We start from the raw sequence: 72,089 nt of genomic DNA, 5'->3' as shown, positions 1-72,089 counted from the left end.
TTACTTCGAATATATGAAATTTTGTCATTATCATAGAAACCAGCACCGTTAGCCAGCAACGAAGAGGCTATTTTTCTACCAGGAAGACTTCGATCTGGGCCGAATTTGAAAATTAAACTCATAAGATAAGTCATGTGTGAGGCTCCTCTGTGGTCCGCATAGTATGTTATCGATGGGTTATCGACGGGCCAACCTTTGAACGTTGGCTTCAGGCAGTTCTCCACGCCAAACACATATGAAATGATGAGTTAGCATGCTGCCTGCCGATGGCAGGAAGGAAGGAATGATGATAAGCTTGAAGGTCAAACCGCCTTTCAGTTCTGTCGAACTAGCTTTCGGCAAATATGGTGAGAGTTACAAGCAAGTTCGTTGGCAAAATATTTATCCTAATTGGATTATAAACTGTGTTCAACTTGATCGCTTCATCTGGAAGTTTATGTTTGACTTGGAACTGCATGATCACTCTTTATCTCAAAGAGTGCACTCGTTACTGCAAGCGTAACTGGAAACATTTTAAACATGCTCAACCGCAAAACTACTGTTTGGTAGCATTTTCCGAAAATGAAAAGAATACTTGCCAGAGTTTAACAAACTTCCGGACGCTTGTTTTGCCATACATTTCTGCATCAAAACAAGTCATTTTCAATAGTTCTGTTTGTTTGCAAGAATGTTTAGAACAACAATCTTCAAGTTTTGTTTAATTTTTGTTCAATGTTATTTGCTCTGTTCTGTCAACAAGACAGTAAGCTCAATAACAAAGGATCCGTTTCAACGGAAAACAAATCATGCGAAAAGAAAACCCAGTAATAATGCTTCACAGAAAGTGTTTAACACAGCAATGGTAAACGCTTCAGACAAGTGCTGTTTACTGATGGTTTGTATTTGGTGTTTGAATTGATAATTAAATTAAATGTTGTTTGCGTGGTGTGTTTGCAGATTGATGCCATCTATTGATTGCTGCGATGAGTATTTACATTGGAAGGTGTAAATAAACGATTCAGGATTTCAAAACATTGAGCCGAATTATTAATTTCATTACGTTTCATGCCATTCGTTGCTACAGAGTGTTGGCATTCGTCACAGTGCTTCTATTTGCATCTCTTTAATTGATGTATCATTTTCGGAAAAGATGATTTCGTGTCACTCTTTGAGTAAATATTCCGCCAACAACACCCCATGCAAGTAACCTTTTTCATTCTAGCTGAGCCCTCAAGATGTATTCAGAAACAGTGTCTGATTACGACAGGATTTTTGTAAACCGAATGTCCTGACCATTTCCGGTTTCTGGGAAATGTCTATTCCAAGTCTGTGTGCACAAGTCAAGACCATAGCCTGCGGTACATTGTGGCTATTATGTACCACGAATGCTAAAATTAGATTTAAGCACTAAGGCTACCAATTGGGAAGAGTCGGTTTGAGACCAACCGCAAAAAAGGCACAACAAAAAAGAGGGCAGTTTCTAGAGAGGCAACAGCACGCCATACAAACGCTGCACATATCCGTATGGACTCTCTTGTGGAGGAAGGATTAAGAGTCCCGAGGGCGGACTGTGATGCCAACCGCAGCCACCATCAGCAGCTGCGATGATTGTCGATGTTAATTGTTTTGTTTATGAAATTAGGAAAGTTTGGTTCATTTTATGACTGTTGCTGGTAAGGCACGTGGTTGTGCAGGTGAGTGGAGGCAAGTTTATTTTTGCATACGTATGCCCTCGACAGCACGTAGCGCCGGTAGCGTACAAAAGCAGCAGGACGACACACCGAGCGCATGTGTGTTCGGATGGGGAATATTCAATTTTCACCACCATACCATGAGTGTCCGTACTGTATGCGGTCGTTAGATAGAAGCTGGAATAGAGAGAGAGAGAGAGAGAGAGAGAGAGAGAGAGAGAGAGAGAGAGAGAGAGATAAAGAATGAAAAGGATAGAGTGTGATCGAAGTATGAAGAATAGTAGAGGAATGGTAGAGATTTAATGAGAGGATCGTGTTTCTAATTATTATTTCATACCTTACCAATTGTTCATGTGATAAGAGAGAGTATGTTGTTACTTTTGCTGTCATTCTGGTTTGTGGTGGTGAAGATTTTATGCAAATTTGAAGCATACTATCAAATGAGAAGTGAACTAATAATAAAGCCGTTTGTGTGCTATTTTTACAGTACAAAGGCAAAGGGTTCACAGTGTTTGAGAATTAGGCTGAAGTTTATATTTAAAGCTTGATATGAGTGTTGGATTTTGAGATAGGCAGAACACACCCGTAAGTTAGGCAATGAAGTAATAACGCCCCAGCATAGGTAACACGTATTACATGTACTTTCCCTTTAGACAGAAATCCCATTTAAACCAACTCAAACAGAATCCAGTGGGGATAGTGCCAATGCAACACGAATTAAACAAGAAAATGTATGTATCGCTAACGGAGCACGTAGGCTCCTGATAAGAACACCCCAGAAATCACCAATAAATTGAGTTAGAATTCCAGTGTAATTAACTAGTTCTTCCTCCTAATTTTTTGTGAGCATTGTTCTTTTATGAAATTCGATTCTCATTAAGAGTGGCAAGTCCTCTTTGGTAAATTCCGTTGTTAGATAAGCGGAAGTTTGCATCGGGGTGCCAGCATCGGGGTGCTTGTGGGAAAGCGAAGCGGTGTAAAACCGATTTAAATTGTGTAAAGGTGGATTTTGCCTTTGGTTCGTATGAAGTTAGATACAAATTGGCACCAACTGCTACAACGCACACGGTGTAACGACCGTTCTTCAAGCTCGAAACTGACTTCATTTGTGTAAATTAATTGCTCGATTTGCAACATTATTCATGAAACGCGCCCGTCAGGTACGGATGTTTGCTTGTCAACCTGGTTTTGGAAACAGTGGTTGAAAATAATTTGTATTTGCACTTTCATTAGTGTATCGTGCACGTGTCAGTGTGGATTTTGAAAACATGTGATTGGGACAAGTGTTAATGCGGATAAGAGCGCTCGTTACTTGATCGGTACGGCTTAAGGTTCTTGCCTGAAAAGTGACTAGAGTTGTACATGAACAAAATGTTTCATTTGATAGAAATGCTCAAGACACAGGCGAGGATTGTGTGTTAAGGAATCAATTCAGAGGTCATTTGCAAACTTTCTTAGGTTTACGGTAGGGCTTTGACTTCAGCGTGTTTTATCTTTTTTCTCAGTATATTTGTTAATCCTCCTGACGGTTCGAATCTTCCAAGATATACAAACTTAAAAAGCGCAACACGATGCACCGACGAAACCCTTCCTAAAACCAGATAATCTTCTATGAAACAGCAATTATACTAAAAGGGCTCACATGTTATCCCCTTTCCTTTCCAGCAGAGACATACAAGGAACACAAGAAATGGAGCAACTTGTTATAGTCAGTGGAAGTGAGAGAGCGAGAGAAAGAGAAAACAACCGTAACCCGGCTTTCGTAGGCTAAAACACAGTCCATCAAATTGACTACATTAATATTCCACGTGCAGACGCTTTCATCCTTCACCCGAGATATACCGAAAATCACTTTCCCTTGTTCACCAATAGCCTCCGGGATGGGGTGGCCTCAAACACGTTCGGTTGAAGGGTGGGTAGATTGTGAGCTATTTGTTAGTTGCTTCACCAACACTCCGTTACTTCTGAGTGCAAGGATGGCAAAGAAGTTTCAAGGGATTCAAGAGAAAAGTTGGATTTGAGCACGCAAATACAACATGTTTCCAACGATCTAGAGGGACTATCAAACATTGTTTCCAGTCCATCTGTGAGCTGAATTGAGCTGTGGGAATTGCCGTGGGATTAAGGGGACGGTGTGGGCCATGCTTGCTGACGAAAGGGATGTGCTAATCAAATACTTTGTGATACGATTGATGCTTCCAAAAATTGAAAATGGTTTGTGCCTCCTTATGAAGGAGTCATTTTCGGAAGAGTAACTGCCTTATTATCAGAGAAAGAAATATAAACCAATAATCCAAACCATCAACAAAACTGAGTAACTGTTGATTTGAGATTGGAATTTGTAGGAGGAAGATTTATGAATTTAAGAATAAAGCAATCATTTGTAAATCAAGCATTTAGTATTGTTCTAGTGAGAGACTACACTAGCCGTTATCTATGGTTTGTGTATCTACGAAGAAGATATCGTAAGCTAAGGTAAGGTAAGGTAAGATATCAAACGAATAGGTACGAATGTTTTGATAGTTATCAAATTTCTCACATGTATAGTTGCTTCTGGAGAATGTCTGCATACACAGGAAATAGTACTATTTGCATCATCACTTAAATATACTTAGTTAGGCATCGACTGTGGAGGAATTTACATCTGCAGTCGTTAAACTGAATTATCTCTCCTGAAATGGACGGTCGTTTCTGCACCGGTAGGCACACGTTTTGCTCCACTCGTGCTGGCAAATATTCTACGACAATGTTCAATGCTCTTGTCCTCTCTGTCTTAATTACTACCTGTAAGAGAACCGTTTGAGACGGGGAAAGGGGATTAGCTCATGCAGTGAACTATCTAGTTTCCAGTTGAAGCATGGACGACCAGGTGAGATGCGTGGTTATAAATTTTGACGTGACGTGACTAATGACATAACATTCAACCAACCGGAAAATGGTACTCGGTGATTTTATGCCAGATGTAATACTCAAACTGGGCACTCATTGATGAATAATATGGCAGGTAGAGGGTCCACGCTTCAAGTCAGTTTTGACATGGGAAGTAATTCAAAATGGATGGATAAAAATCATCAATAAGGAAGCAGTAGAGGTTGCTGAATGTGGAGAAACTTTATAAATTATGCTTCAAAAATATACGAGATAATTGTAAAATTTCTCAACCTGCAATGATTATAGGTCTGATGGTTGTTTAAACAAAGCTGAACAAAATTATCAATTTCAAATTTTACACAGTAAATATACAACCCACAAATATTTATAGATAACGTTTAGAGCTAAATAATCTTTAAACTGAATATACTGATGCTCTAATATGCTATAGAATCTACTAATTGGATTGAAAAACAAAACACCACCTTGCATCGAAAAGAAAGGATTTCTTTACAAGACTCAAATATCAAAAACTCTCCACTAAGCTTCAACAACTATTCATGTTTTGACATTTTAATGTTCCCCTGCAGTAAGATATGACATAATTATCAACCGTCCTCAGTATGGCCAGTGTAGGACCCATGGCCAATGGAAAACTTTGTTGAATATATAGCTTAAGAAGACGACTCTCGGCATGAAGTGGAGCTGAGAAACTCAAAAGGGCAATGATGACTCTTTTACTTTTCGTAATAGAAATGAAACTACCGCATTGAGTAAACTCACAACCTAAAAGGAACGGGCAATGTCACAAGAATCGGAGAAATTAATTTGCCAGCTTAGTATACCGGTATTCGGAAGGCACTGAGTGGGGCTCTTTTCAATGTTTAACTGTAATTGGTACAGAGCACCACTTGACAATAGTGAAACCGGGCCGGGACTGGCTTGGCCGACATTTACGATCCACAGAACTTTGAAGCTCCGGATCCGTGAGGAAGTTTCCGCGACCCTTTCGACGCCCATTGGTTTGTAATGAGGTTTTTACTTCCGATGGAGGGAAGGTGTGAGGCGAGTGAGTCATTTTTTACGGTGTTAGTTTTAACTATGCTTAGTGTTTTGAGCAACTGTTTCTTGTAATAGAGACGAATAAAATTGAGAAAAATTTGTATTAAAATGTCTGGTAAAATGATGTTGCAGATTTTTTTTAAATGCCTTCCTTTATTTTTATAATGGTATTGAAAAGAGCATGGCATCAATAACTTCTTTCTCAACAGAACTACACGTAAAGACCACACAATATACTTCCAAAATAACTCATCCCTTTCCATTGCCACCACAAACAAGAAAACATGGTCACGCTAACGATTTTCTGCTTTTCATCTTCAACACAATACAATCAAAATGGGCTTCAGGTATCTACATGTCCAACACAATGGTCACACATATGCTTCGGGGGTTTGGCGTGGGCTTTCTTTGGATCCAGCGGAAAACAAATCACAATAGCTGGCATATGTTGAAGGCGAAACTTTCCGCAATCTGTTGTACGATTAAGACGGAAACGCACGCCACTATGTTTCTATTAAAGAAGAGTGGGATTGTGTTCCCATATCTGGGAATCGTACACTAGTTTGTGTTTCTTGCTTTCCCTTTTGTGTGTCCTCACCGAACCATGCAAACTTCCGGGAGTTATAGCCAATTTTGGGCAAATGTTAATTTATTTCGGCGAATCTGATTATTTGCTATTCTTGTTTCATTTCAGCGAGGCCCTATTGTGTGTTAGTTTTTAATGCCAGGGAACAGGGAAGTAGTTTGATAGTGTGAAGAATGTAGCGTGTATTGGGAAAAAAAATTTCGGATAAAATAATAACTGCAACGCCCTCAAAAGTAATAATTTTTGATAATATAACAGTACTGTACTTTTGTTACAGATCGGAAGTTGTTTTTTGGTAAAACACAAATGACCTTGCTCTTTTCGCTTTGTTTTAGTATCTAATTTCCGTTTTCAATTTGAATCGCTGTTGCTAACTCCAGCAGAATGACGAAGCAAACACAGGGTTTTTTTTTCTGTTTTTCTGCTTTATTTTAATACTCACATCCTTTCATGGCTTGGTATTCATTTTGTGGCAAAATGCTCGAACCGCGAGGAAAAACGCGACCAAAGAACCAACTCGCAACCCATGTATACGCGACTCGGTACGCGCGGAAATTAATGCCGGCAAATGTGTGTAATAGTGTTGCTGCCGTTGCTATGCTGCTTTTGCTCGACAGATGACGGAAGTTGTGCTGTCTCGTTTTGTAATGGTGCGCAGGAAGCGACCGATAATTCAGAAACAGGTTGCCGCAGAGCCGCATCAGCAGCAAACGGGAAGTTTTGCGTCACCGTTGGATGACGTCTGATGAACGGCGACAAAATTGCGCGTATAAAGCGGAAGCCACAACACCCCCGAGCACTGTTTCAGACCTGGAAGTGTTGCGAAGCGAAATTAGATAAACCAACAATCTCCTACCGGCTGTTTGATGGGAGTGATGTGTTGCTTGGATTTAGCCAGAAAAGTGAGCAAAGGTTCGTTTTCGAAGGCATAGAACAGGAGCATTTTCATCAGAACATTTAAGGCAAGGTTCGTGTGAGCAAGCCACAGGAAGCAATTGAGGTGGATGATTTTGTAAAAAAAGTAATTCATATAACTCATCATGTTTCTTTGAACTGTATTTTATATTCTTCTTCTCAATACTCTTCGCTTTTCTGCGTAACTCACCATGCATGAATGATCACCGATAAGTGTGCCGATATTCTGCACATTCTCTTTTCAATCACCCATCACCCGGGGTTGGGATGTTATTTGAGTAATTAATTGAAAGCCACCTTGTGGCAAAACGATGAAGTACTTGTAAACTTCTTCAACGCCGAGCGGTTTTGAATGAAAATCAATTCTCGGGGACGGGACGGGAAATCGAATGAGCGCAAGTTGTTGAGAGGTTGATAGAAGTTATAGCGAGAAGCTTTCAATTTTCTTCTGAAACCGTCAATTGACATTCAAACTCATGATGTTTGTGCCTTCTTGTGCTTGCAACCCAGCACGAAACCGAAAACCATCGAAGGAGGTGAGTTGTTAGGTGTCTTTCCATCTTTCCCATTGACGAGAAGGAAATCAAGGTGAATTGCATTGCATATCGTTGAGGTTTTACGACTCAAAGGTACGGTTCAAGTCGTTCAAGTCGATGTTCAAGATAGACAGAGAAAAAGAAAACGACCTGACGAAAGGAAAATGAGTGCTTAGAAAATGATTGCCGACGTTGTTTAGCCAAGGAGATACACAACCTTATGGAATGTTTGCTTCTAGGGTATGGTTTACGTGTGGTCTGCGCGATGCAATGCCGATGACATTATCAGAAATGTTCACCAATAAATAGTTTAACCATTTAAATTTGTTAAAAACCAGCAATTCTCAATAGTTATTGATCGATGTTCTAATAACCATGTTTTTCTTGTGCTTGTGAGTGTTTTTAAGGCCGCGAAAACTGCTGAAATACCTGCACACTATATTTATCTATTAATTACAAAACTTTTCCAGTCCAGTTATAGTAAAAAACATGGAAAAATAACGTATTTTCTGAAGCGGCTCCAAATTGTTTGGCAAAATGCTTCGGTCAGCCGCCGCCAGATGCGCTAGTGAAAATCGAAATTACACTTGCAAGTACGATCAATTCAGCCCGGCCTTTAAAAGCCATTGTGAAGTATGTTGGGAGTTCAGAAAAGCTTTTCTTGGTAACATTTTTCGAAAATCATCCAAAATTACGAATCAAGACTTATCTATGCTTCAGAGTGTTGTTCATGAGTTGTTAAGCCTTTGTCACAAAAAAGCTTGGAACATGAGAGATAGCCAACATATATCTGCTTTTTTGTTCGTGAATTTAAGATCATAAAGCAAACATCAAACGTTTTCGCTGTAATCCATTTCTGACCGGTGGCATTTGGAATTTGTTACCAACGTCATTCTGGTTCATCTTCACCGACTGAGCGTTGTACATCCCCGTGGAGGATCTACTGCCACCTACGAAACTATAGTTGCGATGGTATAAACAAGCTCAATGTGCGCCCTAGGCGTTTGTTGGTGAAGATGAAAGAATGAAGGATGAAATGAATAGATAAAGACAGGCCAGGCTGCCATTTTGGGGAAAAAATCTTTCCCTAACCTCGGTGTTCAGTCACATGAAAATGTTTCAGTTGTGAATTGTTGGGCGAGACAAGCAACATCGCTGAATGGATAAAGTCCACGAAGACATGAAAGTAGTGAGCGAGCTGTGGCTACAGAGTTTAAACCAGCGGATGCCACTGATCTCCGCTCACTCCACGGGGTGCATGTGGAGCTTTCGTTGCGTTGCAGCACTCGGTTCGGGATGAACTGGTTGGTAAAGTTATTGGATAGGCATTATGCGTCAGCATGGAGGAATAGAATATTTCATGCTTTTCGTACTCGGTGGCACATCATAATCGTGTGTTTGGTGGGATGTGCGGCACTGGGGAGAGCTTTGTAGGGCGTTGATGGTATCTTGCGCCGGTGGCTTTGGGCCAATGTGCATACGAGTTCATAATGCTGTTGGTGCTTTTTCATGACACAATCGCTAATTTAATACGACCTCTTGCAGGGAGAGGAAGTTTGATAAATCGCATCAGTATTAAGCTATAGTGAATTGAATAGAGACCATAAGGACGAGTTTAACCGTAAGCTTTGCTTCTGTCTAAAACATTATCAGCTCGATTCATGACATGTTAGCAAATTATTTTGAAGCTCATTATCGACAAGAATGATAATAGATCGACTGATAAGTTTAAACTTAGATATTGTTGGAAGTTTTTCCTGTTAGATTAGGCATGGACGAGGTTTTGCTATTCCTTTTTTAACGATTTTTTTTACTGACGTGTTCGATTGAACGAAAATGTAAATCTTTTAAATTATGCTTTGCTCAATTCGTTTGAATTGATAAATAAAAATGAAATAGAAAAAGAATAGAATATAAATGAATGAAATATTATTTTTAAGGTTTACATCAAATCATTCAAAAACTGTCTATACACATATTCAGTTAATGATTTGGTGATATGATTTTGATTTTAAAGCCACATTGCCGAATCGTGTCATTTTATCGTCAAAATTATTTCTAAATAATCAATTTGTTTACATTTTTTCTTGAACCATCTTGAAAGATAACTAAAAAGTTGCTTATTTAAATTGACTTTTCTTTTTATTTTCTGTCGATCAACTTTTCCCACAACGTGCGTAATACTCAATCAAACTCATCGAAACTCATCAACTGATATTGGATTGGGACACGACACAGAAAGAAAGGAACAGAAACAAGTTCTACTCACACACATATAACAAAAAATCAAAGCAAAACACCCTAACCTCGAAACGTAAACGTATATTGTCCTTTTCTAGTTTTTGAATGAACCGTACGGTTGTGTTGGTGTGACTATGAAAACTCTTTCCCCAAGATGGCTCAGTGAGTGCCTCGAAAGCTTCTTCGTTCGGTTAGGGGAAGTCACTCAGCTCAGCTTGAATCAACGAAGTCAACTCCATGGGCGAAAGAAACGAAACAGCAACTCAGTAGCTCGGTGACTAGTGTTGAAGGTAGTTGACAGGAATCAGCTATCCGTGCGTACGTGCTAGCGTGTAGTAGCGGTGGTAGAGGTGATAAGAAAACGACTATTCTCGTTCCGTCGAAAACCGCATCGAAGAGAGATACACAATCAGTACTTAATTCTTCATCAGTCGGCGGAAAGATCATTTCAATCGTTGCTGGTGGATGGTGCAGCCTTCGTCGCTTGAATATTGGATTATTATTCCTTTGCCGGTACGCTGGTGACCATCTCAAGTAGACGTGTTTTAACGGCTCAAAGGTACGAGTGTGTTGAGGGAAGAGGCTCTCCAATACTCTCGTTTTGCTTGCAGAGTGTCATAATGTCGTACGGGTTCTTCTTTGGTTGCTGTTGAAGGGGACGGAGTGATGCAATATGAAACAGTCGTCGTGCTTTTTATTTTTAAGTTGCTCTCAACTATCGCATGAAGAAGGATGTTTGATACATGAAGAAAGTCAAGACGCAAGATGAAATTAAAAGGAAAAGTCTTGAAAAAAAAGAATAAAGTTCCCTTAACAGAAGCATTCGACAGAGATGCTGTTGGATGGCAATAGTGTTCGTTCACACCTGTACAATCGCATGCCGAATGGGCGCACGGTAAAGCCTTAGATGGTGAAACATACATTACTTACACACAAGTGGCACCTTTCTGCCATCGGGATGACGAAGGCACTAATCGTTAATTGCTCGGAATGAAGTGCAGTGCATCAGGCCGTGTGTGTTTAGCGCAAAAGGTTGTTGCGCTTGGAATGTTTGGTAAAGCGATTTGAAATTCTTCACGACTCACCCATGATGATAATGTAGATGGTGATGATGATGATGATGGTGATGATGAAGATGATGATGTACGCAACGCAGTGGAATAAAACGCATGCAGATCTGTACTTACGTCGAACCGGATATGTGTGTTAATGTGATCGTTTAGGAATGCCATTGGAATGTGGATTGTGTGAGACCACTTTAATGGGATAAGAAAGCAATTTTCCGACCCGTTCCGTTGTACTGCAGTGTTTGGTTTTCGAGGTTGTGGTGGTTGCGTGACGCATACGGTGCTGAGATGCCTTGTGAATGGGGGCAAGTCCGATCTGGTGTGATTTCTTTTGGCCGAGTGCTGTACGTTGAAGCTTTCGTAAAACGTGATCCGTACATGGGGGAAAGCAAATGTGTGAAGTATAGAATGTAGATGTATGTGTCGTTTTATTTCAGAAAAGTGTACCGTTTGAGCTATCTGCTGAACAGATGCGATCCGACGCATAAAACCCGCATCTTCGGATACCTAGAGTTTAATGAAAAAAAATCCCGTTTCCGATTATATGGTTTAAGCAGCTGAAACGCGGTCCAGAAACGAAAAAAGATATGAGATTTCAAAAAACGAAGCGATAAATAAATAAACAACTGTTCCCCGGAAATCTTTTCCAACGCGGGTTAAGACCAATCGTGTGTTGAATATCGGTTTTCAGCTTATCGATGAATAATGAAGAATACTGATTGTGTGTTTGTGTGACAGTATATGTACACCGGGCAATGTTTGCATGAGCCGCCATCGTGCAAGAGCATGGCCAGAGAGGCGTAAAATTGTACCAACACTCTCTACCTCATGCCTCGATTGTATACTCAAACCATTTCCTTCCCTTTCGTTTTACAGTGTTTTTCGCTACGTGGTGGTTTGGGGGAGATTGTGGTTTTGTGATTCTTGTTGGTGTTAAACCTCGTAGCTTTGGATGTATCAGTGTGTGATGGCGTCTCACCGACAGTGTCTGTTACGGTAATTGACAATTTGTGTTGCGGTCAGCAGAAGCAGAACCTGTGAATTGCGATCGCAAAAACCACGCAAAGGAACAATCGTGAACAGCATGCGGTTTTGGTAAAATAACGTCAATTGCGTTGCGTAGTACTTGATACATTTTGTGAATATGAATTTATAAAATAGCGGCCAACATAAACACTGCCAAAATTGGAAAAAAACAAAAAAGAGTTATATACTACAGGTACGTAGATGGAGCATAGTCTGTATGTAAGGTTCACCATGGATTGCATGTTTTATTCTTTAAACGTTTATTATTAAAACAATTAAACTTACTATGTTCTCGACACATTGTTAAAAGTTGTTTTGCTTTTTTTATAAAATTTGCGCTGTTATTTAATTTAAAACATTAAACTATGCTGCTTCACACAACCAAATAATCCAATACAGCTTTTGTTACGCTATCAATGCGTATAAATGCAACCTTTTCAAGTGAATAATTGTGTCAATAGGTTGAACAGATTGAAAAGAAAACATGACTTTTGCAGTGCAGTGCTCTTTGTATGCTGTGTTTATTTGAATTGATAGTATCAACAATACAGAATACGAATGAATGTGGCTTCCATTTTCCGGAACAGGCGTTTCGTTCTGTTTATAATAATAATGTTCATGTGTGAAAAACATCACACGTAAAAAAAGCCTCACTCCAGCAAAGGAGGTATTGTTGCTTCAACCGACCTGCTTATTTTTTTTTGTTTCCTGCTTTCCATAAAAACCCGCACAAGCTGCGGGACCTGCCCTAGCGGCACTTTATGCACGAAATTATTTTTCCCCTGCCACCGCAACAGACGAAGCGTTAAAACCGCATTTTCACCTCCGGTTTTCCGATGATCTTTTGAGAGTCTGCTTTTCCGGCTCACAGCTGTGCAGGTTAACCTCGGCCGGGTTGTGCACGGTTTCATAAATATTCATCGAAATGCTCATACCTTTATGCGGTATTGCTGTGGTGCACGGTGCAGTGTGAAACCATAAAACAGCATAAAATGGTGAAATCGTCAACCATCTCGTGGGACAGCAGCTTGGAACGGTAAAGTTATGAGCAGCTTAATTTTTGGGTATTTTTTGGGTGAGAAAACGGCAAAGTTTTATCCCCAGCGTATGTTTAGGGATTAGTTGATGAGCTTTAGAGATTGATTATTTTTAATAAACAAAGATTGTTGCAAATGCAACTTCGTTGGCTCCTCGACGGTGGCGAACAAAATATAACGACCGTTTCACTAACGTACAAATCTTTACTTTATTTAAAAACGGATCGATCGTTTATAAAAAGACAAGCTTAGATTTTAGTAGTTTTAAAAAACGTGGTCTTTCGTTCGCTAACTTTTAAAGAGACCGTTTGTTCTGCGCAAGGTGTATTTATCTTTTTTTTTCTCGCGATGGCCGTTGCGCCAACGCGTTACGCAGTGAACGTTGCCTTTTCTTAGATGTTCGAAATTCGAAGATCGATCTTGTCACCCTATCTAAACGTCTAAACCTATCTCCTGTCATTTACGCTTGTTTACATTCCGCATGCCATAACAAAGCACACGCGGCTTGTCGGCACGGTTACTCGTAAAAGATGCATACAGTTAAATTAAAAATGTACGGGTCGAAATTGAAACGGAAATGTGGCAGTGCTTGAGAAGTTAAATTTTTCTTTACTGAAAGATTTGGATATTTTGCTGCAAAATAACCTTAACTAAACTGAATGGGTTGCGTTCAGATTATAATTTCGAAAATATAAATGTTCGATAATTTAAGTCTTTGAAACAAATTGATTATAAGCGACTTTTTGCAAAAGTTTTATTACAAATTCGAAAATGATGCTTTGAAGGATCATCCACTAACCAAGCATTCGAAGGTTTTACTGAAACAACATCTGTTAAGTTTATAATATTTTTTTCCAGTTTTCCTTACATCATGTCAAAATGCATGTTTTAGCAAATGTTCGCACATTAACCTTACTTACTTACTTATCCGGCGCTACATCCGCTTTGCGGTCTTGGCCTGCCTCAGGAGTATCCGAAACCGCTCACGGTCTCGCGCCTTCGTCTGCCAGTCCGTTATCCCGGCCTTAATGGCGGACGCCTCCACGCCATCTTGCCACCTCAATTTGGGCCTACCACGCCTCCTCTGTCCTTGTGGACGGCCTAAAAAGACTTTACGGGCTGGGTCGTCCGTTTCCATGCGTACAACATGGCCAGCCCACCGGAGCCTGGTGAGCTTAATACGCTGTACGACAGTGAGGTCGCCGTACATCTCGTATAGCTCGTCATTATATCGGCTCCTCCATTCAGCATCTTCCTCTCGAACGCGGCTAAGAGGGCTTCGTCAGATTTGGACAGTGTCCATGTCTCAGAGGCGTATGTGAGTACTGGTACTTTATAGGTACTATATAGTCCCAGCTTCGTCCGTCGCGTCAGGTTCTTTGAGGTGAACTGCTTTTTCAGGCTGTAGAATGACCGGTTGGCAGCCAGCATCCTTGCGCACAACTCATCTTCCATACTGTTTTCGTTGCTGACCTTTGACCCCAGATAGGTGAATTCTGGGACGACTTCAAAAGTGCGTTCACCTATATGTACATTACGCCCGTCCCCCTGGCGCAGACCCTTGGTGGTAGCAAAGGGTCCTGAGAGTTTTCCATCCACCCTCACCTGGCATGTGACGTTGGTCATAGTCATTCTAACTAGCCTTATCAGTTTGGCCGGGATTCCAAAAGAGCTCATAGCGTCGTACAGTTTTACCCTGGCTATGCTATCATATGCGGCTTTAAAGTCTATGAAGAGATGGTATGTGTCGTTTCTGTATTCAGCCATCTTCTCCAAGATCTGCCGCATGGTGAAGATCTGATCAGTGGTTGATTTTCCGTTTCGGAATCCTCTTTGATAGTTTCCTACTATCTCTTCGACGTGCGGGACAAGGCGATCCTGAAGGATCAGGGAGAATATTTTATAGGCGGTATTCAACACCGTAGTTGTTGCAGTCCAACCTGTCTCCCTTCTTGTATACGGGGTAGATGATGCCGAGATTTCAATCATAAGGCATCGATTCGCTATCCCACACCTCAGTAACTATTTGATGAATCTCATTTTCTAGTCGTGCACCTCCATTCTTGACCAGTTCGGCTGCAATTCCGTCGGTTTCGGGTGCCTTGTTATTTTTCAGCCGACGGATAGCCTTTCGTGTTTCATCTATGCTAGGTGGCAGTAGCATGACACTATCTGATAGTGGCGCTTCTAGCTGTTCGTTTAACTGGTCGTTGAGTAATTCATCAAAGTCAAACATTAACCACGAGCTAAAAAAATGTTTCATTGAGTGTTGTTATCATTCGACAGTGGATGCGTTGCTTGATTCTAAATTTGCTGGATAAGAACAGATTTAACTTACTGTGACGATTGTGCGTCTGCTTGTGTTATTCATGCGTGTGGGTGTGTTGTCATCAAACGAGAGAAAGAAAAAAACGCGTTCATAATGCAGTGAGATTGTTCGCTCGGGGAGCTAATGTAAGTAAAATGTCGGGGGAATTGTTAGAGATTTTGATTTTAAAAGCAACCAGGCGTCTCCATTAAATGAGCTTTTTACACAAACAACTGGGCGGCTCCATGAGCGGGGTATCATTTACTCTCGTACATCGGTTTGGGTCATAAAAAATAGGAAAAATTAGAAGAGTTTTGTATAATTTTGAAATTGCTTTTAGAATAATATTCTACACATTTGACACTTCATAAAACTACTCCATGCCGGTCTGAAAAAAGAAAAGGTAAGGTCCACCTTCATAAACACTGTTTTTTATAGAAACCCCGTTTGGCCCGTATTCGTGGAAAATACTTACAAGCAAACACCATTTTAACGCCAGCAACAGCATTTGGGCATATCAATATGGGTCACCATAGTACGGTTTGCTCACTCGAAGCCATATTATTATTTCGGACCAAAACCATTCGGACTCTCAATTCTCTCGCCCCGAAACAGACCGGCAGTGGAAAAGAAAAGCGCCAATTCCATGAAATAACAAAATGAAATTTGCGTCGTGTACCAAGCACAAAGGACCAGTAGCTGAAAGCTTTTAGGGTGTGTTTTTGTCACCTAGCTCTTTCTCTCTCCTTTCGTTCAATTGCACTGATGCTGGACAACTTTTAGCGTTATACTGTCCGAACATGGCTTCATCCACTGGGTTCCATTTCTGGCAGAATAAAGAAACAGCAAAACTCAACAAACCATGAATAATGTCTCGGTAGCTGGAATACCAATTGGTGGTTAAACGTACTACGGCAGCCGTATCCTGTTATCGGACACCGTGGCACACCTTTTACGTCACGCTCTCAAGGTCGTGTTAATATTAATAGCGCGTCCAAAAATTGAGTTATGCGGAAAAGCGTCCAATTTCGTAACTTGACCAAATTGCAAAAGATTGCAAAGAGAATAAAAGGCCAAAACGGCAACAAAAAGAAAACAGAAAAATGCTGTAAGGCTGCTGATGGATAAAACAAGTGTTCATGCCTTCCCGATACGTTTCCGTGACCGGACGCATAAACTGTGGTCGTTACGTTTTGACGAGTCTATTCGTCGCACCAACGGTGCACATAGCTGGCGACATATTTTCGACCTCTCTGTTGATGAATGACATTCCGAACAGGCTCGAAACGATACCGGGCAACACGTTGTGCGAATGAGATTAGCGGTTGGCTTAACGGTTTCGACTGGTGTTGATCAAATTTTGTGCCTCTTTTGCAAAATTGTGTCACTAACGAACAACGACCAGATCGGCAGCTGTTTCGAGCTAGCTAGGTATGCAGATATGAGGAAGGGAAAAAATCGACACCGGTTTAGGGTCCACGTAAAACGAGTCGTAGGACGTCTGTGAATGAGAGGCTTTTCATCCAAAACGTTGAGGGCTAGTGTTGAGTGAAAACTTGAGATCCGACCCCAAACGCTTGTATCAGTGTGCATGTAGGCTAACGGTTCACAGAGGATTAGCGGTTGAAAAAAATACATCTAACAGCCGCTATGTTAAAATCGATAAAAAGGATGTTCTCGTTTTGGGTCCACTGTTTGGAAGCATGCTTCGATAACGAGTCGACAAGGGTTTGCCGCTTGTGACAAGGTCTGGTTGTAGCTAGAGAGTGTACAATCACATCCTGCATGAGAATGTTGAGATCTGGGAGGGGATTTTGTCGTTGTTGTTACTCAAGGCAGGAAAACTGATTTTGGAGAGTCTGTGTTCCGGAATGCGCACATTTCCCACTAATGGGAACGCATGATTTGGACTGTTTCCACTCTTTTATTTGCTGTTTGTTTCTTAAAAGCCTTTGCTCGTCTTGGTGTTTTATATAAAACCGGTAACTGGGCTTCGCTCAATTCCAAACAAATAAGAGGTTTGAAACATTTTGAGTATTAATTTTCTTCAAAACGTTTAATGGTAATTATATTCCTTTTAAACATTGGATAAAGCTCTTGAGTCTAAAAATCATAGGCACAAAATTGAAAAGGAGGGAAAGGAACACTGTTAATTGTTATCAGTCTCAACCATCAAAGAACGACCATCACCCCGTTATCAGTAACAAGATGATTCGTCCCTATTAGCCAGTTAATTATTTATTAGGGCTGTTCATTAATCAGATTGCTCAACTGATTGTTGTGGCTTCATAACAGATTTATGGCTTTTTCAAAGCGTTAAAGCGAGCCATACTGCAGGTGATTGGAACAAAGTTAAAGAAATTGAGAAGAATAGGGTTGTTATGTCTCAAGCCAACGCTTTATCCGATCGATGCAAAATATTCATTAATTTAAGGCGAGATTAGGATAAGTAAGAAGGATTAGCACCTGCTACCGCAGCTGGTATTGATTTCATGATCCGATGATAACTATCCAAAGAAGCAACGGCAATCAACGAGCTAAAGAGAAGATTAAATTATTTACTTTCAACCTGTGCTGTTTTATTCTAATTTAAACTTCTTCTTTGGTGACTCGTTTACTCAATTAACCTTGTTGAATAATTAAATGTTCAGATAAAAAACCCTTTTTAAGTTTGACCGACAGAATCATATTTTCCACTACCAACGCTTTCTCAATTAATAAAACCATAATCTTGTTAAACTGTAGTAAACTACCGCCTATTTACAAAGCGATTTAAAAGCAAATGGACAAAAGGTTGGCTCATGTGCAAAAAAACACAGTCAGTTTGTTTGTTTGTTTAGTTTGCCCAAGTGGTGGTAATTGTAAAAACAAATTTCCAGAGCTCAACAAAGAGCAAAACATGCAACAAATTCAACGCACGGGAAAGGTTTGGTGAGTAAAAGCACAGTCAAAACCGCAAATGAATTCTGCAGCGTTTTTATTTTTCGCACCGATGGCAATTGAGCGTTGGGCAGTTTTTCGGTAGTAGTGTAGTTTTTTTGTGGCTATTATGCCTTTCTCTGTGTTTGTGCCTTGACCTCCAAAACTGCGCATTTTTAGAAGTGCCTGAAGTTTAACTTGAGCGATTAACTTTTAATGTCGGGAGTTTATGTTTGTTTGTTTTCAAAACGATTTTGAGTAAAGCGTATGGTTCAACTATTTACGTATTGCAGTGGAATTAATTAGGCAAGCAGAAACAAATGAAAAATTAACTGCCACAGTGGGAAGTGTGTGCTCAATGGCGGAAACTTTGTGTGCTTTGTGTGATTTACGACGCCATAAATTATTCATATTAAGGTTTGATAAATTTCAGCATGAAGCTGATTGTGGAACTACTTATTAAACTGAAATAACAAGCCTTGCATAGTGAATGTAAAGCTAGAAAAACTCCCCCATAATATTGCAAATCTTTAGTATTATCTACATCATCATAAAGCACAAAACTTTGTTAATCATGACCATTGTTTTTAATCGTACTAGCTGCGGCGCATCATAACTTTTTCACTATCTAAGCATTGTTGAAGCTCATATCTGAAATTGCTTCCACTTTGCGCCATTGGAAATCAGCAATTTAGTTTCGTTCTAAGCGACGGCAAATTGACCAACCACAAATTTCCACAGACTTGCCCGACATTGGCGCTATAGAACAAAATACATGCCGTGAGTTGCAGCCTTTTCATCGAGCAGTTTAAGTGCTTTAAAACGTGTGAGGCTGCAACTGCAGCAATCGTTTTAAAGTGATCGCTATAGTAGGCTTGTTTTTAAACTGCCTTTTTTAATCGATTAAATGAAAAAAAAACAAGAGAAAAGTCACGCGCAAAGCACTTGGACGAGAAGAATTTCATCATTGCTCATTCTCCATTGTCTGCTGCGGACAGATGAGTTTGCTTTCGGATGAAATTTCTTCGCGACCGGTAAAAGCGGGACAGCAATGAGAGAGATAGATAAGATAAAACGAATGACAAGAAACACACAAAAAAAACATTGTTTTTGTTGTCTAGCATACTGTTGCTTGCCTTTCAGCGCCCACTCTTGCAACCATTAGCATTTCAATTTCAGTGTTGTCTGCTGATGGAAAAACCATTCTCAACACAACGTCTGAGAACAACAAGAAGTAGAAATGCAATTTCAGAATTCGGCTTTAGACTAAAGTTTCTTTTACGAAAAAGGCCGCTACGATAGAAATGGAAGCCGAACTTTGAGAGCAAAAGAATGAAATATGAAACACTTGACGAATGTTTTGTAAGTTTGTAAATAATGCTCTACTACACGATGAATGCTCAGCGGAATGCGAACCAGACAGGATGGACACTGGGAGTCAGCTGTCGTGGTGGGAAAAAGTATCGAGAAAGTTAATTTAATCATTTTGGGCGTCCATAATACTGGATTTGAGACACAACCAAGGCTTTCCAGGAGCAGTGATTGCGGAAACAAAGCACGCAGTAATGAATGGAAAAGTTTTCCCGGTAGTTGTTCGCTGCCAAGACTGACTGTCAGCGCAAAATAATGGATAATGGATTATGAGCAGTAGCAGGAAATGAATATCATCGAAAATGGTAATCTAAGCTACTTTGTGGTTAGGCCAATTATTAATTAGTGTTAAATACCAATAATGGTGAAAGTTATTTATGTTTTTAGACTGAAATCCATGTTCAGTCTTTTCTTAAAAAAAACAATATTATCACAATAGGAATCTGTCACCGTTTTTTATTCTTATCTGTTAACAATCGAGAATCGTTTACACCCCACTGCCCTCCTATTGACCCAAAGCAATCCCACAAAGAAGGTCAATCTGTTGCACGATTCGTTCCTTCATCCCTTCCCAACTACCGCAACCCGTAAATTAAGCTTACCAAGCTCAAGGCAACCAGAGGAACGTGGATTTACTTTTGCTCTAAGAAAATTCAAACACCAAACACGCTTGCATGCCATCTTTTTGAACCATCTTCTTTCGGGTTCGGGTGAACTCGTTCTCATGAAATGTGTTGCTACAACCCACTTCCATGCTCCCAGTGGTTCGTAAAATGCAAAGTTTTATAATATAATGCGCCGGTGCGTGTGGGTACGAAGTTTTGGTAGAAACTTTGCAGGCTTCCACTACTGTTGCTGCTAGAACTCAATGAACGCTAGAAATGTGGTTTGGAACTTGAAACAGTTTACCACCACATAAAGCCCGCGGGTTGATGTACAATTTGCCAAACGATAAACTATCATGTCATGTTGCTTTACTGCTTCGCTCTTGTTCTACGGTTGATGCGGTGAACACAATTCTCTGTTGTTTACGATCGGATTCTTTGAGGAAAGTCAAGAGTAAGGCACAGTATTTTGAAATTGTTGGTCGTAAAAAATATGAATTTAAAGCCTAAATAAAACTTAATTAATCAACAAATTACCAAAGCTTCCTTTTTCTTAGAACGTATATGTAACATCCTTAGTGTGGCGGAAGAATACACCACTGGTGTCGCTGACGACAACTTAGGCTTAAAAAACAAAGCGTTGCTAGGTCAATAAATGCTGACTAGCTATGTTATGCAACGCGCCAGCGATGCGCGCTGGTTTAACGATTAAATGGAAAAATAGGCTAAGAAGAATAGATTAAGAAGAATATGCTGATCGACGACGGTCAGCATTTTTAGAGTATAAAATCAATTGAATAAATTAATGAAGCGATTACTTGCCAAGAACCAGTTGGTGCGTTCATTATTGTGCTTAAGTTGGCGTGTACTGTGCCTGTCTTAAGCTGCTGCTCCGAAAGACACTTTCGTGTGCGCGACAAATGGTGGCTCCAGAGAGGACGCATCAACCAATGGTTCGGCAAGTAGTCAAATAAATCGGGAAATAAAAACCCGAAGTAGTAACAAGCCCGTAGAGGCGTGAATAGACCCCACAGCAACCCAAGCAGGGTTGTGATAGTGAAACAACGGCGACGGACGACGATCCGGCGTAGCCGATCTACGACAGCCAGCCCAGGAAGAAGGGCCACGCACCAGTTGCTCGACGAAGCAAAACCCGAGAAGTGCCTCGGCGGTGAGTGAGTGCAAAAAGAACTGTAAGTGCAACGACACAACAGTGAATAGAACGCGGTCATTACCGCTAGTGAAGTGACGCAATCGAAAGTGAACTCGATACTGCCAACGTATAAGGAAAATGCTGAACTAGTGAAAAGGTGACCAATACGCGTACGCCGCGAGCTCGACGAAGCAAAACCCGAGAAGCGCCTCGGCGGTGAGTGAGTGCAAAAGAACTGTAAGTGCAACGACACAACAGTGAATAGAACGCGGTCGTTACCGTTAGTGAAGTGACGCAATCGAAAGTGAACTCGATACTGCCAACGTATAAGGCAAATGCTGAACTAGTGAAAAAGGTGACCAATACGTGTACGTCGCGAGCTTCGAAAGGTGCATCCGTTCTCGCAACGCAACATGAAACCGTCAGTTTAGCGCCAGTTAAAAAAAAAAAAACAAAAACAAACAGTTATCGTAAAACGCGTGCGTCGCAAGTATCGGACGTTAACTCCGACGAAACGTATAACGAAACACGTGTGCCGCGAGCTAAATATTGCATAAGGCATCCGACGCAGTGCAACGTAGGAAGAGCAAATTGAAGAAATTAATTGTGACGAGTGTATCCATCGTGTGTATGACCGTCGTGTGTATGACCGCCGACCCACGGCTAAGAAAACATCGTTCCGGTTGAGGCAACCATCGTTCTCGGTTTGAGGGCAACCGGCACGTAATACGGAAGACGTCGTATTGTAATCCTGAGAAGACCAACAAGCAGCAGTGAAGACATCACTCCCGATCCAGCCGTCCCTGACCAGCCGAATAGGAGTTGACCCTGCTGAAGCGGATCTGAACCACGGTGAGTTCAAGATGGAATACGATTTAAAAAAAAATCCGAATGGGCACTGCAAATTATGCACGAACCCAGATGAGATAGGGAAATTGATAACTTGTATTGATTGCGACAGGTGGTTTCACTTGTCATGCTTAGACATAAAATCACCTGTTAAAGATTTTTTATGCAAAAAATGTAAAGATAAGGAAGTTGAACGGCAGGAGTATAGGTCAGCACTAATGCAAACGCAAAAACTGCTGAAAGAAAAAATGACAATTGAAGAAGAAAAAGAAAAAGAAAAAGTAAGAATAGAAGAAGAGCTAAAACGGCTACAAGAAGAGATACAAAACAAAAAATCAGAAGATGTCAATGAAAAACCAATGACAAGTTTAGACGTAAAACTGTTAACTCAGAGTTTAGACAAAATGGTTCAATCGTTGTGTTCTAAGGACTCGAAAGTAACACTTTCAAAGCTTCCAGATTTCGATGGAAGCTATAAATGCTGGCCTCAATTTAAACAAGCCTACGAAGAAACTTCCCGAGCTTGTAATTTTTCAAATTTAGAAAACATGAATAGGCTGCAAAAGCATCTGAAGGGCGAAGCATTTCGTGCGGTTAGTGGGTTAATGCTTAACCCAGAAAACGTTCCGCTTGTATTAAACAGGCTCGACAAAATGTTTGGAAATGCTGAAAGCATTTACAAGTCTTTACTGTTAGAATTACTAGTAGTAAAGCACATAACGATAGATAATCCCTCAGCATTCTTAGAATTTTCCAACGCTTTGCGCAATCTCATTGACAACATGGTGTTGTTGAAGCAAGAAGGTTTTTTGAATGACCAGAGGCTGCTAAACGATTTGACATCAAGATTTTCAACCGAACTTCGGAACGAATGGTTGAAACACACAATAAGTAGGAAACAAGATAATAAGAATCTCACGCTAAAAGACCTAGCAGAATGGCTGAAACCCTCTGAAGAACTGGCCATTATACTGGCCGCGAACGAAGGAGTAGCCAAACAAGAAAGGTCGAACCGTCAAAACATGCAGCATCGTCTTAAAGGGCCTGAAAAGCAAACGATATGTCTAATTTGTGGATTTCCTCATGAAACCACTCGTTGCCGACAATTGAACGGTAAGATGCCCGATGAAAAATTATCTCTTTTCATTCGGCATAGAATTTGCACCAATTGCTGCAAGTACAGCAACCATAACGCCCAAAACTGTCGTCTACCACCACAATGTAGTGTGTACGGGTGCGGCAAAAGGCATCATAGTATGTTTCATAAAAGAAATCTGGTAGAAGGGCAACCTACAAAAATTGCCATCAGGAAAATTGCCATCAGGAAAAGAATAATCTGTTCTATCAGATCGTGCCCATCACTTTGCACCATAATGATAGAAAATTCGAAACTTATGCATTCATGGATCCTGGCTCTTCAACTAGCCTCATTTTGGAAAGTGTCCGAAAAGAACTAAACGTTCACGGACCAAAAAGACCGCTAACTCTCTCCTGGACGGACGGAAGCATTCAAAAAGAGACAGAAAGTAGGATAGTTCCCATAACAGTAGAGGGAGCTAACAAAAGAAAATTTCAAGTAAAAGGTCTCAGAAGTGTAAGGGAACTTAACCTTCCCGTTCAAACCATAGATGCTCCGTGTTTGCAAAGAAATTTTAAACATTTGAAAGGCATTAGTATCTCTAGCTATGCAGATGCGAGGCCTACCGTGCTACTAGGCCTTCCTCATTCGTATCTTTGCCATGGTGCAAAATATCGAGAAGGTAGACCAAACGAACCAATTGCCCATGAAACGAGGCTTGGTTGGGTCATTTTTGGGGGAACGAATACGCCAAATGTCACAGAGAACTCATTTGTGATGACAGAGACGTACGAAGAAGAAAACAAGAACATGATGCAAATCTTGCGTGGTTTCTTTTCTACAGAGGAATTTGGAGTTAAACCTACTCCAACCCGTGCCTCTGAAGAAGACAAAAGAGCGTTAAAAATTATGAAAGACACGCTTAAAAATACTGGCGACGGATACGAAATTGGTTTAGTATGGAAAACCGACAATCCTAAATTGCCAGACAGTTACGGACAAGCGCTTACGCGCTTAAAAAGTCAAGAGAAGGCAATGGAAAGGGATCCAAACTTAAAATTATGGTATCGTAAAGAAATAAACGCATACGTTGAAAAGGGATATGCACGTAAGGCGACACCAATGGAACTGCTGCAATTAAACGGAAAAATAAACTACATTCCCCACTTTTCCGTGATAAACCATAATAAACCCATTCCCAAACCACGTTTAGTATTCGACGCGGCTGCAAAAAATCAAAATATATCCCTTAATTCTCAACTTCTTTCCGGTCCAGATCTTACTGCGTCCCTGTTCGGAGTGCTACTCCGCTTCAGGGAACACAAAATAGGCTGTTCAGGAGATATCAAGGAAATGTATCACCAGGTAAAGGTGAGACGGGAAGATCAAGACGCTCAAAGATTTCTATTTCGAGAATCGCCTTCTGACGTTCCTCAAGTTTACGTTATGCAAGTGATGACATTTGGGGCAACTTGCTCACCAACTTGTGCTCAGTTTGTGAAGAACGAGAACGCACTGCGTTACAAAAATATTTATCCCCAGGCAGTAAAAGCGATTATTGAAAACCACTACGTAGATGACTACTTAGATAGTTATCCAGATATTGATACAGCCGTGAATACTATCTCGGAGGTGTGTAAAATACATGATGATGCTAAATTCTTTATGAGAAACTTCTTTTCCAACTCAAAAGAAGTGGAGAAAGGCATTCCAACCAACAGGTTATCCGAGAAAAGTGTACTTGGCATAGAGGAGAAAAATCAAAACTTCGATAAAGTGTTGGGATTGGTTTGGGACAAAGAGTCTGACGTCTTTGCCTACAAGTTTAAAAGGGCAGATATTAAAACACTAACGAAACGTCAGATGTTCTCATATATAATGAAAATCTACGATCCTCTAGGCCATCTTGCCAACATTACTGTTGAAGGTAAGATTTTGATGCAAGATCTTTGGAAAACTAAACTAGACTGGGATGACGAAGTCACACAGTCCATAAAGGAAAAATGGGAAAACTGGATAAGCCGAATCGAAAACTCGATCAACATATCCATACCTAGATGTTTTTCGATTGAAAATAACGTAAAGATCAGGGAGCTCCATACTTTCGTAGACGCGTCAGAAAAAGCCTTTGCCGCAGTTACGTATCTTAGGACAGTCCACGACTTAGGCATCGACATAAGTATCGTGGCCGCAAAATCAAGAGTCGCTCCTACCAAACCACTGTCGATCCCTAGGCTTGAATTGCAAGGGGCAGTGCTAGGCACTCGCCTAAACGAATCAATCAAGAGGGAATTGCGGTTAAGGGTTCAAACAGAATTCTTTTGGACCGATTCAAAAACAGTTCTAGCTTGGCTTAACTCAGAACCTAGAACATATAATCAGTTCGTAGCCCTGAGAATCGGAGAAATTTTGGAGTTCAACTCTCCGAAGCAGTGGAACTGGGTAGCATCTGCAGAAAACCCTGCTGACGAAGCTACAAAAACTTGTAAGAAAAAGTCTATATGGTTAAATGGTCCCGACTTTCTCAAAAATTTAGAAATAAAAATACTAACACCAGACATTCCGGACACATTTGAAGACCGGAAAAGGGTAAACACTTCGAGAACAGTGGAAAGAATAGATTATGACGCCATTTCCGTCGAATGGTGTTCCAACTGGCACCGTCTAAAACGATCGGTAGCGTACGCACTAAAGTACTTGGATTGGTTAAAAAGTAAGGCTAAATCTCTGTCATTTTCGACAGCAATCGATAAAGCTACCCTTGACTTAGCTGAGTGCCACTTAATAAAAAAGGCTCAATGGGAAAGCTTTCAAACGGAGATGATACAACTCTCATTGAAGAACCCGATTAATGGCAGCAGTAAAATTAGGTGCCTGTGCCCTATGTTGGACCAAGATGGGATCATGCGTTCTAGAGGAAGACTTGAACACGTTAAATTTCTTCAATTTAACGCACGTAGCCCTATTGTCCTACCAAAAGGGCATCACATTACAAACCTTATCCTGCAACATTATCATGAGAGGTACTACCACCAGAAGAGCGAATCAGTGATGGCTGCAGTTCGTCAAAAATTCTGGGTGATAGATCTCAGAAGCAGTCTTAAGCACGTAATAAACAAATGTCAATACTGCAAAAACGCACGAGCTAAACCAATCCCACCAATAATGGCACCACTGCCAACATGTAGAACAGCAGTGTTTAAAAAACCATTTACGCATTGTGGAGTAGATTACTTCGGCCCCCTATTCGTTACGATAGGCAGACGGTCAGAAAAAAGGTGGGGTGTTATATTTACGTGTTTAACCACAAGAGCAATCCATATAGAAATAGCCATTGATCTAACGGCAAGCACCTTTATTGTTTGCTTAAAAAATTTGCAATACAGAAGAGGAAAGGTATCTTTCCTATACAGCGATAATGGGACCAACTTTGTCGGAGCCGACAATGAGATGAAACAAATAAGATATCGATGTGCCTCAGAAGGCATAGAATGGATCTTTAACCCACCAGGCGCCCCTCATTTTGGAGGTGCGTGGGAGCGAATGGTTGGAGAAATCAAGAGTCTGCTTCCCATGGCTGAGAGTTATAAAGAACACGTTCTCAGATCAATACTAACTGAGATAGAGTTCCTAACAAATAATCGACCATTGACTCACTTAACACTAGAACAAGAAGATGACGAGCCCCTAACTCCAGCTCATTTCTTGCTAGGTTGTTCCGGCGAGGCAGAGCCGAATATCTCAGATATCACCAAAACAGAATTGGTACGGTCCGATTGGAAAAGGGCCCAGGCAATCACACAACAATATTGGCGACGGTGGATAGCTGAGTATCTCCCAAAGCTCTCTATACGAGAAAAGTGGACTCAACCGGCCAAACCATTACAAATAGGCGATATTGTCACGTTTCCCGATGAACAAAGGAAAGGAAAGTGGTTTAAAGGCCGAATCTGCGAGCTGGTAACTGGCGTAGACGGACAAACTCGTTCAGCACGAATCAAAGTAGGTAATAAAGTAGTTAATAGGCCAACTGTAAAACTAGCAGTACTCGAGGTAAAACGAGATCAAACATTTCCAAATTGGGGAAAAAGGAAGGAAACAAATCTTAACGTTATAAAAGCTAAAGCAGAAGAACTAGCAAGTCAAATACCAAAAAGGAAAAAGCTCAAAATTAGGCCCGTATCATGGAGCTCATCCTTAAAATAACAATATACATAGCCGCTCTGTTTAAAGTCGAATGCTTATCGATCGTACCTATCCCTGAACCAGGAATATACTTTGATCATATTGGGACACTCCTATTGAAAAAAGGAGCATGGGAAACGACATTCCATACGGGGACACGTCCGGCAAATGATACGGATACGTTACAAACGTTGAAAAAACACTTAACCACAGTATTGAACTCCGTTAATAGTACGGACTCCGAACTCTCAGATCTAAAAGTTACAATCCAGCGCGAATGCAACCATGCAATTCAACTAATTCAAGGAATAAGTCACAAAAGGACAAAACGCTCCCGGGGAATATTTGGTATATTAAAAGATTTCATGTTCGGGGGAGACGACATAGACGAGCAATTAGCAGCCTTCAGAGCAGCAGAGGATACAAAAATTACACATGTGTCCGAACGTTTGACCCAAACAAATAAAAAACACAATGAGTTAACAGAAAATTTACGTCACCGAATAGACAAACTCTATGATGGTATAGATGTTCTCAGCAAAGAATTTAAGCATAACAAAAATGAAGTTCTAACAAAGTACATACAAGAAACGATCATGCTTACAACCGCTCTAGTACAAGACATGATAAATAAGTATCACGAAATAGATTCAAACCAATTATATTTAGAGGATGAAGAGATGTTAAAACAAACTATACGAAGAAAGATGGCAAGTCATTATAATGTTTTAGAATACTCGGAAATAACCAATAGGAGGATAGAAAATGGTGAAATAGTCTTTTCTATCAAAAACGTAATTGTATCGATAGAAAATTACGAGATGTTTAAAGTCATATCCATTCCAAACTTTGCTAATTATACGATTTTAGACATACACGAAAATACAATAGCCATCAACGAAACTAGTTACTTATACCCGAAGGAAATTGTTAAACTGAACGAATCGCATTACATATCTTCTGAGAAAATAATACAACGAGAACCAGACTGCATAGCATCAGCATTACTACACACAGAAAGTGGTACCAGATGTAGTTCAAAGGAAATAGGGCCAGAAGTCACTGAATTTATACAACTTACAAATCCAAACAGTATTCTGTTCTTCTCTACCAACCCTGATAAGATATTACTAAAATGTAATAAAACACTCACTACACCAAGCTGCTCAATCGGAATCATAACCTTGTCACTAGACTGTAGCATTTTGACGAGCAAGTTCGAAATACAACCGACGATGCTAATAAAATCTGAGCAAGTTAGAGCATATTTTAAACCCATGTTAAATTTAAGCATATCAAAAGAAGATAAGTCTAACGAAGTAGAATCAGTAACCAGTAACTATGTACTCTTCTCGATAACCATACTAAGTGTTTCTATTACGGTCATCTTGGTTTCCGCGATGTTAATCAAGAAATATCTAAAACAAAATATTGGTCCTCCTCCATGCAGGCCACCCACTTTAAACCTAGAATTGTAACTCCCCTACGAGGATTTACGGGGGGAGGGATGTCGCTGACGACAACTTAGGCTTAAAAAACAAAGCGTTGCTAGGTCAATAAATGCTGACTAGCTATGTTATGCAACGCGCCAGCGATGCGCGCTGGTTTAACGATTAAATGGAAAAATAGGCTAAGAAGAATAGATTAAGAAGAATATGCTGATCGACGACGGTCAGCATTTTTAGAGTATAAGATCAATTGAATAAATTAATGAAGCGATTACTTGCCAAGAACCAGTTGGTGCGTTCATTATTGTGCTTAAGTCGGCGTGTACTGTGCCTGTCTTAAGCTGCTGCTCCGAAAGACACTTTCGTGTGCGCGACAACTGGTGTGCAGGTTCTACCACAAAAACCACACAAAAAACGGACCCGCTTTAAAGTCTCTCTTAATGAACCTCCACGAAGGAAGGAAGGATTTCCGTGCGATGTGGTAACCTTCCATTGGGGTAAGAACAGCAAAAAAGAGGTACTGTTAAATACTGGCAAGCGCATTGTTTCGGGGGACGTGTGCCGACCGTTGCTGGTTCAAAGACAAGGAAACGATGAAAAGTTTTCCCAAGAAATTATTCCAACCCTGCATGCTTGACTCAGTTTTATTCTCTGTTCTAGAATTGGATCTCGCCTCTTCTCTCGCCGCTCAAGACCTTCGGGCAGGGGGTACCACCCAATGGAAATAGAAGAACAAAAGCACCTCGTTGCTGAGAAGTTTTCAATTGACGTTGGGTGGTGCTGCGGAATGGAATGTTTTATCTGAGATAAATTAAAGCTAATGTATGCCTGTCTGCTCAGTTTACTGAGTATTTCCCCTTTTCATATGCATTCTCGTTGTCAGGCTCAAAGCTTTCTAGAATGCTTTTGTTGTGTTTGTTTTATTTTCAATGTGAAAGTTTCCCATCTATTTGACTAACTTTTTCACTTCCTCCCTACATCAGTCTCTGGGCCAGACTGTGATGAGTAAGCTTTGCTTTTTGTGCCATCTTCTACCCAACTACCCATCTTCTGGTGAATATAACTCGGAAAAGGTTGGTCGTGTTGGATGTAAAAGCACGAGGTAGCCATATAATTAAAGCTAGCATGTGTGGGATAGAAAGTTTCAACATGTTGTGGCTTTTTTTGTTAGGCTTGTTTGGTGTTGCTTTCGACCACAACCAGCCATTGCTTCGGTTACATCAATAGAGTGCTGACAGCAATCGCAAAAAGCTGTTCAGCAAACAAACACACACACACACGCAAGAACCCAAAAAAGGCAAAAAAACAAAACAATCTCACCTAAAACCTCATCCAACGACACCCACAGGAAACATAATGTTTGAATGTTGGTGGAGGCATGTGAATGTGGTGGAGGCATGTGAATGTGGGTAAGAGAAAAATTTGCATGCCACACACTTTGGTGTACATAAACCATGAGCACAAGCGGTTTCGGTGTGGGGGTCACTGGCGCTTGTTGTGTCTCGCGCGAGAAAAGAAGGTGTCAAATTTACGATACCGATCTGCCCCAACAAGTCCCCACGTGCGTCTTACGACTCTGGGGCAACGCTGTGGTCTTTCCCTGTTATTTTTAACTTTTTCGTTGAGGCAAACGCTTGGCACGAGCAATGGGCTAGGACCATAAAGCATCCGGCATCTTTCGCACAGTGCGTACATTTCGCATTTAGCTCGAGGACAGGATTAGCCCGCAGGCGGTAACTAAATTCTACGCACGAGCCCGAATAATGAACCACGGGCCGGTGTGAGTCGCTAGTGAGCATTTCGTTTCCGTTTTGTGGCGACAGGCAAGGATTACGGCAAGGACACGCAAAAGCCATTGAGACGGCAAAAAAACCAACTGGCGTGTGGAATGTCTCATAAAATGCTGTTATGAAACGCGTCGTTGCTTTTGTTTCCTACTTTTCTCCAGGTGAGAGCCATTTTTCCCAAGGTGGTTTTGCAGTTTACCGACCGCTCTTTGGGGAAAATGTGATGGCTTTTGTTCAATGGAGGATGTGTAATAGAAAACAGCCATACGATGCTTTCCTTGAATGTGGCTTATTGCTTGTACGGAAACGGTTTTATGAGCAACGGAAAGGTAATAAAATGACATTTTTTTGAAGCGAAAAGAAGAAGCGTTGGAGAAACTTGGAGAAAAGGCCCTGGTGATGACTATGATATTAGTTTTGTTTCAATTGATGTGCCATGCTTGCAGAACATTTGCATCCATGTTAAATTCAAAAACATTTAATGTAATGTAGTTTAGACAAAAATATGTTTATTCGTTTATAAAGTCACCATCGTTTATAAAGAAAAAAAAAAAGATCTAAAACCAACGCTGAGCATTATAACCAACTTAGAAGCCCTATCGACATATCAATGACTTGAGAAATCAATCCTTCTCATTAAAAAATGCTGTAGGATTTGCTTCTTCCTCCATTTTTTATAAATCATTTAGACAGAAGTTTCCGCTTGACTTCAATTATCTGGATTGCATAACATAAGAACATAATTAATTCCACGGAAGGAAAAAGCCTTTATGACCGTTTAGGTTATACATTACAATAGAAAACAAGTAAAATGCAATCGATGTAGCACCAATTTCCTGTGAAATGGGGCAGAGAAAAGAAGCGTGCGTGAGCGACGGAATGTGCGCGAGAAGAAAGGAATAAAAAGAACGGGCGAGGATGAGCGAAGGAAGGAGAACGCGGTTACGACGGGTAACGCGGAGCGAGAGGGAAGATGGGCAGAACCTATAACAGCGGTGCGCGCTTTGGGAACGGGGAGTTAGTTTGGGGAACGATACGGGAACGGATGAATGTGAACTACAAAACGAGTGCGAATAAATCGTGTAGAACTCTATTTTCCGGTGTTCTTATTCACTCCCCATAACACAGCTAATTTCACATTCCTGCAAAATCCTGTTAGCCTCAAATAAGAGTAACGTTCTCAGAAGAACCCTTTATCCGAGTGGAAATGCAAAAGAGGTTTCCGTGGCACTATTGACTGTCAGAAGTGTTTGATTCCAGTGATCCAGATTTTGTCATACGTATTGCATCAGACCGGCACCATTTGTGGAGTTGGTAAGCGTGTCCACTTGAACAAAGGTTGATAGTTATCTCCTCTGCACTAGAGGATATCCTTCGCTTTTTGGGAAAAACACCAGGAGGTTCAATATTTGTTTGAATAAATTGCAATGGAGACTTTTTTTGTGGGAGTAGCTTAGGTCCTGTACTACACACTGAACCACGTGCATAATTCGTGGTTACCATACATACCAACAGGCTCAAACAACAGTTTTAATGTCTGAATAAATGTCCAAGACACGTACAGGTCATCTTCAACCAACTAACAGGCGGGATTTGGTTTGTATTGGGTCCGCGTCACCCGCCATTATTTTTCTGGACAACCATCCGGGTCACCAGTATCGACATAAATCAGCTCACACGATACCTGCAAACACGCGGCAACCCATATTGAACTCTGGACACAATGTCCTTGCCTCAAGGATTTATTCCGGTGCAACAGAACACGGTGTGCTTCAAACACGATCACGGCAGTCAAGAAGAGCGATTACTTGACTACTGGCCACTAGCGTAATGAATGTAAACACGAGCTCGCCCCAGTTTAGAAGAACCAGGACGCCATTAAATCATGGAGAAAAGGCTTCCGAAGTCGTAACACGCCGCCACCTATACCAACTTCCAGCAACTGTTTCATTTATTGCCTTCATTCTTATCTGGATGCAGTTTAGTTGGATGTGCTGGCTGGTTTTTGTTTCATTGTCGTAGTGTTTTTATTGCACTTCATTGCAACGTTCGACTGGTAAAACGTACGAGGTGGTAATGGTTAACCTGAGCTGCAATAATTCTCCCTGTGTGTGTGCTTCGTATGCTGTTGCTGCCCCCCGAGGCTGATAAATAGCCGTACATTATTTATTCGATATCACGTGGAAAGAAGACGCTTCGGGACGATGGTGGGTGCAAGGATCAGTGGTCTAGTTTCGACTCCAGTTTACCACGTGTAGCATGTTCCGGCATTGTGACTACGTTTTTTTCTGCAACTCTCATCCACTTTTCATGAGGAGGGCAAAAAAAACGTCAGAGGTAGGTGTTGAGCACTCGATACTTCTGGTTTGCATAACGTCGTCTGATGTACGGAACGAATAGGAGGATCCTCAATGCTTCCACATTTATTTCCCCTGTCATGGATGCTCGGATCGTTGGCATCCGATTACTCATTGCAGCCAGTGTGTAAGAGAATATTGTTGATGCAATTGCAACTCGCTGTTTTATAAATATATTGCTTACATGTTCGCTCGGTGCAGTAGGAGCTTAAAGAGTGCTCGAATACTCTTCGTTTTATGTGGTGTGAGGATGCGTTGGAGTATGCGAGAGAGCGCGGAACAAGATTTATCTTTCAGACGTGTTTCGATAGTGGAAATGTGAATCTTTGTTCGAGTTATAAGTCACCCATAGATGAACATTACCAAGTTGTACCAATTTTCGATCCGCATATCAGTATTTTTTGTATGATCAGCTACGGATGCAATTCCGCGCAGGTTCGCTTCGTGTAGAAGATAAATATACTGACTCTAGATCGCTTGTACTTGATGTACGGTAGTGATGGTTGAACATGCAACTAAAACGTAAGACTAAGCCATCATTTTCCTTATCCATAGTGGTGCTTAAATGCGATGCGATATGCGCCAAATATTTTCTCCTATGCTGAAGAAATATAATAAGCATGTTTCGTCTACCGAATGACGTCAACGGATGCCACTGCCTCATTATATCTCTCCATCTTTTTCTTTCTTTCCCTTTGATCTCTTTCTCTCTGTCACTTAAAGTATCTCTAGTGCGCTCCACATGGAGAGGAGCCTGCATAAACATTCTAGTAGCAAGGCAAAGCACGCGTAATCGTATCTCTCGGTAGATGAAAGCAGTAAAACTCTACACACTCAAACATATAAAAGCAAAAAATAAAAACAAAAGACAACTAAACGACCTGAAATGAAAATTAAACAAGACAGCTTCGACAAGCCGGCAGCAGTCGTTTGACATTCACCTTGATCCCAAAACACGCCAGAGAGACTGTGACACCAGGGACCGGAGCCATTAGAGATGAGCTAATGTGTACTTTGCTCTAGTGTGCATTCAAGCGTTTGCTTTGGTTTTATATCCTTAGATGTGTTTCTTGTGTTTAAGAATGTTTCAAGACAAAAAATATCACTGGATACTTTTCTATGATAATGTACAAACTAATTACTCGATCTTTAGGTAAAACTCCAAAATAGAATGTAATAAAAATGTTATAATATGCACTCACCTTGTTTATAAACGATCTCCAGCACACGACTACGCTTGAAAATAGACGACAAAAGGGAACCAAACAATTATTTCTGCCCCAAATATGCCCGTCGGCGACCTTTAGCGGCACTCTTAAGGCATCTTCCACTTATTGTTCCGCAGGCACCATCAATGTGAGCATTTCCCCCGGATAGACACGATATCTAACGATGGTAACGATTATAAGTATTTCGTTTATTGCACCTCAAACGATAACCATTTCGCGTGCCTACCGTAGCGTAGGATATATTCTAAATAGGAAGTCGGTTTTTATTTTGAATTCATGCTTTTGTTAGAATATTTTACACATTTGTGATAACAATAGGAGATCCTTTTCTTGCATTTTGGGAATGCTAAAGTGGAAGAGTATCCGATTTCTGAGCTGTTTCCATGCCGTCTTTCTACCTTTCCTCGGCTTTCAAAAATGCTAAACCATGCATATTATTCAAATGACCAACTGATTCCATTCTTGTCCACCCATTTCTATAATCACCCTCTGTTGTGTTTTTCTGCAAGTCACAAAAAAGGGAAAATGTTATATAAGAATTGAAAATTGAAATTTATTCCAGTAGCTGACCGTTACTGGCTCGATGTGCTCCTTTTGTCCCGGTTGCGTGATGTAAGAGCGCGATCGCTTGAGTTGGGAGTGCCTGAAGCACATTCATACATACACACAATTTTACATAAGGAGTACGATAAAATTAAATTGAAAAAAATATGAGCTAAACTGATTTTGTTTGGAGCAAGAGGAGCAGCACTGAGGGACAAAATTTTCAATTCTACCCACAAAAAGATGTAGCTAGAAGAGGCACATCAACAATAGTACGAGGTTTATGGGGAAGAAACACACTCATACTGAGCCATAACGCAAAACGGTCCGGATGTAATGGTGGAAAACTAGGAGGAACAAACAAGGGAGTGCCGCGTACAAGGAGATTATTAATGACCGTTGAGCAGCATATGCACCCGAGTGCGGTAACGTTTCCCACTTCCGGCCAACAGCACAGAACGAGTCCTTCTACAACTGACGCTCGACGCAACCCTGCTGAGCCCACTTCAACCGTATTCATACCGAATTCGGCGCCCGGGTACTCTCGGAGCATTTGCATATCCGTGTACAATGTGGGTGCATCCGGGGAACAATATGCACAGCACACTGTTTACGCCACCCTTCCTATCTCGATGTCTATTGCCAATGCTCATACAGGTGAAAACATCCTCCTTGACAGAAGCACTGTTGGATACTACAATTCTACCGCATCGTACCGTCAGACTGTCCTGGCAGGAGGTACATCAACGTCATGCTGTAAGGGGGGCGTAAGCTGATGAGATTGTCGGTGCATTTCCGGTTGCTGAATCATGAGCATGGTTTCCGAAAATATGTACCAGGATGTAAGGTCCAGGGATGGATAATATGGTAAACTCGTTGCATCATATTGATAAAAAGGAGGTCCTGCACCACGCGGCGTGCAACATCGTTCAAAAACAAATCCAAAGTGATCGATTCGAGAGCTTGAACGGGAATTTAAACAACGAAGAATTTCAATTGTTGGGAAAATTTACATAATAAACCACAAAATCTCGAAATTGTAACGGATAAATTCCGCGTAATTACAAACATGCTTCTTTACATCCGTCCATTTTGAATATCGGTGTGTAGTAGTAGTAACGGAATATGATTTTCGAGCGATTGTTGTGTAGATGAAATGGATGAGCCGTTTATGATATGCACCTTGTGCAGGCGCTTTCAAGAAAAGCTTCATTGGTATTGAAATAGCGAGTCGTTCCAAAAATAGGACATTGCTGCTCACAAAATGGCGCAACTCCATTCAATGGAGGCCATATTTCAGCGAAAACCAATCTGTGCCCCTCCGGGATGTTTTACTGCGCTTCTTCGTTTCCCTAACTGCTCCAGATTGCGCAGGGTATAGATTTACAAGGCCCACTGGAATGGACCGAAAGTGGCTAGGAGTATCAACAGCCGCAGCAGACAGCATGCTGCTTGTGGATATTAAACGTCTTCGGAAGGTAGAAATATCATCGGTATTGATAATATTTCACAATGTTCTCCGATTGCCGTGGTGCTGCATGCTTGAAGCTTAGATTCGTTCAACTGTACTGTTGAGAAGCGATTGGAATTAGAAAGAGGAGCGCAACCGTTTCCTTTTCCCAGTTGCCTGTTAACTGGTGCATCTCGTAAATCTCACCGTTCTTGCGACTTTCAACACTTGAAATACGACTCTGGTTCGTTGCAGGAAGAGGTCAAGTGAAGCGTAGGGGAACTAGTTGACTCTGTAAGTGGAGCACGCAATGCGATTGGATTGCATTTAGTCGAGAGAAATTCGACCCACTCGAAGTAACCGACCATGGCTGTTCTGTTGGGCTGATGCCATGCCTTATTTCTTTGAGATGTTGTGCCAGCTTACTCAGAGAATCTTTTCTGAAGCCGAGAGTGTTGCGTGCAAGATAATGATTTTCCAAGCTTTGTTGAAGAGGTTGGCTGATCAATCTTATTACAACCAAATCTAGAAATTTATTCGATGCTGACGTGTCTGGATTCTGTGAATAGTGAAGGTCTCAAATGTCTCTATCGAGAAGAAACATTCGAATGAAATTGATACAGAGATATTTGATGATCCAGGTAAAGTTATTCAATTCATGTTTGAATATTCGGTTTGGATGTTGTGATCCACGAACGACCCTATGGGAACTTGAGACGGAGTTTTATTCCGAGACACAGGCAGTAGACATCGCGTCTTGGACGAAACCTTGAAGCTTATTCCAGCCATAAATGACGCTAATCATGACACACAGACACAGACATAGAAATAGCCTCTCGATCCATCGTCGTCGTCTTCATCGTCCTACACCCCAAGCTGCTTGAGAAAGATGAATGGCTACAGATTGGTGACGGAGCTGGTCGAGTAAATTCGGCATGCCGTAAAATGTCAGCCAATTCAAGGACGGTTTTGAGCAACACGAGTGAGAAAATGAATTTGGCAAAGAAATTGTATTAGTAAAAGGAAGAACAGTAATAAAAAGCACAAATTTGAAAATGCAACCAAGGGAAAAGCGAAGGAGATTTGGAGATTTCGGATTTGGTGTTTAATAGAGACAACACTGGGTGCAAAGAAAAAATGTTTCCTGGCAACGTGTTGAACTTGCACAGAGGTTTTGGAGCTGCTTTTTTATGTGAACTAGATTCATTTTCAATCTGAGTGGTTTTTTATTTCGCTGCCCAGCTTTGACACGTAGCAAGAAAAGCCTAGGATTAAGAACATCTGTTCATCGGTGTGGTGATGATGTGGTATCATATCACGAGTAAAATTATATTGAACTGTTTGGAGATGCAGATTGGTCTGTATTTTTGTAGACTATTGATTTGTATTTATTGCTTTTGTGATTGATTTTAACAACCGTCCCTAAATGTCCTTGTTTCAAAGCCGATAAAACGTTTCTTACACTACAATAGTATTGTTTGTTTACTTGTAGTAAACTTTCATTAAGCTTTCTATCAATAGTGTATAGCAGCGCCCAACGATAGCAATGCTTTTAAGGATTGGACTAATGCCAATGATGTAGCTCTTACAATCAATGTCAGCTGCAATTAACTGAGTTCATGTTGTTGATGCCAGCTTGACCATTTTGTAAAGAGATTTATGGCATTTGTATCCATTCAAAGCGCAACCAATGCATCGAGTGACACAGAGAGTAAGATTCAAATTTCGCATGAAAACCTTCGGTCGTTTTCTGTCTAGATGGGGTTTGCGACAAATGGACATAATTTCAACAAGCAGTCTGTACTACTTTGCTATCGTTAAACAATATTGCCACTGCTGGAAATGTTGCTTATTGGACCATGTGGTAGCTTGTGGTGTGTTGTTTCGCTTACATTGAATCCAATCAGGATTAGAATATCCCAGAAGTAGGTAATGGTTTCAATGTTGCTGTGAGCTATCAATTTGAATTGCATTTGAATGAAAGTCGCAGATGTGGAATGGCTTATCGCAAACCAAATGTGGCAACACAGATGTGAGGATGTCTTGGAATAGTATGTTCAAAAATGAGCAATGTGCTCTATCTCTGAGCGTGACAATTTATTGTAACGCTCGCATTAAGTATTTCATTTCTCCTACAATGTTACAAGTATGACAGTAAAAAGAAGAATCTGGAAAAAGGCTTACGCAGCAAAAGAGTAAGTTTAAAGCTGCAGCTGCAGGTATCATAATGAACTTCAAGCAAACAACAAACATGTTCACGAGCGTGTGCTGCGTGAATGGTAAATAATGCAACGAGAGTCGGGTAGAGCTCATTAAACCTGAATTGTATCCGAATCACTTCTTCCCAACTTCTAGTTCCAAACTGATTCAACCACAGGACTGGAGTGTGTGTAGTTTTGTGCTCTTGCTCTCGTAGATGATGGACGCGTTTTGTTCGCGAATCTTGCATGAGAAGCTCTTGTATGTGTGTGTGTTATTGGTATTTTTTTTATACTAGCAGCTACAATACTTTTTGCATGATATAGGCCAAATGGGTGAGTAAAGTATCGAATTTGGTTGGAAAAAAAAGGTCTAAGCGGGTGAACAATATTCTCGGAAAAAGGGTTAAAAGTTGCTATTTCCCAGAAACACCGTACGTTGTTTATATGAAGCTACTGCTCAATGATATCATGAACCAATGAGAATAATGTTCGGCTGGCTCTTTCGTGTGCCCACCAAAATCTGTTCTCAAACCCTACACGAGCACAAACTCATGCTTTCCCTTCTGACAGATAGCTCACACATCAGTTTACTGGGCTGAAAGACTTATTGGTTGGTCCAGTGTGAGGCGCAGTATGCAGTTTTATGACCGCATAAAGTAAATTAATTGTTCACTGGAAAGAGATAATTCATTTCTGAGCCTATTTTTCTCATATCGCCCTGGACGACCTAGGTTGGTGAAAGTCCAGGCCAGATGTTCGACTGTGTTCGAGGGTCCGAAAACGGAATGTTAGGCTAGTGAATAGGCGAACCAGGAAACATGAAGTCTGTTGCAATAAGCTTTGAATTTATGGGCTACCGTTAAATGGACTGCTTTTTCCATTACCAGAGCAACTTTTCTGGGAAGTTTGATGTTCATGTAGATAAATATAAGTATGCAGAATCTGATATATTGCTTGGTTGTATCAAACGTGTCATATTTGGAAATAAATGTAGTTCAAACGAGGACCGCAAAAAGTTTAGCATGCAATAAAATCAGCGAAAGAAGAATTCAGAGAAAAGGTGATTCTTTAATCATTTCACAACAATGCATTTTATTACCATTTACATTTTTATTATCTTCAACATGCATTTTAAGGCTTTACAGGTCTCTTAAAATAATCAATAAATAAAAATTTAGAGCATTTCCTGAGCAAAATGTATAGTCTACTATATTATTCCCTTAAAAAACTTTCTTCAACACTCTTTAGTAAAGAGTAAAAAATCATCTTTAAGCCAACCTGTACTTGAAGTAGAGTGATTAGATTGGTCAAACAAGCCCAGTACTCGAACAGCAACCCTTTTAACGGTCGAACAACTTATCAGACAATGTGTTTTGTCCCTAGTGGTTTGTGTTTATGTGTGTTTGTCTTTCAAAAACGTTGCGAGATATCTATAGACGAGACATGCCACCATTGCAATGGCGGCGGCTTGGAACGGCTTTGAGCGTATTATTCTTTGCGATAGACTTTCACCATCACTGAAACATAGCAAACAAACTTCCCAGTATTCTCTGCACTTACGGCTGACGCTGCAGGAACGTTTTTCTTCCCTCTGTTTGCTTTGCTCGTTCGTTCGTTCTTTTCATTCGTAATCACTCACTTCAAGCTCAACTTTCATGGTGACGGCGTTTCCTGTCGTGCACCATTACGTTGATCAATATTGTTGGTGATAAAGTAGCATCGGCCGGCACATAACTTTGTCATTTTCAACGGTACATTAATCATGTTCGAGAGTATCGGCAGAAAAGGTCGACGAGTACTTACAACTGCGGCGTTTCCCGCGGACGGTCATTCGATCGTTGGATGCTGTGTGAAGCGAGTAAAGCGATTTGACAGTGACCCTCACCCGTACGCGATTCATTATCATCGCGGAACGATTGGATCCTATCGGCGGGTGGTTCATGGTGCCATCCTTCGCTGCTGTCGGAGGTCATTTATCTAAGTGCGCTCGCAATGGGGGTGAAACTTATGATCACGCACTGGTTAGTACCACACCGAGTGCAAAGGATTTTGGGCTGCCGTGCTGGTGGATAAAATGTGATTTTGCATGATTGAACATCGTCTGTTCTCAGCTGCTCGCGATCCAATCCTCCGGCTTATCGACCATGTCTGTAGGGTCATGCAAAGAGATTGTGAGTGTTGAGCGTCATGATTGGGTCTTTGAGGTGATATGTTCAAGTGGAATGGCGCGTTGAACGTACGTTGCTTTGAAGAAAGTGAACGCCATGAGGAAAGAGCGACGATTGCAATACTCCTTTGACACCTCTCTGCACTGCGATTCAAATGCTTATCTTCAAGACACCTACGATTGCCTTTTATTCATGGGGAAAATTGACTACATAACTGTGGTATTTACAAAAGTGGATACATTCAGACAAACACCTTCAATCATTCCCATACGCATCGAAAGCAATCACTGTAGGAGGAGGAGTCTACAAAATTCCGTCGATCTCAAACACAAAGTAAAGGATTCGATTTATCTAAGCTACATTTCAAGTGTCAATATTGTACCGGTGTACCCAATGCCGTTTTGTTTGATATGTTCCGTTTCGATTGAACTGTGTCATCTGGGGGATTTTCATGTCACCATCACCGACGGAGGAAGATTTGGAAACTGTTAAATAAATATTCGAGATAAGATAATCTGTTTCCTGCGAAGGTGTGCCATCATCGGGTTACAGCTGAAACGTTTTGTGGAAGTTGGATTTTGGAGATGACACGTTGTTCTTTTCAGGTTGTTGGAACTTTTTTTCATTTCGAATAAAATTCCAATTTTGTTATCTTGTGATCATGCTATCTATAGTTCGTATAACCTTTACAAGTAGCAAAAGTACTAAATCAAAAGAAGAGTTACGCATTAATAATATTTACTTTTGAGCTGTTTCCATATTACGAACAATCATTCTTATTTAGCTTTTTCAGTTGTAATATGGCTTTACTAGCAGATTCTCAGAACCTTAGCAGATTTCAATAGTTTTGTTTGAATAATAGCCCTGATACATAAATAAAACGACATACTTGTGAATAAATAAATTCCGCATCATAATGCATACTGTGGATAAATTCCAATATCTATTTGTCAGATCAGAGCTAACAATAACATTTTAAATCCCATTGATGTATTAGCTTCTATGTAACAATACACACAAACATGTACAATGGTGCGCAGATTATGCATCCATATAATAACTCTGGAAGCTATAACAAAGGATTTGGAATTCTAGGTGATGCTGTAAAACGGAACGTGATACATAAACGTAATCTGCAAAACTCTACTATAACTACTCAAATTATTCATTCCAGGCAAATTCCCTGTAGCCTGCAATGAAAAATAATAGTATCTTTTGTTACAGCGAAAAATCCTATTTTCAACAGTCATGTGAAATCCTTAAGTATTATTTGGAAAACCAATGCTTTCTGGAAGGTACGTTGCGATTCAAACTGCAAGAACACCAAATTGGCAAGTCAAGCGTATTGAAATGATTGGACTTTTAGCCCTGATTCGGTATTATATTTTCCTATCCATAGCTAATGTCCTGATCCAAAGCGAAAAGGAAAGATTCTGTCACTTATTTGAAACCAACAGGGGAATAGATTAGTTCCTACGGTGAATTAACGGGAAAGATCAACAAGGAATTGCTTTTATCATAGTATTTCTATTGTGACAATTTTTTTTCTTTCTTGAAAATCAAGAAATGTCAAGGTGTAATGAAGTACACCTAGGAAAAACTGTCTCCAAACAAACACATTGTATTGGCAAACTATTCGTAGGTGTTCCTGTTACTTGTCTCATTATCAATTTCACCAGACGAATGTTTAGCAGGTGTTGGCATACATCAATTTAAACCTTCTTGGTACCTTTTTGAGTCCAATTATACCCAACAAGTTGAAAGGAAAAGCTTCAACCAGATTACACTTTTGGGTTGGTAGATGGCAGACATATAGTCCCATACTTTATCAACATGTTTAAAATATTCATGACAAGCAAATCGAACGCAACGAAACAGCGTGGAGAGAACTTTGTTAATGTTAGTGATACGGCAGAACTAATTAACATTCCACCGTCGCATTCCATTCCTGATTCTACCCTGGTAGTTTTCGAATCATCCCCCGCGCTTTCTTCATCAGGTTTTCTCAACTTCAGCAGCATACTTGCGTGACAACCTTCCTGGAATGCAATTGCTTGAAAGCAGTATTTGGTTATCTATGGAAGTAAATATTTAAACACAGATGATGGCACACATCCCTTTGTACATGCATGGCTGCAATAAGCATACGATCAACAATGCTGCCCGAATAGTGTATGCCAGTTATGCTTGCACTTGCTTTAATTCAATTAACAACGTTTCACAAACCAAAAAAGTGCTTCTGCTCCCCTTTGATCGGTGCGTGCTGTGCATAAGCGATGGCCTTGGCTTTCGGCCCAGAGGCAGTCCATACCGGTCCGGCAGAGATTCTTGACGAGAGCATATTGTGCTGTGCATCTGACTACGATAATCATCCTTCCATTTGATCCTGCATCAGCAGCACACAGGCGAACGAACACAATGAAGCACAATCTTTTTTCCGTTGCTTCTCTCTACTCTAAACCGTTGCTTATGGGATAACAACAAACAACGAATACGAACGAACGAGCAAAAAAAGTGCACGTTAGAGTGCTGAAAGTAGAAAAATAACAAGTGAACCGGTAGTAGCACCCCTTTTTTCTTCGCTTCGATATTTAAGAGCAGATCAAAGGATTCTTTCATCTATCAGCTTCTATAAATCCAGCCAAACGCAAGAATAACGTCAAACAGCAGCAGATGGGGCAGCAAAAACGATGTTCAAAGAAGATCATGGGAATAGTTATTCACCCCAATAAAATTTAGCAAAATCCTAACAAAACCAAAGTCAGCAAACTCTCTTACGCTGTATACGAGACTTGATATGTTTGGTAGACTGCTTGCAATGACCCGCAACAAGAAGAAAGAACGAGTGAATGAAAGTGGTAAACTCATACAGAAGGCCCAATTCAATTTGCAGCCACTTTGTCAACGTGTCCCCATGCTTAAATCAATTATTCAAGGTATTGCAGCTGAGTAAAAGCATTTTTTGTAGGATTTTTCAAAATGTATGTCTTTGGCATGAGACGGAATTGAGCATTTTGAAGCATTTTATTTACCAGCCAAATAAGTCGAACTCTGAAAATGAAAGCATTTCGAATTGCATAGATAGGATTCTGGTGCTTTTTTATAATAGATAACAAGCTACATTTTTGTTTTGGCTTTCATGCTGAACGTCTGTTGACGTTTAAAGGGTGAAATAATATTTTTAAATCAACAGAACAAAACAAAAACTTAATTAGTAATGTTTCAATTTAATTCAAATCACAAACTCTATAAACCATGCGAGGTAAACCAAGACGATTAATGACCTCTCTAAATAGCGCCCGCTTTGCATCAAGGGTCTTTCTGAAATAGAGAACGATGACCTAATTGCTATCATGCTTTTATGGCTGCATGACTGAAATTGGAGGTTGAAAGTATGTTCGACGAAAAAATCTTTCCCATTTGCTATAGAGAGATGCACCTACCGTGGCCTGGTAAAATGTGCCAAAGGCTCCCTAGCCATACCATATCCATAGCCCTTTATGTTAGTTCAAACGATGGTGTGAGAAAAGGATGTAGGTCAACCTTCAACCACTAATGAGTTTCCGGAGTGAATGTAAAATTCGATGAAAAACGACAGGTTGCATCGGATCGCAAACCGCCAAAGCCTCCAAAGTTAGTGCATTTCTTCCGAACGATCGCTGGCATGCACCGGATGACCTGCATGTCGAACACTGGCAGTAGATAAAAAAATCCACCGTGGAAGCTTACTTTCGCACTAACACAGTGTACCTAGTTTCGCGATAGCCGACGCATCGGGTAAATGTGAAAATTTGAATATGGCCTATCACGGTATCACTTCCGGAAAACGGTGCAACGGTAGGCCGCTGTGAGGTTGAGTTCACAAGGTACGCTCACCATAAATGATCACCTAGTTAGGTTTGGTTTTTTGCCAGAACCCACCACGGTACGGTGTTCAACCGGTACGACTCCGTGTGTGCATGATGCATGATATTCTATTTCCCCGCGCGAAACATGGAGACGCCTGGTGGCTGTTTCACTCTTGACAGTTGCTGAGGGCGTTTGCTGCACACTGCTGCACGAGGTGCGTGTGACATTAGCCAGTTGCACAATCAGCGAAATGTGTATACTGCAAGGAAAAGAGGATGCTTGGTGTTGTATCCACTGTGCCAGCCGTTGGACATGCTGATGCAATAAATCATTCAAATGTTGTGCCTCGGGCCTCGATGGAAAGGTTTTTGCAGAGGTGTTGGAGACATGTGCTGACATTCAGTGTCGTTTTCAACCTATTTTCATACGTTTGCTTTTGGGAAAGGTATGGTTAAGGGGAAAAAAGATCGAAGGAAAATTTAAAAAAGCGCATGCCTTAGTCGTTTGTTCTGTTTTATTATTAAACGTATCCAATTTGAAAAATTGTTGCTTGCTGGTGTTGTGGATTGTTTTGGTATTAATCATTCATCGGTCAATTAAGCAAAAAAGCTGTTTAAAACTAAAACCGTTTCAAGCTCCAAAACTGATTTACAATTTTTCATTCTCTTTTTTCAGTTAGGACTGCGCTGCGCTCTCAGTTTGGAATAAATTTAATTTTCCTTTTCATCGTTCATTTAAACCACGGTAAGTGAAACAAACAGTAACAATATATAATTATTATTATTATACTTGTACCTTATACTTTGTTCAATTTAAATTTAAAGTGTTTGTGTGAAAGGGTTATTAAACGTTAGATAACAGTTCATAAATTCGTAGGTAAATATATTACAAACAAACAATAAAATATTTCGATGCATTAAAAACATGGAACAAATAATATGGAATATGAAGAATTTGTTCGTCAACTTCTGTGTTTCTGTCATTGGCTCTAGCACTCTGAGCTATTCAGATAATTGTGTGTGGTGCAATCCATTCTCTTCTAAACTTTGTTTATAAATTATTGTATAGTTACTTATACTTGTGGTATGCTGTTTAGGTGGTAACTGTAGCGCTTTTGTGCGGAAAATATTATAATTTAGCCTTTTTACTTCTCTGTGATGGAAGAATTTATCCAATTCACCTTACATGTTAGCTCAATAAGATGGATAATGTCCAGTTTGTTTGTTTGTGTTTTTTTGTAAGTGAAATATTTGGTGAACAAAACCCTCAATAGGCTATGATGAATCATACATGTAAAGGTTTACTAAAGTACAATAACGAGTCATCATTATATTGGCTTTTTTCGCAACACATTCATACGCGCACAACGAGACAAGTATTTCTAAAAGCTCAATACACATTCGACAACACATAAAACATACCAAAGAAACTAAAAAACTGTTAAATAGAGTCTGCTTTGTATTTTGTTCTCTCCAGCCGTTTTGTTTCACCATCCCATCCTTAGAGAGCACGTGGACGGCACAGTCGATCTTTCCCAACCCGAATGTGCCGCAGTTTGATTTATTAGCTCTGATTGCCCTTCAGTACACCGGCCGGCTCCCGGCACTGTTTCGGGACCACACTGAGCTGAGGGTGCATTTGCTTTCTCTCGAGCTATTGAAATGAAGCAACCGCGAATAAAAAATATACAAGGCAAACACACATACATACCCGCCCAAGGACTCGTTTGGAGCGTATCATTGGCATATCTTTGTACAATTTAAATCGAAACAACGCAGAAATAGCATTGTGTTTGCTCGTGTATATGCTTTAGGACGCAGAAAGCATCATCAAGGCGAAAGGAAGTGGCAAACAAACGCGGAGGATATGATCCATTGCATAAGCAAAGCATTGAAACGAGGCATGAAGCAATACTGTAATCTGCTCGCTACCATCAGGCCCGTTCAACCAAGTGGGGGAAAACCCCGACCTGCCCTGTCTACTGCTGAAAAAATTGAGCTTTGTTATGCTCTTTCTTTTATTTAAGTAAGGTTTGCTGTGATATTGTGATCGTTTGTATGTGAGTACGTTTGCAATGTTTCGTATTTGGCTTAGTGTCCCGCCTTTAGGGATTCATCAGTTGAAGTGCTGCAAAAAGCGTTGATTTTTCATCATTTCCACGGTCATTGCTTAGCGTGCCGGTGTGAGCCGTTGTCTGGAGGGATTGGAATACATTTTATTTGTGTTGTGGAATTATTCATTTCCCAAGTCTGCAAGTATAATTACCTAAAGTGACCGAGAGAAAAATCTCAGAATGCATGGATCGCTGGAAGGTAATATGCAGATAACAAGAAGTATAATAATATAAATAAATTGAGTTTGGTTTCTGTCTCACAGGACCCTTGTTTGCTTTGCACCACTCTCAGTCAATATTAGGTACTACCGTGTGTGTTGTTCTAGTTTCAGTTATAATAGTGTTAAATGCCATTGAAGTATTTGCTGTCGCTGTTGATTTATAGTACTCTCTTACTTTCAAATTCTTAAAATTGCGAATGACAAATTCTAGCTATTGCCGTCATGTTTTTTTCCTTGATTCTCGTTGAGATTTGGCCGGGAGAAAAGTTATAGAACAGTGACGTTTGTTTCAGCAGTGCAGGGTTTCTCGGTGCTGTATCGATTATTTGGTGAAAGCTTTGTATGTCAAGTGGGATGAAATTTCTTTGGAGATAATAGATTTATAAATGTATTTCCATTAAACTTGTTCCATGGACGTATCATAAAAACTGGTTTGGCTGTTTATAAAAGTTTGAAACTTGTGAGAACAATGTTATCATTTATCAGGAATGAAGAAACATACCCTTTCATGAAGAATCACAAATACTAGATTTCAGAGTGTTCCATCCAAGCATCTGGCTTCCATGTATCTTTTACAAATTCCGAAGCATATTTTCCTTTTATTCTCGTTCTGATACAGCAAGGAAAAAGGTATTTGCACAAACACGCACAAAAACTTCCTTACCCTTGCCTTACTATCCTTGATCGGTCACTTGTCGTGCGTTTTCCGCTATCAGAATATCGCACCGACCAGCAAAATCCCATCATGCCGATGCCGACGGCCATCAGAATAGGCTTGCGTTTTCCATCTGTCCTGCCTGGCGTCAAAATTGAATTTGATCGCAAACATGCACACATAACAGCAGCACTACGGTAAGGGTTTTACTGCTAACCGTTAGCGTGGACGAGTGTTGAGTGATTTTGTGTGTGTGTTGAAGCTCCGTTTTTCTGTCCACTCTGCTCAAGCACAAGAAAGCGGGACAACATTGTTCAACGCTCACTGTAATCTGTGTTTCGCACAAACTGAAATCATTTTTCCATTTAACTAAATGTGTCCAAGTTTTGGAGGAAGTAAAATGAACACAAAAAATCTGCAAAAAAACAAATTGAAAACACGTCAAAACGTCATCAAATGTCTTGAAACGCTCGAGCAGAACGCTGGTTTTACGCTGAGCTCGGGGATTATTTTATTTCTGTTTGTTCCACATCCACATCGCAGGCGGCAAAAGCAAAATGAGACAAAACATACACGCAAAGTAAAAGCTTAAAATTACCCAAACGACTGCGTGAAGCGATCAGGCGGAAATTCTCACACACGCAAGCAAAAACAAAAATGACGTTATCATTCCGCGCGAAACGCCTCAGAATGATTTATTAATAGCCATTTACGCTTAACGACAGCCCGGGTTGGCTGGTCCCGTTTGTGCCGGAATGGATTTGCATTTTTTGGCAACAGCAATTCGTGTACAGCGGGAGTGAAGGACAGGAGGATACAGTAATTCGCACCAGGCGATTTACTCGTTTCGCTTTCCAACGACACACATTCACATCCGCGAACGCCCATCATATCACTCGTCGAACACACGCAGCAATCGAAAATGATGTAATTTAAATAATAATGGTTCATTTCGCTTCCGCTTAGGTCTAGAGTTGATGCCTGTAGCAGGAAGCAAAGCTCAGACAAACGAACATTCACTTACTTCATGGTAGCTCGATTGGGAGAACAAGAGCTTGTTGTGCATTCTGTGAAGAGTTGGGCAGTTCTATTTGGTTCTCTGCATCGTTCCGGTTTTGTACCGTTTTTGTAAAGTGTTTACGGTTGTGTTAAAATTGATATTTCACAAACACGCTCTCAAGGGCACGTGCGTGAGGTGTTTGATATTGTTGTCGAGGACAATGATGGAAGCGATGAAAAGTTGAAATTAATTTCCGTGATACATTGTTTCTATGTTTAAACTAACCGAAAGAGAGCGTGCTTGTGTGTATTTTAATGTTTAAGGTAGTTTATTCTTGCAGTTTCTGCAATAGCATTGGAATGTGTTGAAATAATGGACAGATTATTCTAAATGGTTGTATCTCATCCTTTCCAATCAAATTAAAAAGAGTAACTCGGGGTTCATGCTAGCGGATAAATCCCATTGTTGTCGAGCCTATAAATTGTGAATTAATGAGATAAAACACATTACACGCACATTTAATGCATGCGAACGAGATGCTGTATAAGCGAAAATGCCGAACGATATAAGGAACAGCAAAAAAAGAAAGCTTACTTATTTTATCTCTTTTTCTTCGGTGCAGTACTCGATCGTGAAACCATTTGTCTTGTTTTTAACGAACATTGTGCAGAGATATCCGATTCGGTGTATTTGAGAACAGACAAAACCCTCGCCAGGACAACAATGGCACAAGGAATATTCATGAACTCGGCACCAGTCAGAAAATCTAAGAAATTGTGACCCTTTTTATACACCGAGCAGAATCCTGTCGAACAGCCGCTCTAGGAAGGTTGGTGCGTACATATTTCGCCTCGCAGTGACCTTTCCGGAGTCTTATGCGGGATGCACCGTGGGTTTTTGGTTTGGTGGACCCACGCTCGAAATATTGCGGTAAGATTAGGCGAGTGTAGGAAGTCAAAGCAACGAAAAAAAGAAGGAAACCTCCAAGCAGAAAGGATCACCGGAGATGGAATACCGACACGCTAGCCGGAACCGGAGTCCCTTTGGCCGAAAAGCCAGAATAACAGGCTTTTACGGGTTCGAAGGAGGTTATTTAAGGTCGAGACAGTACTTTATGGAGTCTCAATTGTAATCCTTTTATCTGTTATCTGCTTTGTTCGTGTTCAAGAGTAGCAGGAAGGGTATGTTTATGATAAAGCTCAACGGTTCCAGTAGAGGTACAGGGCGGCTTTTAATGGCTCGTAAGCATGCACGGCAGTGCAAGATGTTTCGCGTAAAAGTGCCCAAAAAATGCCTATTTTATCCAATAGTGTCAGTATGAGAGAACCCTTTTTGTGGAACTGGAGATGTATGAATATTAATCTAAGGATTTGTACCTCATGGTGGGGTTGGTTTGGTGGAACAATGGTTCGGTGTGCATACCAGCACAATGGCATAACTGTACGACATCTGTTTCACATTTGCAATCTGTAAACACGGCAAAATGATAACCAAGAAGATAAGGAAGCTTTCAAAGCCAACTGACAAACTTAAATGATGTGTTTTATTTTTATTCGAATCAGTAATTTGGGCGGAGTTATGAGCCTGAATGTAAGCAATCTGTTTTAAATTTCATTACTTATAGCAATCTCATATAATTCTAAGCATTTTTCACTATTTATGTCTGCATTTGAATGGCAAGAAAATGATAAGGACCTCTGATACTATGTCGAAATTCCAACCGCAGCTCTTGTTTAATCGTGTAACCTTTCATTAGTTTCAATTAAAAAACCCAAAAATTTCATCAACCCTGCAGTTGAGTCTGAATTTCATTTAAATGTATGTTACCTACTGAGAATAGCCGCACGTCGCATTTCGCAAAAATCGATCCACCCCAATCTACGACTTGTTCTGTTTTCCCTTTAACCATAATCATCACACAAACCGCATAAATAAATCCACCCAACAATCGATTGCTATGTGTCACAGCTGCATGATACTCCGTCACTCCCGTTCTCCTAACGTACCTTGCGGTGCGAGTGTTTTCCGTTAATTAACTGTGTGCGTTCCCTTGACAGATTCCAATCACGTTGCTCAGTTGCCGTCCTGTGAAGCTTCCAGTCTCTATGTGTACCAGCTGCGTATCCACTGGGGAGGTGTGCCAGATTTAAGATCAACAATCCTCACTGCCATATCCTCTAGATTGTTTTTCGTTTCGGACCGATTCCACAAAACCGGATGGGAATCGGCTATTTCCGGAATTGATAATCAATAGGAAAATATGTCTGTGTGCCTGTGTGAGCGTTTGTACCCAGCCACAAGACACAATCGCGCTGCCAAATCACAGGCAAAAAGGGCTTAATTATACGCTTATAATCGTTACCAATCAATTTGGAAAGTTTGGCGTTCCGATGGCTCTCCGACCGAGCCCTTCCTCACTAGCTCAGGTGGGGATTATACCGTTAGGAGCATTGCAGGTGCCCTGCAGGAAGGATTCAATTTAGAGTTCATTTAGCGTCCACACAATTAACAACCAAATTTCGATAATTGTGGCAGTCCATCGGAATTAACGTAATGGGCTGGGATTATGAAATAGACGAAACGAGTTTGTTACAAGATAAAAACAAAACGCCCACAGCCCTTTGATAATCAGTTAAATTGAGATGAATTTCAATGTTTTACTTGATAATGAAGATGTTTACTTTTCAAACATCTTATCAGCTCTTTTCTCCTGAAGGCTTAAACGGTGTCGGGTATCACACTGATTGTCTTGAGTTATGATTTCGAAGTCTCTTTTTCTACAACAACTGCAAATCAACACAAATTACAATTAAAACTTTACCCATAAACAGCTTCACTTAATCATCGGAATCTGCTCTGCAGTAACTCGAAGTATAATTTCGTTTGATGTTCGGAATGAACCAACCGTACCGATGCCATCGCTGCACTTTCCCAAGAACTGTGATTGTAAATCAAACGTCTACAAAAGCTCATCTACACGACTGCCAGCAGCGTTTCGTTAAACATTTAAACATTCACACAAACTAGCTCTCCTCTACCAACGGCATCCAGTTGCACTTCAACGCAATCACATCACAATCGCCAACATCACTGAAAGATTATGTGGCGACAGTTGATTTATGTATCTTTACCCATGTGATAACATCTCACACCTGCCTAGCAGAGCTGTCACTTTTGATTGGCTTTGCTGGAGTTTGCTTTTTTGCTGTATTTGTGTGCCCAAGGAAGTTTACCGTGCTAGAAGCGATAGAGCCGAATTAAACCGCAACGGCTCCGAGTGTGAGAGCAAGATTGATAACAACGATAAATTAATTTAGGCTCCAGGGCGATGAACCCAAAGCTTCACAGTGGCTGGATGCAGCTCAATCCAAGGGAGCGGAAAGGCTTTTCCTTTGACTGTCAGGATCGATGAAGTGACTTTCTTGCATCTGGAACTTAATGATATCCCTCAAGGGCAGGACAGTCACAGCCGATCTTGTGAAGAGAGAGATACTTCAACGTAGATTATGTATGTTGATGCTTGTTTACTTGTGGTAAATACAACATGCAGAAAGTCCATGTAGTACGTATGGGTAGAATGAGTTGTCTCACTGAAGATGATGCATGTTGATGGTTGTGATTGTTTGAGATAATGATCATTCTAGCACTTATTGATATTGTTGTTATATTTGGACTTTAAATCCAAAAATAAATTTGATAAAGGAGAGTACGTGCTTTTATTATTTGTCAATAAAAACAATTGATAGAAAGTAAATTCCCAATAATAAAATACATCAAAGCTAAATGAATTAAACCGTTTTATTTTTACTTGGAAAACATATTAACTGAACTACTGCTAAGATGAAAATTATTAAAACTGTCAATGAATGAAGCTTGTTATAACTTTTTACACTTGAAGCGCTCTGCAAAGCTGTAAAATGTCTTCCTTCATAAGAAAGTGAATAAAAACTTCAATAAGGAAAGCAACAAAGTATACAAATTTCAATTATATACATTCCAACGTGGCCATTGTGAAGTAAACAATGTTTCTCATTTATCATCCTGACCTTCTGACGTTTCGATTTTCTGTGTTCGACAGCTTCCAACTGTCACCTCTAATTTGTATCTTTTCGCTACTTTCTCCCATTGCCACCGGATCTGTGGTCATCGATTGAAAACTCCCATCCCACAACACCAACCCGGAAGGCATTACAAAGTCACTGCAGACCTTTTCGGAGGAACAATTCCTACTGGAGCTGAGTGATGATCGCAGCAGTTCACCGGTAACGCGTCCTCCGATACGCAACCGGACACCGCCGTACCTTGGCAATCTGCACCTTGGCTTTCACCAGCACCAGCAGCACCACCATCAGCACTCAGAGACGAGCGAGAACGAAATTTACGACTCGGACGAGAGTAATCTACTCCGGACGCCGCTCGACCGTGGGCCACACTTTGATTTGTCCGCCTCGAAGAACATTACAGCGCTGGTCGGGAAGACGGCCTATCTCAACTGCCAGGTGAAGAACATCGGCAACAAAACGGTAAATTTCAATTTCAATGGTGCTGTGTATTGCTTCTGTACTTGTTTTTTTCCTACACACAACCACGCGTTGTGTATTGACTGTGTCATTTTTTGCTTTCGGGATCGAGTTGCTTCCGTACCGATAAATTCTAACCATGTGTTTTTATTTCTTTCTTTTTTTCCCCCTGTGTGGATCGTTCGTCCTCGGCAGGTGTCCTGGGTGCGGCATCGTGACATTCATCTGTTAACCGTAGGTAGATTCACCTATACGTCTGACCAACGTTTCCAGGCTGTACATAATCCCCAGACAGACGACTGGTCGCTACAAGTAAGCCCCCCTATTCCTCTGTTGCCCCATTGTGTCACTCGATGTGTGTTTTTGTTTTTATTTAGTGCAACCTCTATCACGCTGTTCCTCCTTCTCGATGAGTCTTTTGAGAGCCTTGGGGAAAAGCACAAACGACGAGTCAGCAAACTATATGAAATAATAAAAAAATGAACCCACTCTGCCTCTATTGACACTCTATATGGCCTATTCGGGCCATCGATCATGTGCTGGTGGGCGTTGGCAGTAGATCCATGTGCACACGCACGAACACGCACGTTCTCAGGAGATTCCGTCCGTGGAGTGTTGAACTCTCTTTTTTGTCCACTTTATTTTCCCGCCTCTTTTGCGTCTGTCTGGCTTCCACTGGCAGCTAATACTCGTTGGTTCGTTGTTCTTTCAGATTAGATACCCCCAGAAGAGGGACACGGGCGTGTACGAGTGCCAGATCTCCACTACGCCACCGGTCGGGCACTCAATGTTTCTTGCCGTCGTAGGTAAGTGTCCAGCCGCACTAAATGCACCGGAATGATACTGGTTTAATACCCGTTTAGGATACGTATTGCTCATTCACTCTCTCTCAAAGGCCTTTGAGTGTTTCGTTTTTCTGGGGTATAGGTTTATTTCCATTTTAACAGACACTTGTTTTCTTCTTTCCACGTTTCCCTATAACTCCATCTCCATCTGCAGAGCCAATCACCACGATCGTTGGTGTGCCGGATCCGTACATCAACACGGGCTCAACTGTGAATTTAACTTGCATAGTGCGGAACTTGCCCGAGCCTCCTTTAACCATATTTTGGACCCACAACAATCAGGTAAGCGGAGAACGGGTGTGTTAGTGTTTCTGGGTTTGCGGAAGTTTTGTTTTATGGTGCGTTGGATTATAGCTTGAATTAATGTGGGAACATGTTCGAAAGCTTAGGGCTCAAACGTTATCCATTTTGATGTCACGTTAGGAAGGGGGATTTATTTGGACTTATTTAAAGAGATGATGTGTTTTGTGTCCTAACTGAAACATTTAATAGGAAGGGGAAATAATGCATCAAGTTAGCTCTTTGCAAAGGAATGGACGGAGGTGTCGATGATAGTAAAAACAACGGTCAGTTTTTTTTATTTCATTTAATGAAGTACATCCCATATTATAAAATATCATGCTCAAATCGATAAGCATTTCAATTTGCTGTGAGTTTAATGTTATTGTCTTTAAAATTGTGTTATTTTTATGTCTTTTCTTATTCGTCAAAAGCAAACAAATGAAACCAAATGAGAGAACAATGATAAAGTTTATTATATTTTAAAAATATAATCGGTTCTTGATCGTTTTGTATTACTAAAGAATGAAATATTTACTTGATTTGCACTGGTTTATGACTGAAACAAACCAAAACATTAACTTATATCTAAATGTTAATCACTAACACTAATCTAAAAGCCTCCAATCACTGTGTAAGGGCGTTTTGATTGTATCTTGCATCCATAAAGTTTTCTCTGAGGTAGCTAATTTAAAATAAATAAGTAAAATATTCTAGGAAAGCATTTTGAAACCATCCTTCAGCTTCCCTGGTTCTCCTTATGAAATCAATATAAATGGCATCGATGGAAATATTGACTGACATAAAATAGAAGAATAATTCAAGTCTTCTCTGAAAATGAAAAAGCGTGGATTTATACTTCGATGCAAATAGCTCTTCATGAAATATGATATATTGCTTGCTTTGACGATATTTTCCACTCACTCCATTCAAAATGAAAATTGCCGGTCGGTCACGTTCCCATTAAAATTTTTTTGCAGGAGATCAACTACGATTCACCCCGGGGCGGTGTGTCGGTCATAACGGAGAAGGGTGAAATGACGACATCGTACCTGCTAATACAGCGCGCCCGTACCACCGACAGCGGGAAGTACGTCTGCTCCCCATCGAATGCCGATCCTTCCACGATCAACGTGCACATCCTGAATGGTACTGTTCGACCGCCCTACTCCCTAACCGCGTCAAGGGCAATGACAAATACGACAGTGTTCGCCCGATACTGGAAACATTTCAGACAGTATTTGTCAGGGCTACCATTGTGTGAGTGTTTTTTTTAGGATGTTTGTGTAATGTATGAAATATTTAAAAAGTTTCATGGACATGTTTAAACTTTCCTTTTGACAGTGAGCTCCCCGCTCAAGCGGTTAGCAATGCCGCCCAGCCAGTGGAGTTTGCCGCTGAGTTTAATAATGCCCAGTATTGCATCAACAGCATTTTTCTTGAAAATCCACGCGTGGACCAAGCACTGTCGGTGATGACGGTGAAGAAATTCATCGTAGAACTCATCCTTGACCAACAAGATAAGACAGAAAAAAATGAGCGAAGAAAAGAACTTTTTTTAATTTCTTGCGCAGTGAAATAAAATAATTTCGAGGCATAGTCAATTTTATTTCAATAATTTACATATCACAAGAAAAGAGCGAATTTGAGCGTAAGGTAGGTAAACCACTTGAGCATAAGCTGCAAAAAACAAACGTATTCGAATGTTCCCCCCCATGATCTTAAAATAAAAGTTTAATTATAAAACTGTGTCCATGCCCCCTTCTTTTTTTCCTATTTAGTGAGATTTTCCCGTGCGCATTCGTCCATTTTACTAAATCCCAAGCAGCTTTCTCCTCTGTTCTGCAAATTAAAAGGCGCTTAATCCGCTGTGTGGACGATAGTTTAATATGTTTCCTTTGGTCCCTTTCCTGCTCGATGAAAGCCCTCGTTGCTATTAGACGGAATGAGTTCAGTATAGCTTTTTTACTACCGTTTAGCGCTTTTCCACTATTCTGCTTAATCAGATTATCAAGCAGAGTGTACAAGAAAAGCGAATGAGAAGCGTGGCAAATGGGCGATAAATCAGAAAACTATTAAAACATTAATTTACCACCAACAAGCGGCTGTTGTAATGCTTGTGGGCGTAATACCATCGTTTGTGTGTATCTTAGCTTTCATTGTGTTGAAAAGAGCTTTACTTTCATTATGCGAATACAGTAAGACATGGTTGGTAATTGCATAAATTGCGTTATATGTTGTTGGCTGAAAAGGTTTGCTTTGGTGGAGTTGAGACAGGACGAAATGATGCTGCTTTTCAAGGTTTTCATAATGATAAAATTGTTCAAGCATGAAAACGAATGCTGCGGATAACGAACTAGCCTTTTCGTGTTGTTTGTAGCACACTTTAACTTTAATAACATCTTTTAAAATGCAGATAATTATAATTAGCAAAGAAACTTACGTGGATAGGGATGACCGCTGCCAGCCGGTCCTTCTATGGCATGTGAAACCAGTTCGACTACAAGCAACTGTCCCGACGTTTTACGCTGAGGACCGGAGGATCTAGTCTGTAATGTAAACAGTTGATTCAATGCCGGAAAGAGTATTTCATTGTGCAAAACGCTTCAAACAGATTCAATTCAATTAATTTCAGCCAAAGTACCACAATTCATACATTACTGTTGTGGATAGACGTGCCGAGCCCTGGATTCGCCGTAGCAGTTGCGCTGCTGCTGGTCGACATCCAGGAATCGACACTGCGCTCACGCACACTACCACGCCGCACTTAGCGATGCGCGCTAAGTGTTTGCAGAGCGCACCTAACGCGGTGAGTGTGTTACAGGCTACCGGTCGAGCAGGGCTACCAGGTAGGGCTCACGGTGCGGCTCGTGCGCGCGGCCCCATACTTCAATGTATTGTGTTTTGTATTTATTTATTATTTTAAATTCGTGCAATATACGTGTATAAATGTTCAAACATAAAAATTACACATACATTTAATTATGCTAATGGACACAATTACACTGAAACTGTAACAATTGGATCGATTTGATGATGTCTGTTTGCACACTTTCTGTAATCATTGTACGGTTGTAAGCAGCTGGGCACGGAACTAATAATCGAACCACTTTTCGGATAGCTTCAAAATAATTAAATTTCTTAAGCAATACGGCCTTTTTGGACCGTTACTCCTGAATAAAAAAAAAAAAAAATAAATAATTAAATTACGATGAAACCAATTGCAAAAATGAATAGGAATGCACAGGCTGCACCATATACGCCGAGTTAGGTTAAATTCAATAAACAGTGCTAATTTATACCTGCTGTACACGGTCCATCCTAGAATTCAACTAAGCTAAGTATTTTCCTCTCAAAACCACAAATGCTAGTGTTCAGGCATTAGCCGCCCAACGATTTGTTTTCAAATCTGCCAACATAGAATTTATAATTTAATTTCCATTCCAAAGTTTGGTACCGGTTGCGACTTACCTCGTTCGAGTCTCCATGCTTTACGAGCTTAAGATTCAGACCAAATAGACACACAAGCCAGGTTGAGAAAGAATGAGATTTTCGGAAAACGTTGACACTGTATAAATTTTCGTCCCACCTTCAACAATCCTTTCGAGCAACACAAGAACACCACAGTGATGAAAGTTGAACAAGAAATGCAGATTTTTCTACCGTTCGCTTCGTTAATTTGTGACTCAGAACACTCCGACACCAGGGCGACACTGCAGCCGGACATATAAAAAGCGAATTAAGATAAACAGCGGCCTCTCCTTGCGGCCAGTTTCGTTCCGTTCCATTTTGTTAAGAATAGCTGCTTACAGTTTGCGTTTTATTACTGGTAATTATTACGATAATAGGCTTACAGTTTCAACGAGTGCTATATAATAAACTATGGTCGTATGATCTTGATAAGCGCACGCTCGACACCTTCAAGAAATTATGTCTCTCTCCCTTTCTCACACAACTTTTGAACGTACGAGATTCACGCGATCCTGTTCAGAAGGCAATGCCGAAATCATGCCGATTTTCCCATTCGCATCTCGGGCAAAAGGGAATCTCGGTGCCTCGGAAGGAGAGTCAAAACATTAAAAAAAGGATTCGCTTATTCTACACCGTCACGTAACGGGCGCCACCCAAACAAACATTAAAACTTGTATGTGCTTTTCACTCCTTTCTTGCTGCTGTTCACTTCCAATGGGATTGTTGGTCGATACTTTTTCCATTTTACCTTGTCTTTCTCGATATGGGTCTGTAAAAGAAGGTGAATTCCAACACTCCAAAGCTCCTCTAAATGCTAACCGTTTGTGCCATCATCTTGTGTGGAACAACCGTGCAGCTCTTCACCACTCCAACCTTCACAAAATCCCTTCTTTTACAATATCTTGGACTACGATCGTCACGCCAAGCTTCCACACACTATCTGCTCCCCATTCATTTATCCATCCAACTGCAGCTCGCAGATCCGCAGAGGACCACACTCAATAGTGATTACAGTGGCAAGCCCTAATGATGGTGAACATTAATTCTTATTCCGCCGGTTGGGATGTACCGTCCCCGCCATCGCCGCCGGTAGAGGATGGTCTGGTCGCTGCTCCTACTGCCGAATCCACCTGAGACGCCACGGTAAGTTCGTAGTCGAGCACGGCATGCTTGTACAGTGTCGCTATCGTTTTGGCCGCGGTCAGTATCATCTCCGAGCGGGACACGGACGTGTACGAACGGTGCCATTCGGTGTGTGAGGTCTGTGAGGAATGAAGTAGAAAATATCATGAAAGTTAAATGGTTTTTGAGGGGAAAACACAAATATGGGGGAGCACACAGCTCAATGAGCAGCGAAATGGATGTAGAAATGAATGACCTTTTCTTTCCGGTTTTTTGGGGCTTTAAAAACCGATGATTTACGGCGGGATGCTATCGATGCATTAGTAAGGATCCTTTGGCAAGGGTAGCTAATCGAGGTGGAAAATTGATAAGTGTAACTTTTTACTACTGTTCACAAATACGAATAGATCATGAATTTAAGCTCTTGATATATTTTTAGCAGATTTTTTGCTTAATTCCTCTGAATCACGTACAGCTAGCCATTCCATTCCGTTTTACATTACCCGGAACACCACATCCCATTTAATGCATGATTTTGCGCATGCATGAACGTTGGTTGATCCAATCAAATCATCATGATTGTCTCTGTTTGTGTGATTTATATTAAACAAACATACAATCGGACCGGAAACAACGCGGAAGCACACCTCACGAACGAACAACATCAATCGGTCAATCAATTTAATTAGCAGTTTGTTAAACGGCTGCTCACAAAGTAACACGTAAACTCCGTGCCATTGCTGTTTTGATGGAACATCCGGACAGACCGGTGGACCAAACAGAATGGAAATGAAGCGTTTAATGAGTCCGCTTTACTTCAACGGAGGGAAAGGTGCTGGAGTAACGATCGAGACGTTAAGTTTGATGGAAAACATTTAAAATCATATTGATCCATCGTTCGATTGACTGCAAAATGGGTTAGCAAGCTGTATTCAATGTGATAAATAGGAACACCCTTTGAAGCGGTTTTTGTAGCGCAATCGAACCGTATCAAATATTTATATACTTTAAACTCAAACTTGGTTTAGAATTGTTAGTGATTTTAAATCCTCACTTTATTCCTAAATTCAATTACCCACGGATAGTTATCAAGCTTTCCCAACACAATCAGCAAAGGTTCATACATTCTTTTACATCCATACACAGTTCAAACTACTGCAAACAACCGGAAGCAAACGAGAGAACAATTCAGCTCAAACGTTGGTTCCGGCATTCCCCCATAACCGGAGCAACCACCCTTACTCGTCCAGGACAAGCATTGGATGTGACTAGTCACAACGGTGGCAAATCGAAACGCTGCAACGTGATGGCAGAATTGAGGAAAAACTAAATCCGCTCGTAACGCTTGCAGGCACTGCCTGGGCGATTTTCGACATCCGGTCAAACAGCACCAGCCAACCAACGACTGGCTTCTCCTTCATTCGAATGGATGCCTCGGTGAAGGGAGATTGTGTTCGATAACTTTCAATTTGTGTGTCTGTGCAGTAACGTTCGAGCGGTTGATGCTGCAGCGCACAAAACGTGACCAAATGGAACAGAATATTAGGACGTCATTCCATCCCATCGCTCTCTGCAACGACCAAATTAACAGGCCTTCATGTTAAAAATAGTTTATAATCCAATTTAGACACTCATTCATATGTTTGTGGTAAACTGATCCATCCCCAGCAGTAAACTGGCTTCCCAAACGAGTGATCATCCTTCATCTGAGGCGGCTTTTTACAATCCAAGCGCTCGGTTCTGGGACCGTTTTCCTAGGGCTAATCATCAACTGGATCTCCTGCCGTCGCAACAACTCATTCGCACTCTATCTTCCGTCTATCTTCTGCAGAAAACCACCAAAAGGCATCTAACCACATCGAGCAATGGTCATTCCAACTAAAAGATAGCCAATCAATATGGATGGTACGCAAATACCACAAAACGAGCGCCGTTTTTCATCCCGTTAGTTATCGCATTGCTGGTTGCTTCTGATTTTTGAGCGATTTGCTAACGATGAAACCGTGAACCAAATTCTGCATAATCGGGTTCGGTGCAGTCCAGTTTCTGCATAATGTCCCGGGAGCTAAGCAGCTGCAACCACACCGGGCGCAAACATCCACCCGGAAGCGTGCACAAATCCCTGGCCAAACATCCTTGACCGTTTGCTCTCGGTTAATCCTTTTTTGAGAGTGGGATGAGAGAAGCCTTCAGGATACCATCTTGTGCAACACCGGACGCGGTTGAAACATGGCACCAAAAGCTAACTCGAACACTAATGCAGCCAATCTCCGGACGACGGATAGCAGCACTTTCCGTAGAAGATTAGTCACGAGCTTTAGGATGGAAATTAAACAGGAAGGACGCGAACAGGTTAAGTTAGGACTGTATGGAGGAGCGGAAGTTTGTCCAATTTATAACTTTCGCCGGTGAGTGCAGTAATTCCGTACAGATAAAAGATGCGGATACACAGCTTTGCAGACACTCGTTGTCGCTCTAACTCCCTCTGTATGTGTGTCTCTCGCCACTCTAGGGATTTAAAAAAATGACAATCATTACAAAAACGCATAATCTCATTACGTTCGTAAGAGATTCCAAAACGAAACCCCACAAAACCAATACGTAACAGAGATACAATAAAATTTAATTAAAGTCATCCCATTTCATCGATCGATAAAGGTCGGTACATCGAATGTCCTTTTGCAGGATGATTTGATATTTTGCCTCCTGCTTCTTACCCCTGTTCACTAATTAAAACAAGCATTTTCAGCCAGCAAATATCAAACGTTAGCCATGAGGATTGATTTTTCCACTGGGGAATAATAAGCAGGAGTGTGGTTAGGATAGAAACGGATCAGAAATTTTGGGAAAAGAGAAACAAGTTCAATCATTTAAGTAATGTAATCATTTCAATCTTTCGTCGCTCACTCTCGTTCCAGTGTAATTTGCTGCATAAATAATGTGCTAAGCAAGATTGCATACTTTAAGGCTTTGCGACTGCAATAGACATGGGCAAAATGAATCAGATCTGACTAATTCATTCCAATCTTTACACTGATTGAACGAGTACCGCACTGCCAGATAAATGGAAATGATTCTTCCGCACTCTAGCGGTGCGGTATTGATTCTCCGTGCGGACGCTCTCCCTATCGACTATGAAAGTGTGCGATACATCTCCGCACGCTAGCGGTGCGGTATTGATTCTTCGTGCGGAAACTCTCCATATCGATCATGAAAGTGTGCATGCGTTCTGTACAAACCACCGCACGCGGTGCGGAGTTCATTCGCCTACTCAGAAAATCAGCATGCTTTTTCGATCTGATAGTGTGTTGACTAGAACGAGAAAGCTTCTGTTATCAATTTCTTTTTTCCCGTTCCTCAAAATAGCAATACACTCTCGCTCTAGTAGTTTTTTTTTCACCAGAGCGAAACTGCAGGTAATTTTCCATATGTTAGAAGCTCCCCATGTAGGCTTTGAATATAAGAAAAAGATTTTGCTCATGGAATATAGTTAAGCACAGTTTTTTAATTGTACGATTAATTGAATGAGTGTTGTGAATCCGTTGTTTGAACGGCGATAAATTTACTTTTTTATAAAAAATTACTTTAAACGAGGAAACACAAAATAAATAATAATGAAAATTAAACAAATCGTTATACATTTAAAGTTTAGTTGAGCATTGAAACAACTTCGATTTACTTTTTCTCTGCTTGTAAATGTAACTATATAAAAATAAAAAAATAAAATAGGGTGTACATTCTTGCAGCATAACATCGTTATTTAAAAACATATTGCACCTCGGGCGTGCGAAAGAATCACCACACGCGTACAGTTCATTTCACTGAGCGAACTGGACCGCACCTGATCTTTAAAAAGAATCATTTTTCCCATGACTAGACTGCAACGAAAGACACATCGCCTGGCAGTATGCAATCATGTTTAGTGTTGTATTTAAAGTGTATATTCTGTTTAATATTTTTTGTTTGTCGAAGGATTGCATACCTTTGGGCGCCTATGACGTGTTTTAAGTAGGAAACTCCTTGCTTTTGACCTTTTGTTACATCTAAGAAACGTTAAGCACACAAGACAAGATAAACCTTGATCAATTTGGGATAAAAACGGTCAAATGTTCCCTTCTCACTTCATCATCTGTGAGTAAGCAAAATGGAGGAAAAAGTGAAACATCAACCGAAAAGGTACCGAAGAACCCCGGAAGATATTTTACAAAATAGAGCCTTTATAGCGAACAACATCACAATGCTTTTAATAGATTGTAAGTCCATTTACACGACATTTCATCATCTCCTTATAGAGCAAATTTCACGCTCCGTCTATACTTAGGCTTATGGTTCAAGATACCATTTTACCCTAGAATACCCTTTTCCTGTTTTCCACTTTGATGCATTTTATCGTTGCGCCAGAATCGACCAGCCAAACCCTTCCCACAATATAGCTAGAAAGATGTCTCCGCAAAAAGGTAACACCTTCACAATATTGTGACCCAATCAAGTGAAAAGAACATCCGGCAGTGAGAGCCGCAACTCCAAGAAACTCCAAAAGGTTCTTGGTAATTCGTCCTTGCGCGTACGATAACGCTCGTAAACGTTCAAAGAGCATCCGAAATTAGTCTGTGACCGTACATCGTCTTTTCCAATCCAATCACACGGAACTGAAAACTAATTAAACGTTAGTAGCGTGTGCGTCCGCGTGCTCGAATGCCGCTTGGGGGTACAATCAATTAAAATCGAACCCGAAACTCCCCAGCGGATTGATACTCAATACCAGAGGACGGGGTTTTACGGTTACGGAAAGTTACGGAAAGTTGTAAGTGTATCGCAACGGTGCAAGCTGAGCAGATTTTAAATACAACCCGAGTTCGGTGTGGGTGAAGGGGCAATTCCATCGAGGCAGCTCAACGTACCCGTGTCTCGTTATCAGAGACACGTCGTCATCAAAGTGTAATCAACTATTCACAAATATGATTTTGATGCTACGAACAGGAACATCTCCTATCGGACAGATAATACGTAATGTTTGCACAACTTTGTTACTAGCTTGTATCATAAGGGTCAGGTGATGGTACAATGATTTCGCAACAGAACCCATCCCTTCCCGTGTCCCGTGGAAAAAGGATCGAAATCGAACGTTCAATAAACCGATGATCCCAAATCTCACTCACCTTAGGTCCAATGTGTACATTGTAAACTAGACCTCTGTGAAACGATGCCTACATAAAGCCTTTATCGGATGATTCGTTCCATCAACAACGGCTACCATATCTGGAACGAACACATCATGGCCTTTGGCTTCTTTTCAGCAAACATCTCGTACGATTCTATCGATAAAGGATTATTGGGGAATAATAGTTTCGAAATCGGTGGAAGCAGGAAGAGTAAGAAAAAGGAGCAGAAAATCCAAACCTGAAAGATGTTCTTTACTCGTTAACTAACAACATACAACTACCAAACATTTGAGAGGCAACTATCATTAGACATCCTGTATTGTCTGTCCCTCGAAGCCAAAAAATGTCTGCAAAATCATTACCAAAGCTACCCATAAATGCTTCGGAATCTTCCAACATGCATTTGCATACCCAGCTCAGTGGCCAACAGCTGCCATGGTAATGATTATCCAACAATCGCTTACCAGCTCTAAATGTCGTTGGTGGATGGACATCAACATACCTTCCCTGAATTAATTTCCCATTTTCGCTGAGTTCTATTTCGAGCTTACAAAACAAGCGATACTGATTGACAACAATTACACACAATCAGCAAAGGTCGAAAACTTTTAGGCCATTTGTTTAACGACCGTTAAACGACCTATCAGTGGGGATGATGACTTCGAGTCTGAAATCTTCAATGATTCAAAGTATAGTGTTATCTTCGCTGTGGATAGCAGAAATTGATGATGATCAAGATTTAACAGGTTCGAGGCTGCATCGTATTTAAGCCATATTCTTCATAAGTGCGAATCGTCCAATTACCAATACCCTTAACACTAGAAGAATGGCATAACCTGACCCTGTTAATGATAACGATAATGTAGAAGCTTAAACAAACGATATAAAACTTTGCAGAAAGATTCAATTGCTCCAAGCTCTAGCGTTCTGCAAAAAAAAACGTCTTAAAAAAATACACAATTCCTAGTCATGGGCTTCGATTTGTAAATTTAGTGTTATATTTCCTCGGGTAAAGTATCCATTGTCCAACTGGCACAACATCAGCAACTACACTTCAAACTCTGAGCGTTGAAGTACAGCAACAAACGGCAGACAAAGGCGTGGTCAAATGGGCAGCCAAATCCACTTCAACTTTAACCACGCGAAACGAGGCGTCTCCGGTGAAAAGTCCCTGGAGCATGTAATTGATTGGAATTAGATAGAGTACACACGATGTAAAATGGGAAAACTTTCCAGCGCACCACGACGATGACGACGGACCAAGTTACTCCGACACACCGGTTGAAATTGACTGCACCCCATGCTGAGTGTCACAGAGTAAGCGTGTTCAGCTGCACGCGATATCATGCTGAGTCTCCTGGTGCAATTTTTGCTCACAAAGAGAGCATTAGCAGTCGTGGTATTAGTAGTTATTGGTAATTTTATCGCCTAAGAAGGAAAAGCGCATCCAGCATAGATGGTCACAGCCAATTTGAATACCTGCAATGGGAAGAGCTTTTTGCGAGGTTGTGGACAACACACATACAACTGTGTTCGCTTAATAAAGCGATGCAGCACAAACACGTGCACCACTATTAATAATTCATCTCGTAGAAAACCTACGTATAAACCTGTGTGGCTGCACTTTGTTTTGCACTTTGGACTAAAGATTCCTGTTTAACTCCACATTGTTTAAATTTGAAACAGTTTTAGTAATTGTTGCTTCCATTGCAGGTGCAGCGGTGAAATATTGCACGTAACCATTTGAGGATAAAATTTAAGGATTTTCTATGTGACAAGCTTTATTTTCGACGATGAAAGGGAATTAAAAACGTTTCGCTTTCTTAGACAACAAGTTATTATTATTGCAACTGCCCCTCGGAGTAATGCTACGCTGAACGCATTTGCCCTGACAGTAATGATACGCTGAACATCAACGAGACTACGGTGGCACTGTTAGGTTTGTATTCGATTCATCTTAATTAAACCGGATTCGACGCCGGATGTAGCGCCACACCCGATCTCTGCTTTTGCTCTGCATCAGGTGAACAGTGCGAGAATCCAATTTATTTCGTCGCTTGAAACCTGCTCTCCCGCGCCACACTCGATTGCAGCCCAGGAGCCCAAAGGTAAAAGGTTTTGTCACCGACAAATGGCAGCAAAAAGCGAGCAATGATGAAAAATTGCACTTTAATGCAACAATGTTGGACAAACAATTGCACTCCTCGGCACTTGGGGATTAGTATACAGAGCCGATGATATACGGCTCAAATGACTGTGTTGTTGGTAAGCCGGTGTGATCTTACAGCCAGAACGGGATGGGAAATTGTGCGTCGATGCCATAAGAAACAGGGATTTAGCATCCATTGTCGACGTTCTTTTACCTTTTCAACTAAGAGGTAACAAAACTTGAAGCCATCGATTGCACTGTGTACGATCCTGTATTTGTTGATGCAAACACAATGGCAATGAAGGATGCAACGTCCCTGGAGGAAAGCTCGAGACATTAAATGGTCCTGTTTATTGTTTTGTCCCATGTTGGAATCGTTGCAGCAGATATAGCAGAGAAGAAGGAGGAGCTTTGAATTGAGATTTGATTGCACAACACATACCCCCAGCAAAGAACCAAAAAGTTTGCCGAAGATCGACCGTGGTACGGTTATTGCACAACACGCCTTGCTGGAGGATTTTCTTCCATTTCATTCCTGTTACCCTACCCGTTGCATTCAGTGAGGCGTTTTTGCAGCTGCTTCATATAAGTCGTGTGGCTGAGTGTATTGCTTTTGCACCGGGATAGCCTTTCCCATCGTTCAGATGGAGGGGAATGGTCCGAAAAGGGTTGAGCGAGAAAATGAGGTGTTGTGTATTTAATGTAGCGCCGTACACGCTCAACAACACTCTGCCTTTCCGTCATTCCGAGTTGCTTCCAGGAACTTTCATAAGGGCGCTTAATCACTACATTTCATCGAATGGTTGTTGAGACGGTGTTCGATTTTCGATAAAGCAGCTTGCAATGAATGAATCTCGGGAACGAGGTGGGCGAAAAAAGGACTGTTCCATTGCTTTCTCCAGTGGATTGACCGACTTTCAGCCGAATGCACTGAATGTGAGCTTTCACGAGGAAATGCATTTTCTGAAATTGTGTCGCTTTTCACAGAAAAAGTGTAGGTAAAAAGCAAAGCAAAGTTTAAGCAACTGCGCTTCGTTTTTCCAGTCTAAAAGTCTTCGTTCACCGTCTTTACCAATCCGTTAATCGACAAATAATCTGTCGCAAAACAAAACTTGCGAGCTAACAGATTGAAAAGGTGGTAGAAGAAGCAAAAGGAGCATTGGAAGAAACCCCAAGAAGCTTCAATTAAGAGATTCTCCCACCTGCCGTACCTTCGATACGTTGAAGCAGACGGGAAAAGGAGAGAAGGATCCATAGGCAGCTTTTTGTGCGCTTCGACCACTCCACTGGCATTGGCAAAGAAACTTTCGCTAGCCGGAATCGAGTTTTAATTATGGCATGGTTGGAGATGTTGTTCAACGTCACGTTCTTGGATGGAAGTTTGTTCTTTTTTAATCTTGTTTCTTTCACTTTGGAACAGGAGTTTTCCGTGTGTAAAATTGCAAAACTATTGAAGGCAGATGCACCGGGAGTTATTCTTTTCAGGCTATGCACATGTTGCACAGTTTCGCTCGCACGCGAGTCAGATTCAATGTAGGATGGAAAGGGCACAGTGAATCAGCAGAAGGTGCATTTTCTGAGAATATAAAACTCCTCGCCGCATGTGAAAAGGTTCAGAAATAATTAAAGGTTCGCTTCCTTAGCAGCTGTGCTTATTGGATACACACGGAAGGTTTCTTCCCAATCTCGTATGAAACTAAAAACTAAAAACTCGTCATATGCATTGCAATGCTCCCATGCACCTTGGCAAACGCAAACGCGAAATTCACTGTTGAAGTTCGGTTCGCCTGCAGCTACCCGAGGGTTTGAGGTCGAGAAGAGAAGAGGGAGAGCCACGGAGAGTAAAGACAACAAGTGTAGTAGTAGACAACTTTCTCCTCCCGGAAAACACAAACCTTGCGAGCTTCCACTACAAAAACACCGCTTTGAGGCGAGTTTTTCTACCGCAAGCGAGCGAGGTGGAATGTGAAGTTTTAATTAGAAACTTCCGGCAATAGCACCAGCAGCATCAGGAGCAGCTCATACTTTCACACAGTGAAACATGGCGGCCACACGGTGTTTTGTAAAACGGGGTAAGATTGAGTGAAAAAATTATTTCGAAGTGTCGATTGAGGAACGGTCTACAGGAATTTGGGTCAAGAGAAGGTGGTTTCTTAGTGGGAAATCATCGTGCAGCTACGCTTGTTTCGAGTGAAAGATTACGCTTGTTTGAGGTGACGTGGGTGTACTAATTCAGCTGAACTACGCTGAGCTTACATCACAGCGATCGAACGGTTCGAGCTGCAGTTAGGTATCGAATAAATTGATTGCTCCAAATGCAAGGGAATAGTTTCAGCTGGTAGTAAATTGATTCATATTAATATCTCTCTCTAAAGCATCGTCAAGTGAATTTTGACGTTTTTACATCGGCTGAAGATTTTCGTTGATGGACATCAACACTCTGGGTGCTGTGTTGATCGTTTACGATCGACAGCTTTTTTCACTCTCCTTTTCTGTGATTGGTCTCTCAGCAACTCTCAGCAGAACGTATTGCAGCGGGAAGAAAGAGGGAGCGCATATTGCAGAAGCGGCATCGTTTCTAAGAATCAGCAAGAGATTGAACAAATGTAAGCCAATGAAACGCTCTCACCGCTCGCTTATCTTGTACTGTGTTCTCCGCAGAAATCATATGCAAAATACCAGCGCCCAGGGTGTTAAAGACAAAGTATTTTGATTGTCAAATTTCTGTAGATTGAAAATTGATTGACATTTCTATCATGCAAACAATTGGTTGTCACTGATGGCTGATTTGAAGACTAAATGAAGTCTTGAGGTGGAAAATAATACCACATTTTAGTTTACAGCAAAGAAATGGCTTTTATCCGTCAAACCAATCCTAAACAGCCACAACATTCCTTAAAGGGGCGAAAGATACATTTTTCAAAGCGTTTAGTTCAATTTTGATTCAGGATATTCCTTATTTATCATATCTATTTTAGAAATTTTTGATTTTAATGAGTCTTATTTTGATTCTTCCCTTCTACGGGATTGTATTCAACGCCCTGCACACTAAGAACTATGTTATCGACTTACCGGATGACTTCAATTCCAGTTGCATAATATTGTGTGACAGGATGAAGCATGATCTGATGTTTTAAAAGTTAATGGTGTAGGTAAAGGTACAGTACATAACACCAGGACATAGAAGGGAAAAAACGCTCTTTACGTTGCAATCAACGTCAGTTTATGGAGTGAATGCATTTATGCAATAAACTTTAATCCTATCAACATTATACATTGCAGACAAGAGCGTAAATGATGTAAACACGATACTTCGGAAAACAGACAGACATCAAAGTCTTACTAGCAGCTAATAAAATCTTAATCCACCTCATGGAAAACAACATCCAACACCTCCCAAACAAGCGTACTCCGTTAGTGTGTATGCGTGTGTGCGTGTTTGGTTTTCGTTCCATAAAGTGTGTGTTGTTTCGAGAAAAAATAGAGAAAACACGATTTAGGGGTGCTGAAAATAGAGCCATCAGCTCTGTAGTAGCCCTTGAACAGGCAGACACGAACTGAACGAAAACTCAGCCTTGAAAGTTCGAATGGAGTGAACCAAGCTGACTACATTGAAATTCCAGTTGCAGGAGCTTTCATATTTCACCCCTGAAGATTCCGAAAATCACTTTCCGTTGTGCATCAACAGCACGTAAAACAACATGCTTCCAGCAATCCGGACTATCAAGCCATGCCTCGAACTCTCGATCGGTTCATCCATGGAACAGTACGTGCTGATGGACGAGCTGCGCTAATCAAATAGTCAAGTGATACGATTGAGCTCTTTCGCACACATCGATGAACACAGACGAATTTTATTCTGAAACTTTGCTCTCGGAGGACAAAAACAAATCCCCTTCCTAAAAGTACAATTATAATCAACCTCATTACCAATCCTACTCGCGTCCCAATTCCAGAAAGTTAAACGTTGGATTTTTTCGCCGCCATGTTTCCCGAAAGTTATTCCAAAAGTTGAGTGTCGGCTTTTGCATTGAATTCCTTTATTTTAATGTACAAGGTAGTGGTCCAAATGGGGAGTGCCTGCAGCTGGTAGTTTGCTGTGTTCAACGCTTCTCAGGCCGGAGTTCGTCCCCACATGCAGGGATGCTGACTTTTGCATGGCAAATAAAGGGTTAATATGGGAGATTTGGGGAACAAATTAAATGGTTGATCCTTTTTTATCGCTTCCGGTTACATTATACACCCGATGGCTACAGTGAACCGGTTTGGAGCACAGTGCTATATGTTCGCCATTTTAAGGAGGACCTGCATGATAAAGGATTATGGCACGGGATGGAGCCTTTACCTGATTGAGATAGCTTGAATGAAAGTTGAAAAGATTGCTACCGGATGGTTATAGGATTTTAACTATGCCTATCCTGTGACATAAAAGTCCTGGAATGAGGTCGTTTGAGGAAGAGGCTGTTAAATGTAAAAGATTATCTTGTAAAAGATTTGCATAAACAATACTCTTTAGTAGTATACATTTATGTTTAAATATATTACAAATTTTTCTTATATTTCTCAGTTTCAGGACATATTCAAATCACTGCCACAAATTAATTCATTCGAAAGCAACTGCAATGCAGCCTACATTAGCTTGCAATTAAACAAAACACATAATTAATTGCCATTTTTGTCGAAAGGTCCAACGGAACGATCTACCCCTCGAAATACACAAATGCGCTAAATGCGTAATAGTTACGTTGAAATTTAATCAATCCTAATTCCAACCTTTGATACAATTACGCATCCCAACCGAACCTAGCTATAGGAACGGACGATGTAATCATGCGGTCATTTGCGACACACGCACACAGCCGAGTCATTAAATTTAATTGCATTCCATTTCGCACTTTGAACAATTAGCTCGGGCTCAAAACGTCTATCATTAAATCAATCGTGTAACTTGCTGCGTAGGATGAGACGATGAAAATTTGATCCTAAGCACTTGTATAGCGGTACTTTTGCAAAGATTACATCAGACAAAGTTTGTGTTTTGCTCAGCTTCTTAATTTATGTGAAATAGTTTAAAATTATCTTTATTTAAAGGTAAAGAACTTACAATGACTAATCTTTTTCTAATTGTTTCGTTCTGAATTATACTACATTTGAACTGTATTGCAGCAAATCAAACTTATTTGACGTTTCATCGTTAGATAAATAGATTGATTAATGGCGTATTAACGAACATAACTTCTCAACAATGACAGACACATTGGTTGATAAGGAACTTACTTTCAAACTTCTCTCTGAGGGCTATTGCCGTATTCCTGTTGATGATAGTGAAAAATTTCAAACAGTCAGAAGTTTATGACAGAGCTTAGAGTGTTACCGCTGACACAGCAGCAACAACAAGGCGCAGTTGATTCATCATTGCTCGAACCACCATCACTTCTGCTTAATATGTATGAATAGGTGTGCTCGCCGCAGGGAGTTTCCATCCGCAATAGTTAACCTTTATTGTTTCGGTCAAAATTACAGTAGTGTCCGCATCGAGATAGCTCCGCTTTTACTGGGAAATATTATTCACTGGTAATGATCATTTGAAGGATCCCTTATCCTTTTCCTCTCAATTACTACCGGTGTCGTTTGCAAACCTTACTAAATACTGCGGTAAGCGTGAAAATCATGCAGTGAATCGTGACTCTGGAACCATTGGGACACCGTCCCCGACCTGAATGAAAGACAAACGAGCAGGTGAGATGAGTGGTTATAAATTTTCATAGAAATGACGTGACATTCAACTTACCGGAAAACGGTGCCACAGAACTGTGCTGCCAGATGTGAATCTCCTGCCAGCGCAGCAAACCGAATTTCAACCCAAAAGCCCTGAGCGTCAGGTGATGGGATCGGTCCCAAAAGTGCTCGTATTTCATGGTTAAACGATTCCAGATTCGATACTAGAAGGTACGCAGGGAAGCATCGTTAAGATGAATGTTGGGAGAGGGTTGATTAATTATGTTATGGAAATCTACAAAATATGTTTTAATTTCTCAAAC

General features: G+C 40.8%; 1 protein-coding gene across 1 annotated transcript; it reads left to right on the top strand.

Moving 5' to 3' along the window:
* The first annotated feature begins 43,917 nt into the window (after positions 1 to 43,917).
* Positions 43,918 to 55,706, top strand: LOC1280202 (zwei Ig domain protein zig-8). Its single transcript, XM_061653047.1, has 8 exons — positions 43,918 to 43,924; positions 45,187 to 45,255; positions 52,686 to 53,023; positions 53,216 to 53,332; positions 53,733 to 53,826; positions 54,020 to 54,147; positions 55,125 to 55,404; positions 55,489 to 55,706. The coding sequence occupies exons 1-8, from the start codon at positions 43,918 to 43,920 to the stop codon at positions 55,617 to 55,619; spliced, it is 1,164 nt and encodes a 387-aa protein (XP_061509031.1). The 3' UTR covers positions 55,620 to 55,706.
* The last annotated feature ends 16,383 nt before the right edge of the window (positions 55,707 to 72,089 follow it).

The sequence above is a fragment of the Anopheles gambiae genome, chromosome 3 (genome assembly GCF_943734735.2).
Source record: "Anopheles gambiae chromosome 3, idAnoGambNW_F1_1, whole genome shotgun sequence".
NCBI lineage: Eukaryota > Metazoa > Arthropoda > Insecta > Diptera > Culicidae > Anopheles > Anopheles gambiae.
This window is presented reverse-complemented; position numbering and strand designations above follow the sequence as displayed.

Bases quoted from the DNA above. Each gene is read 5' to 3' on its own strand.
- LOC1280202 (XM_061653047.1), top strand. The intron at 53,333-53,732 runs GTAAGCCCCCCT...TTGTTCTTTCAG, and splicing joins CAGACGACTGGTCGCTACAA to ATTAGATACCCCCAGAAGAG. The intron at 55,405-55,488 runs GTGAGTGTTTTT...TCCTTTTGACAG, and splicing joins TTTGTCAGGGCTACCATTGT to TGAGCTCCCCGCTCAAGCGG.